The following is a 72089-nucleotide window of genomic DNA, read 5'->3' as shown; positions in this document are numbered from 1 at the left end:
GAATCTTAGTCGAGTACAACTGCTTGCTTTTATTCCAGTATACAATATGAAAAAAAAATATTGAGTTGGAATTTATTTTCCATCAAGGTACACACATAATGATGGGTTGCATCAGGTAGATTGGGATTTGAATGTGGATTTGATTGTGGATTTAATGTTAATGCATTTTCGTCATGTGGATTGTGCAAGGAATTCAACAGCAGCATGTGCGAAACAAAATCAACGTGAAGGCACATCTACACAAACACACAGACACACAACGTGCATATTTTTGATAAGCACTATACTATAGTCTCTGCCATCTAGATGCGCATGTGTTTTTATCACAGGGCAATAGAATCATAATACGGCCACATGTTGATAGAAGAAGGCGCCGAGATTGTTATTACACGTCGATAATTGCGACACTCTGCTTGTGTGTATTCTACCCAATAATTGTGAAAGACGAATAGTGGAGGGTATGAAATATTAGCACTTGGGTAAGAAAACGCACCCTTTTTGTCAGAATAATTCATTGAAAATCGATATCATGTTTTCATCTCCGTGTGGGAAAAAATGCGGAAAGCAAAACATTTATCAAACATTTATGCAACATACGTGATGTGAGAAAGGTAGACAGATGCACTACGGTGGTGTACTCTAATTGAATTTCAGCGCGCTTTGAAATCTATTAAAAGGGTGACAAATTTATTTCTGGTTGAGCGATGTATTATGTATGTATGAAGTTATCATTTTGATTGGCAACAGAAGAGTGTGATTATGAAAACATGGGAATTGAGGTTAACACACCCAATAGCACTTTGTATTTTTCCACCATAGAACAAGGAGGTCATCGACAGAAACTGCCAATGAATGTAGGTCTCTAGCCGACTTTAACGGTGTTTAAAGAGTAAATCAAGAAGGCCTACATACTCACGTTGGCTTTGAATCATAGAAACAGGACAGAATATTAATTGCAAATTCTCACACGATTTTATTCTTGTCCGATTTCAAAGAAACTCCCACTTTTTTCTGTCTATCAAAAAATAAACTGAATAATTTGGTTTGCCGCTTCCCTTTAACTCTTGTGACAACGAAGCATCGAGCGACGACCGCGCGAAGAGACAGGCGAGGAACGGGTCATTATCGTGGTCAACCAAATTAGTGCAGCGTTCCTAGCGCAAAATTTTCATTCCACGAGGGGACAATGTTTTTATCAAACAGGGCATCGAAACCCGATATCGTTACATTGACGTTGGAAAACACTACAATGCTTTGTGGCGGGCGCTCATGCTTAAAATTTATAAGTTCAACATTTTGAGATTTTGTCTCTTTTATCACGGAGAGAGAAGGCGTTAACAAAGGACAGAGGCGCGTATACAAAGTGCATCAGTGAAGTGTCTCTGTTAATATCATGTGTTCTCTTCCAGGTTGTCAGGGGGGGGGGGGGTATGTGGGACTTCAGCGATCACGGGTTAATGGTGAGAAGAGAGTGCAAACTGGCGAAATAAAGCTGCAGCAAATTCCGCATGGAGATCTAGGGGAGGTAAGAAAAGGGTCAGAATTTAGCACTTTGTTTTCAGTGTATTTTCAGGTAATGGAAGTGAATAATGCGGTTTTATCATCTTTCTTTGGCAAGTTTGGATGGTTTCAGGGTAGACATGGCACGATCTAACTAGAAAGATATATTGAAGAAAAAAGGAGAAAAGGAAGAAGGGAATGAGGAGGAGGGATTGCGTTACTCGAGGAAAAACAAAATACAATGCAGACGAAAAATGGAATTAGATAAAGTAAAAAAATGAATTGACCAGCTAGACGGAAAGGAGAGACTGATAGAAAGAGAGAGAGAGAGAGATGAAAGGGAGGAAAGGAAAGGCGGGTCATATTGGAGAGAACAAAATGGAAAGAAATTGTCATACTTGTGGTCGTGCGGTGTGTCATACTCCTTGTACGTTTGACGACGCACTTTGATTAATATTCCGTCTCGTCGAAGATGAATGACACAATGCTTTAGTTCAGATGGTATAGGTCATGTATATCTATCAAACATCGAGCAGAAAATCGCCCTAATAGACCGCACTTTCTGGGCTCTTTCGTCATTTACTTTAATAGCTGTCCTTTAAGGAATAGCAATGTCAGACGGACCAAAACAAAACATAGAATAAAAGTCAAGGTAAACATGGGCAATCTAATCGTTGTTTATTCACGTCGATAAATCTAGGTTAATTTACAATTACGGATGAGCAGACAAGGAAAGCACGTCAAAACACTACACCATAGAATACACAACAAATCTCTACGCACGCACAAAACATATACTTGTTTGCACTCTATACAAAACATTCGTTTGCTGCGTCTAACTGGCAGAGCTTCCTAAACGTTTGGTAATACTGTGACTATTTAGTAAACAACTGTTCCAAATCTAACAGCGTCATATTTGCAGAAACGGAAAACATACACCGTCCACGTAAGACCCCCCCCCCAAAAAAAAAAAAAGAAAAGAAGAAGAAGATATTTTCCCGTTATGATTATCTTTATCGCATGTCACAAACAGGAAATGCGGGGTTTTTTAAGGCAGCTTATAGGGGAGTGCAAAAAGAACAAGATACAATTTCGGTGAAACTTATAAAAAGTGAATGACGGCAAATGCTACAAGCAGATTACTAAGCAAAAAACAACAACAACAAACAAACAAACAAACAAACAAACTAGATTAACAGCTTCCCATATTGTCTGCAGCAGGAGAGCGACTGGAAACGAGTAGATTTTAGCTGTCCACATAACACGACCTTTTATTAGTGAGAGTATGCTCGTTCTTTACGGGTTTTTTTTTTTTTCTTCCCCTGGCCTCCCTGATGCAGCAACTAATAGCTAGCACTTGCCGTCGGTCAATGAAATCGTCATTAGTCGCAAGTAAATAGAGGCAATAATATGTATCAGCGGGGCCCTGTCTGCCTACAGAGGCAAGAACGCGGCCAATGTAGGGCTGGCAGTTAGACTCCATCATGGACACATAGGCCAACTGCTGGGATTAATCCGCTGGCCTTTAATTTGACGAAATGGATACGCCCTTCCACCCACTACGCACCATAGTACGTACGCTCGTGTGCTTAAGATCTAAAACACATCATATCAGCGCAGCGCATTGTCATGTACTCGAGTTACCTTCCTAGACCAAGCGAAGCAGTAAAAATAAAAATGCCACTATCAACTATCATGCCACTTAAACACTGTTATCTTCTTTCTTTTTTTCTGTGCAAAAATCTGACAGAAAAGCAAACTCAGCCCTATGAAGATACCTAATCATGCGAACGTCTGGTCTAAATAACCAACCACGCAAAAGCTATAACTTTTAAGGTTGGCGGTGTTGATTTCACGCAAAAGAACTAATAATAATTGGCAAAACTGCCTGACCATGTCAAAACAAAATCGCATTTATGTTGTGATACACGGATGGAATACCTTTTACATAATTTTTGTAAGCATCGTGTGTGTGTGCATTTGTGTGTGCGGTGCGTGCGTGTCTTACTGACTCTAAGTCAGCAGTTCGTGTGCTTATGGCGGACGGGGAGGGGGCGGTGCCAAGTGCTGGCCTGGCGGACAGAAGCCGTCCCTGGAAGTCGCCGGCCTGCGTAGGAGAGTCGTAAGATTGTTTGCTTGGCGTTGTTACTTCTCAAAACAACGTTCAAATGTTCGCCCACTCTGTGGCACTCAAACGCATGTACCACAGATGATGTCAGCTTTTTCTTCTTTTTTTTTGACGTAACGGCAAGTTTGTGGTCGCTTGAAGAAGCAAATAACAATTGAGCTTGCTCCTTCACCGAGGGCACTTCAAGAGACAAGCATCCAAGTGTCTATCTTGTGATTTATGAAGAAAAATCTTGTCAACGGGAATCGGGTATTTCTTGTATTCAAACAATGAGTATAAAGACCACCTTGAAATCCCTAGAACCATCGCAGCCTAGAAATCACTGAAATGTCGTGGGCCAGATGTCTGAAATTCTTTGCCCCAAAATCTATTATAGTGTATCCTACATCATTAAATATTTTCAAAACAGAATTAAGCATCAAATTAGCATCATTACGGCACGACGCACTCGTCACAGCACTCCACACCCCTGTACTGCTGTTCAACCAGTGAGTAACGACATTTAATGTTGTAAGTTCACCTGGGGCCATCTTTTTATAGTTAAACTCTGCTTATAAAGATGATTCCCTCTATTTTCAATTAGTCTCTTTCCTAAAGAAAAAAAAAACAACTTACAGCTCATAGCGTAAGTCTGTTATAGTGTACATTTCGATTCGATTGCTCTAAATGATATGGAATGCTGCTCACAAACAATTCAGTTAGTTATGCCGACATCTTGATAAAGTTTGTTGTATTCAATTGAAAATAGAAAGACGAAATTAAACTTAACTGTGCTGAACTTAATTGAGCGTATCTTGAAGACAATGAATTAACTATTGCACAAGCGGATACAAGATAACATCAGCAACGCGTTCGTGGCGAACGAAAGGCATGATCATTATGTATGTTGCCATGCCCTGATCTCAAAGCTAACCCTCATTTATTTTCTTCTCATCAGCAGCACGTTTTCATTCCAGATATACCGCTTAAAAACTAATCAAAATTCAAAATATTACAAAGAAAAAAAACCCGAAGCTGTAAAGTTAAAAGTGAAATGCGAGACTGAAGCTGACACCTTTAACAAGCAGAAGAAACTGAGGCAAGTTTCCAATGATATTCCAGCAGTTCTTATTTCCTTTTCTTCAATAGTCAGCAAGGTGGAAAATATGTGTATAAATTAAGGCTATCCAGATCGAAACTCGCCGTGGCAAATCTAGTTGCACAACATGCAGAGTAAAAAAAAAAAAAAAAAAAAAAAAAACCTACTTAGCCCAGATATAGGGTGAATGATGTGTGTCTGCAAAATCTGAAAAAGATAATAACTTTGGATTACTGACAAAAAATCCTATGTCTGGATTATGCATAAGTTGATGTAAAAAGGATCAGAATAGTCATGAATATGTCGGAGTCCTACATAAAAATTATCCGGTGAGAAATGAAACAGGGGGTGTTGCTGGATTTACTTGCGGAGCATCGGAAAATATGAGATATAAGGTTTGAAGTGGAAAATGCCGAAGCATACAAATGGAATAAAACTTTCATTCCGTGTTGGTCTGATAAAGTGAGAATTATTGTGAAGTGGTAGAAAAGCGAACGCTAACTATAAAAAAAAAAGACCCAACAAACGGTATGCCTTCGCAGGATGAAAATGAAAAATCATCTTTCATCAAAGCTTTGACAAATTTCCAGTCGGTTTTACACACAATGTGTATGACAAAGCTTTACGAAAGATACAAAATATCTTTGTTTATTTTGGGATTGTTTTGTTTTTCGAAAAAAATAAAAACCGTTCATTATGGAGAACAAATATGAGTTGAGCCCTCCTTTTATTACATGGGCAAAGAAGAAAGGAAAATCAATTTCTTTAAGATGAGGCCCCGCGTCAGCTGTTGCCAAATTATGTTAACTGACTTTTATCTGATGAACAAAATAGATCGATCGATGTAAGAACGAACAAACACAAACACATAAACTGACAAAATCAAACTGAAAGGGCTTAATATAGCTGTATTCGTCACTGATTCGTCCCAAATTCAATTTCAGAATAAGCCTCCCCCAATTATCCCCACTTTATGCACGATGGCGAACTTAAAAGTGCGGCCCCCTTGACTTTCAGGGACGCGCAATAAATTTCAGTCAACGGATTTCCGCATTGACTAACCTCAGTCTGAGATGTCTTGACAAATAGCGTTTACGTCTGAACATACATTTTTTTTCTCATTCCATTTTTGTAAAGTAAATTATGACGCTGTGCAAACAAACAATAACCATGGGGAGAGCGGAATTTTATTTTTTTTATTTTCTTTTCCCTTCTTTGTCTCCCATTTAATTTAGATTTCAATATGAAATGTGGTTTGTCGTCAGCGATGAAGTAGGATAGGAATCTCATGGGCAAAGTCGAACTTTGGTTAATATTCCAACCTTGATTTTGGCACAGAGAGAGAGAAAAAAACCCCCCAAACAAACAAAGACGTTGTTTGAATTGACCGAGTCTAAAAACCCGAGTCTAAAAATAGAATAACAACAACCACACTTGAGTTTTCAGGCATGGATTTCTGCATTGATAAGGAGATTCTTAAAGCACTAGTTACGGCGATCATGTATAACTATTACGAATATCAGTCACTCTCGCATCGCATTGTCTTCTGTCCCGTCTTCTAAACTCAAATCCCATTTTTGGTCTCTTTCTCTGGTTTTGGTTACTTGCTCGACTAAACCCTCCCAGTCTTGCTCAACGATGTATAGGCAGACGCTCATTCGTCATGCACAAGAGTACGAGGAACTTGCTATCTATTGCTGATGTTAATGTATCGCGTGTTATGGGGCGCCCATAGAATACCTATCACGGCGTGGGCCTTGGAATGAGCGGGCGGTAATTGAATCTGATTAAAGGCGATTACGTAACGGACTAATTCTTTGAAAGTGCGAATGATCAAATCAGAATTCGGCTCCTGACTGTAACTGTTATCTTGTCGATCAGTGACGTAACAATGACGTAATATCATTTAAAACAGGCAGACTGCCGCATCCGATGACGTCATTTTGCATCAGAAGTTTGAAAAATGGTGAGTTAGAGTCGCCTCCGGATTGACGTACCTAGCATGACAAGAAACGAATTTATTGCTTCTTCCCGCTCAGTTAGGGTGAAAGCACGAATAGGAACATCTCTGTACAATGAGCTCTGCTAAACCTCACTTACTGTTAGTAATGTTTACCAAAATTTCGTTTACACAACTACCAATACTTATTGTTATACCTATGCATGTACTATGTATTATATTTGAAAACTTCCGCAAAAAAGGCGAATTCCAATTTTGATCAAAAAAGAAAACCCTCTAAAGCACACACATACTTTGAATTTGCATAGACTACAATCTGTCAAAACGCGATGCACGAGTCGAAAGTAGATAAGTTAATGTGGAAACAGCACATTTCAGTCACCACAACCCCCCCCCCCCCCCCCCCGCCCCTCGCCCTCCTTATCATTTACTACATGCTTGAGCAGTGTTTGTGCCAGATAGAGGCATTCTTGTCGGGTATCACAACACCGCTTACTCGACATGATTTCACCATTTAAGAGTCTTATACTGACTTTTTTTTTCTCTCTCTCTCCACTATGCACTCCACAAAACTTCTCTTTCTGACTATCAACGGTTCATAGTCACATCCAATTGCTTACGACATCCAGTTCAATGCTAGTCGTTTGAGGTAGCATAAACCATATATTGCGCGACCAACTGTCTGTGTCGTTTTATTCAAGGCATTACAGTCTCATTTAAAAGAATGCGATCAATGACAGCTGAGCCTAAAACATATTTTGTTATGTGAGTATTGACCTTGGTTATAGTCCTTACAACGTCTTCTAGTATTCTTTTCCCAGATTAAGAAGTTAATTACTAGTACATTTTGTCACTGTTTTGAGGGTTCTTTTCCCTTTTTGTGAAAATTATTTCGTTTACATGCGACAGTTGTCCCTCATTTTGTTTGATCACTGCTTCTGTAATTACACACAGGGGGGTAAATGTTTGACTGTGCTGCGTTGGTAATGTTGGCGTCTAGCATTATTGAGATTCGTCGTCAGAGCCTCCGAAACATATAAAGTGAGTAGTAAGATTTGGCAGACGCGACAAGGCATGGTTCAGAGACGCTCTTACGCAGAGATGACATCCTGTATACGTGCCTGAAGTCGGAATCCGTAACGTTGGTGACAATTCACAATCAAGGTTATCAGCACGCGCTTCACACCATGCGAATTCTTCGTCACCTAGTTTCTCTGCCCCCCCCCCTCCCCCCCCCCATTCCCTTTTCCTGGGTCCATCATTCCATCTCTCCCCCCTTTCCAGAGAGGTTCCTGTCCCATACCACACTTTACCCTCATGCCAGGCTCCTCACGTGGCCGACAGAGTCAGCAACACATTAATAAACGGCTGGTTGATTAATATCGCACCGGGGGTTACCAGCACACATTAGTCTCGAGTCCTGTCGTCCTTGTAATGCCAAGTTGTAATGATAACGAAAATAACTCACAAAGAAGTGCACAAGATTCAAACAAAACACCAAGCACATAAGACAAAACAAAACAAACAAATGACATGAATGACGAAAACTAGCTTGAAATGGACGTCAAAGGAAAACAAGTTTAAGGAAAACAAGTTTTCAGGAGAAGCCATTAGTTTTGGTCGAGGAGTAGTAAGAGAAGATTTCTGTTATCGTAGAGTCTAACCCAGATTGATCCTATCTTGTCTACATAAAGCCCCCAAAACGTCTTGAGCAAGACCAGTGTTGAGTGGAACGTAGAGTTATGTCAACACACTAAGGTGCCGAGCCAATAAAGTAGCACCATGATAGAGCGCGCATCAATGCCATTGCCGCGTCCTATGCTCCCCTCTCCCCACCCCTCGGAGACTTTCTCTCCCGCAAGAATATTTTGCTCTTTCTTCTATTCTTTTTTTTCTTTCTTCTTCTTCACCGTCTTCTTTTGTTCATGCATTCTAACTCTTCTTCTATCGTATTAACTCTCACACTCTCTCGTCTTTCTTGTATCCTTAACCCTTTTTTCTATCATGTCTCTCTCCTTCTAACACCCTGACAAGCTGTCTCAGTTTTTCCTTCTGTCACTTTGTTGATGTTCGACGATTCTCTCCGTCCATTCTCCTTCCGACCATCCTTCCATCACGATTTCAATGCCACCGATCGCTGCTCGCTCTTCCTCCAATCATGCAAATTCATTTTCCACTCGTCTCTAGTTTTCTCGATTTCAGTTCCTCAGATCCACGGATTAGGCTCTAGATCGATGTTGTCCGCATCTGCATAAATGAAGACTATCTCTGACGACATTTATACAAATTCTTCATTTTTCCCCACTCTCTCCCCGTTATCACCTTGATCTCACATATGCACTTGCAGGAATAGTTTAGCTCTCATCACCTCATCAATAAGTCTTGACAGGTTTCTCGGCACATTCCCCGGGAAAGAAATCTATTTAATCTGTGTCGAAGATTGTATCAGTTGAACCATTTTTTTTCTTATGAGTTGTCGTGCATGATTGTCAGGCCAATGACATTTTCAAGTATGAACTTCAACAAAACATTCCTCTCTATCGTCGCGTCGGTTCAGGACGGAGTTTAGAATTAAATGCTCTAGGATGTATTCACATAGGTTTATCACTGCTTGATGACTTTTTAGATCTTAGGCGCTGCTGGGAAAGCATCATTCTTCCCCCAGCAAACTGTTCTGTTCAATTTGGCGTTTGCAGGCAGGAGGCAATTAAACTTTCAAGGCACACTCTTCACAGGGTTTGAGTACATCAAAAGCAGTCACCGGCTCGCCGTGTGTAAATACTGAGGGGACAGCCTTACTCTCGGGCTAGCCGTGAGTATCGCATGTCAGAGATTTGCTGAAGAGTGCGTGGAAGCGTACGCTAATGGCAAGCCAAACAGCTTGGAAAGACCAGCTAAGCTCCTGTCACACGACCGACGCATCACCCATGCACGGAACGCCACTGCCCCGCTCGCCCCGGCGCCACACCGGAAACCATATCCGTGATGGCAGTACGAGCTCTGAGGCGTTACCGCCACACGCCATGCAGCGCGGCATAGCCGTGTGCGTGTGTGTTGGCCTCGCTTATCTTATCTTTTTTTCATTTTAAACTGGTGCAAATTACCTGCCATCAAGTTTCCCTTCAGACGGTAAGGATCGGTGAACGACCTATGAGTGGGTTGCTAGTCTTCTACTATGTCCTTGCGAACAGTAACAAGTGCGGGCAATTCCTGTTGCTCACCTTTTCTCTTCCTTTCTATATCTCCCTCTCTAAATATTCATACTTTTTTTATTTCTTTTCTATTGTCATTTTGTTGCTTATAAAGTATAACCTGTTTTACATTTCAAATGTTGATGAAGTTTGAGATATCGTTCACTGGCTCAATTCTATATGTAATGAATGTTGTAAAAGAAACTCGCTTAGTAACCAGAAGTTCAGCGCAAAACATTTTCACCAATTTGCGTTGGATTTTTTTTTTTTTTTTTGGGGGGGGGGGGGCTGTTGTTTATTAGGACAATATAATGGTATACTAACAAAAAAAAAGAGGCAAGAAGTTACAGCTTGGGGTCTACCTGATTTTGCGCAAATAAGAATAAAGCAGAAATTATCTTTTCTTTTTCAATTGTGGATATTTTCGTTTCTATATATACAATTACCCCAGCAATTTGCAGACCGTATGGATGCGATGACCGTTTGTTTATTTTTAATTGATGACAGTTATATTCTTTTCTTCCTGTAATAGAAATGTCAACCCGCAGACTGACTAGATCAGCTTTGTCAGAAAAAAAAAGGAGAGAATTTGCTGATAAATTGTACTGGCAGAGAAACAGAAACTTGCAGAAAGTTCAGACAGAAAACGAATTTATTGTCGGGTCAAAAATATTGTCAAAAATAAACTAAAATCCTGACGAAGAAAACATATGGAGGAGAGAGAGAGAGAGGAAGATTGATTGTGGAGACATATACAGCAAAGAAGAGAATAGAAACAAACATAATTACAGATCGACAGCACGAGGGAGTTGCAAGTGAGGCACGCTACAATGATATCCAATGTCATTACATGTCTGCTCGCGCCTCATACATTTGTTTTCCCTTGCAGCCACGAGACAAAGACAGGGAAACGAAGCAGAATTAAAACAAACCAAACCAAAAGGCAATACGTTTTTCGGTTAACCACAACAAAATGTCTACGCTTAAGCAGCAAAATAGACAACCTCCTCGTCAGTAGTTTTCAGTCTGTCTCCTTTGTTGACCTTCAATTTCAGAATCTGTTTCTAATAATGTTTCTCAGCAGCTCAAATGGTGCTCGGGGGAAAGGGTATGGAAAAAGGAGAGGGGGTAGGGACATTTTTAGCGGCATAGTATTCACACTGGAGCGAAGCAATCGAAGAAAGTGCCTCGGAGCAAAACAGTTTACGCAGACGAGTCGTCGGGCAGACGTATGCAGCCAGCAGAGCGTGCAACCGTCAGAGCATGGTTTAGAGATGGCCACTTCCAAATTGCGCTTTGGACTCCTCCCTCCTTCTTTGTTTGGGTTTTTGTCGTTCTCATTGTTCATTGGATGGAAATAATCTCCATTTGCAAAACATCACGACGATGGCGTCAAACATTGCGTCATGATATGTCATTCACAATGACTTGTTGCGAAATTTGATAATGCACCTTTGGGCGATTAGATAATTCCTTAAACATTATGATACAGGAATAACATTTGAGACATACTGTCAGTGCTCATTATTGGATAAAAACTTAACAACCACTACTCCTCTGAGACTAACAGGCAGTTTGAGATAATAAATTATTTCCTTCCATCAATCAACAGATGAAATTCACAGAAAGCTTATGTTATCATTTAAGGGGGTGGACAGAGACAAAGTTCAATCCTGCTGTTCCGAGTCAAATCGCTATTTTGAGGTGATCATTTCCTTATTCCAAATACCTGATAGAATTCGCAGAACTTACTCATTACTCCTTTTAGGAATGGCGGTTTTTTTTTCTGGAATCTCATGCCTGCCACTTTCAAAGCCAGTCTTATTTTGAGATGATATTGCCTTACAACAGTGACAGACAGGCAAGAAGGCTACTACTTCTTCTTCTTCACCTCAAGTATCATTTTCTATCTATTTGTCTCCCCTATCTCTCCCTCTCTATGTCTTTCTCTTTCTTCTCTTCCTCTTCCTTTCATCCTCCTCATGTCATTCTCCATGTTATCCGCTCATTTTGTGGCTAGAAGTTCTTCCGCGGTGATATATCTCACCGATACATCGAGGGTTTACACAACGGCGCTCCTAGCGTCTCTTGTCTTCATCGGGTTTCATCTCTCCCTCATATATTCTTCGTTTGTCTCTTTCTCTCTCTCTCTCTCTCAGACACTCCTTCTCCCTGCTACAATCCTTTTTTTTTTTCTCACTGTGACTATCTATATCACTTTCCCATATGTGTACCCCCCCACACACACACAAACACACACTTTCAATGTCCATCGAGTCAGTAGCATGCAGACAATCTTCTAATTAGCCACTCATGACCTTCCTTGATGAATTATCTTCAAGTTCAATCACGAAAATTGATACTGCAGACCGGCATCTGCCGGCTGTCACGATTAAAAAAAAATGGAGGAAGAGAGAGAGAAATAGAAAGTGTCGATTGAGACTCAAAAGTGCAAGACGAGGGGAGAGGAAATTATTGGTCCACACCGATCATGACTTATTTTGATATTTGAGGCAAGGGATTCAGAAATATTGGACCAATGTTTGGAATAATTGATGAGGAGGACCGGAAATGCAAAGAAAATAGAAGTGTAACGCGTGTGAAACGGGGCGATATAAAGCATGCTACAAATGGACAAAAATTGTGTGACCTGCAATTTCCACTTTTAGATTCCGAAATTCATCCTTGAATTTTGAAAGGCATACATACCTTAGGTATTAGTGCACTGGGCAGCAACTCACATGAAATGACATGTATTTCAGTTCAAATTTTTGAACGAATTCTTACTTGTCAAAGTGACACTTTGGGGTTATTTTCTTTACATTTTCACATCTTTTATTTTTTCCAAATATGTTATATATATAATATATCACAACCTTCTTTTTTTTTCAAGTGAATACCAGCCCAGAGCTTAAAACAGCACAGAGTGACCTCAAGATGGTCTCCTCGTGTTTATGTCTGAGGAAATTGGACATAAGTGACAATTTGTAGAAATAGGAGGCAGTCCCTTATCACTGGGTAAATCTTGCATGAGCGAGCTAGGCGTGAAACCGTCAAGTACATTGTCTAAGGTTTAGGGATTTGCCAACAGGATGCTGCAAGCGAGCAGATTTGGCTTGGTGTTCTGGGGAGATTGGTCCAGACTTGCATACCAAAATTAATGCTATGCATGTTCTGATTGATATTTCACTGGACGAATGTCACAAAGCTAAAAATATAATATTTTGATATCTTCTGATGATTTCATGATAACGTGACTCATCGCGATTCCTGCCAGCACTCATCGCCTCCGTTCTACTGGTGTCATCTCCCCCCCCCCCTCTCTTTGCCCCCCCCCCCTCCCCTGTTTATTCCTAATAGAATTATTGGTAGCTTCTGCTGCCCCCATCACATGAGATCTGAGAATCAAGATATGATTAGCGCAGACGTGAAAAGACGTCGGGCACGGGACATCTGTCAAAAATTTTTGAGGGTCATGTGTTTTGCGCGCCAAATTGGCGCTAAATCGTCTGCCAAAGACACACGTGTATATATAAATAGATATAGATGGTACAGAGGGACCAGGGAACGGGCGCGCCCTGCCTTGAACACGTTGGTGATGAGCAGGAACCTATAATGATCCGGAGAGCAGAAGGTGCGTGAGGAAATGTAGAGCAAGAATTCCAGAGGATGATGGGATTGGATTTTCCTCCATCCTTCCTGTCCTTTCCATCTGTCTTCCTTCTTCACTACCAACTTTTTTTCTCTCTCTCTTTCTTGGCGCCTCATCTTTGCGCCTGCATCATTCATTAGTCGTTTTCAGTGACCCACTAAAGCTATCGCCAGTTGTGATTGTGGAGATTTTACCCCATCCTCCTGAGTTGTGTGATCTATACTGATCTTGAAGAGATGTATGAGAGGCATCGTGAGCAATAGAAGTCGATTTTAAGTGGATTCATTCGGTGTGTTTTAACTTATAGGATAGCTGTAATGAAACCGTTCAATTCCGACTATTATATATATATATATATATATATATATATATATATATATATATATATATTTTTCTTTTCATTTCTGGTCTCCAAGACGAAACAGAGAAAATGCAAAATGTGTTCATGATGAAAATAAGATACCATGATGAAATTGCAAGCAAGAAGTGCTAGGAAGTGGATGCTGTTTTTTTCTGGATTGTTGTGAGCATGGCATATTATATTCTATAACAACACTCGTACGAGCCGAATTCGCTAACACTTTAGAAGAGGGCAGAACGCACAGGCAAATACTAGACAAAGCTAAGCATTTTTATTGCTTTCCGCTTTCTTTTTCTCTTTGTTTATAATGATTTTGTTGTTGTTGTTGTTTGTTTGTTTGTATGTTTGTTTCTGTCGGAGGCATCTATGCATGCTGTTTAAACTTCGGCGTGAAATCCTTAGTGTCGTCGAACTTTCGGATTTGCTGACGTAATCTCCATCCATCTAGACGATGAAGGAGAATGGTTTCCCTAACAGCTTGCCCTCTTGGTGCCTATCAAGGAATTCACACGATCTCCACAAATGTTCTCTCTTTTTTTTTCGTTCCTCCGTACTAATTTGTCTGTCGCTCGATGTAAGATTGCATCTCGCTACGTCGTATGTTTCACATGCCAGTGGCAGAGAGCTGACATGACGCGTTCTGTTGTAAATGAGTAATAATACTAATAGTTGAATAGGCAGTCTATACAAGTTCTTGCGTCACCCCTCATACATAACATGCCGAAATTACGTGTGTAGATTTGAACTCAATGAAGCAAATGACTCTATTGCAGTATAATTCGAGGAGGTATTCACTTTGGATAGGTATCACCATTGGGGCCACTGACAGATAAAGGTTGGAATTCATTTTACCAAAAGTACGAGATATTCGAGGAGGTCATCTTAATGAATTATTAATCCAAACTCAACATGCAGCCACAGCGACTGAGATCAATTTCGTACGACATTGTTGGTGCATATTTTACTAGAAAGTACGGGAAAGTGGAAGGTTGGGATATTCTTTAACCAAAAGCACAGATTTCACAAATTGACTGATTTATCCTTAGAATACAACTGCAAACAATCAAACAAACATTAGGAAGCCGTCGCAATCTTTAAGTTTAAGGGAAGTGCTAGTTTGCGCTATAAATGTTTCTTGTGGGGGCGGGATTACTCATCGTGGACTCTTCATTAAAATGGTCGAGGCATTCACTCTCCCCACGGTAAAAGTCTTTGGAGTTGATCGAAGATACGATACCGGGTTAATCCCTAACAGACGGCGAAAGCTCTTTCTCAAATGACATCGAAAGGGACTGCTAAATAGCGATAACTTTGAAGCCTCCTTTTTGGGGGAAGACAAAGGCCTATAAGGATAGCGAGTTTTGTGCCGGCGTATAGTTGCTTTAATGACGTAGCGTCGCATATTTGGCACGAAAGATATTTGTTGACATGCACGTTTGTCAATGCACATTAAGAACACTTACCAGCGCGAGGTCGAAAGCAGAAGAAACTGATGTGGAACGCGAAGTATGCAGTCAAATTCCTCGAGTTTCGTCACTGTCCTGCATAAAAGGAAATAAATGTGAATGAGACATGTTGACGTGAGTAAGCTTTTTGAAAAGAATCAATCAACTGAAATAGGTTTCCCTGCCGACAGGAACGAGTATGGAGTCACTATTTTAGGAACAAATTAATCTATTCAACATTCACCAACTTAGAAACGCAACATAGAAAGCATTCAGAGACGTGATCAACAAAATGAATTGTAAATATTGTACATTTAGCAAGCACAACTTATGAAATGGGTAGGGTTTATCAATCGAAAGATGATTATCTTGTACTTGATCATTCATTAAAAAGTTTACGTATTACATGGATGCATATATACCAAACGCGTTATTTTATTAATTGATGATACTTCAATTCATTTTGCGTCTTCTATTCAATGTTTACATTCGTTTGTTCATTCTTCCAATTACTTATCTATTCATTCACAATGAATGACATGTGTACGTAAACTAAAATGCATGAAGTATGGAATAGAAAAAAACGCAGCTTCCACTCAGCCGTCAAACTTGAGGAGCTCCACCAAGTCAAATTCGTCACAAAATGTTTCGTATCGAGTCTCGAGCCATACGCGCAAACGACGGATCATATTCCCCGTATGCCGACGATGTAAGAACACCGAGGGGAGCGGCAGAAAAGGTGCGGAATACCCCGACGTTCCATCTACCACAACAAGTCGACCAACGTAGGAATTAGAACACAAGACATAAAGGCAACAAAAAAAGCTACGACAAAAACAAAAACAAAAATCGATATAATTCGTCCGAGAGGAAAAAAAAATAATAAATAGGTCAGCTGCTTACATTGAACCATATTTTACCGAATGTTTCGCTGGTGGAGAATTCATGGCATCCCCTTCCCTTTGTTTTTGCCTGATCTTCCTTTCCATCTGCGCGTTGCTGTTTTCGTGTTTTTTTTTCTCCGACTCTTTCTATCTCTTTCTCTCCTTAGAGACGATTTTTCTTTTCCTTCACAAGACTTTCATAGATTGACAGAAAGGAAGAGAGAGAAAGGCGAATATTTGTTTGGTTTTCCAATTTGTTTTTCCCTGCAACCTATCGAATAGTCCGTACCAGTTTTCTTCCGATAATCTTTATAATAAGAACTGTAATTCAAGAGACAAATCATGAGAAAGTAGAGGGATTGTCAGTCGAAAGTCGAGAGGGTTCGTTTCCCAGGTGGGATCAACATAAAGGAATTCGATCTCTTCGTTTTCACTGCATGTATTTAGCAATGTAGCGGATCGTAATATGCTGGTATTACAGCTATGTGCAAATGTAAGCGCACTACAAAGTTTTCCAGTCTATCAGCGCTGTAATAGCACGTGTGCAGCTATCCTTAAACATGAAATGGGGGAGAAAGTTGGGAGTAAACAACGCCCATATTGCACTAATGTGATTCAATATTCTTCTCTTCTTTCTTTGTTTTTTCTCCTTCCTTTCTTTCTTCTTCCTTCCTCTTTCTCCGTACTCTTTTTTTTTTATATAGGGATGTTCTTTTTTGTATTCCATTATACAAGACCTGAATCCGTCTGTCCCCGAAATTGCATATTTGTTACCGTAACCTCGCCGTATTTAGAGGTTATGCCTGTGCATACGTGCACACACACACACACACACACACATACACACACACACACACGCACACATGCACACACACAAACATACAAATCCAAACAAAGCCCAAGCAACACATTTGAAAATGATAGATTATTCTGACTTTGGTTAGGGTGTCATCTGTTCTAAGTGAAGGTGCCCTTTAACGACTCAAACCAACTGTTCAAATCTCCTCCACAGCAGTGCGGCAAAAACGCCCAGGGGGACCCTCGAGAAATCATTATTGGCAGGTCAAATCAAATTTTTGCCGAGTGCTGAGACGACATTCATGTTCGGGCAGTGGACCGATATCTACCGCAATAATCATATCAAGTCGTCTCCATCGACGCCTGTCATTGGAGACTAGTACCACACTGGTAGTCTCCCACAGGTCACTGACTCCGTGCATACGGATTTGATAAGTGTATCATTCTTGTCATGGCCTGGCGTTCGTTCATTTTATTTCACACACACACACACACACACACACACACACACACACACACAAAAAACAACGACGACGACAACAAACAACATTATTCATAGGATTTCAAGACGGCAAATTAGGAAGAACCTTAACCTTTTCGGTTTTACCAGCAGAAAAGAAAGGACAAAATTACCACCAGTTCCTTTACACTTTCCCTACGAGAATTCTGATGGTTGACGCTGAGAAATTCGAATCAAACATTATTAGGTTAAAGCTGCGGTGTGTTGCACGAAGGGGTAAAACGTATTTCAATCTGGAAAGCAGGTGGAAGACATTGTGCTCTACAATTGTCTGTTTGTTGCTGCTGCTTTGCCCCGACTGTTTTGAAGATGCCAAGAGCAACCAGTTTGATGCGATTAAGCCCATTCGTTCGCCATTGTTGTGTGAGATGTCAAAGCTACTGTCTCTCCGTTCCCTGTGGTTATTCGAGAGGTAAAGAGAAAGATAGAAATTCCGTCCTTCCCCTATGTACGTACATGCAATCCTTATTCAATAATGTTTGTCAGTCTAGTGGCAAGGTGCATCATTCACGCGCTTCATTAGTTTTCCCCCCCAACACTCTCCTCTCTATCGATTCTTTTCGGCAGCCGCCGGGAAGCCCTTTTCCTCTCACTCTCTGCTGAACTTGCGTGAACCGAATCGCGCTGAACTCTGCGGCGTGTGCGCCATTGGATATCGCTGATCCTCTTCCCGGGCTATTTTTTGGCTGGCGTGTATCGGAGTAGCAGCATCGAGTCGCTTCAGCATTCGTCGTTGAATAGGCCGACCACCACGATACCCATCAGCTAGCGGGAATGAGTGAATAACACCCTCTCTTTACGCTCCTATCCTCGCTACCACCCCCCCCCCCCACCCCCCATCCCCATGGTGTTCCTCAAGTCTACTTTAAGTCGATAAAAACCCGTCGCTTCGCTGCGATAAAAACATGAAACGCTTGCAGGGAGGCGAGGGTTTTTTTCAAATGAAACCCTCATCGAATGGACCAGCTTTACGATTGAGTGATGAGAGGATTTCAGTGTCATCTATACTTTGTTATTTCCCGACACCAGAGAGAGCGGATTCATTACACGCGCACACTTGGATGCTGAAGGGTCCGTTCACCCGACCTCCCCCCCAGTACGCACGGTGTTTGGTATTCATTATACGCCCTTTTGCAGCCGTAAAACCTCAAGTGCCCTGGGAATCTGACGTATCCCACTTCTGTTGATCATTGTCATCAGTCATGGTATCAAACGAATGATGTCGAAAAATGCTCACATAAACTTGCCGGATTTTTTTTGCGATTCTTTTTTTTTTTTTCCTTCTCCGATTTGGTTTTGCGTATGAGATTTTTTTCCTCTTTGTTTTTCTTCTAGAATTGCTTTTCCTTTGTTTGGTCTGACAGGGATTCACAGGTGAGAAGTATGGTGTCTGCAAATTGCCAAAAAGATTTGTTTACTGTCGGAAATGAGACGTAGAAGATTTTTGTTCCCTAGAAGTCCTTCACTTTAGCTCTCTTTTGCCAAGCCGCTACAAACCGGCACCAACCCGAGACACACCCATTAAGAAGATTGCATTTTACGATGCTCTTCGTCTTTCCTACCTGTATGTATTTTGCAAACGAGCATTATCGTGCCAGATGTTTGTACATTGTTTTAATGTCTTGATTGAGTTTAGTTTCAAAAATAAAAAGAATATAGACAAAATTGCAATTGAGCTGTTGTGATGTATCACATTCGGACGAAATATCGACAACAAAAACGAAACATGTTCAAATTCATGAAATTCTTCCGTCGAGATGTTTTTATTGCAACTGATTGACAAATTGCCCTACATCGACGTTTTTTTTATTTATTTCGGTTTTATTTCCACAGGGTAGTCTCATCAAGACCAGCAGGTCCTGCTCTTCCAGAGAGCCCTGCCCATGATGAAAATACATAGATATTCATCTTAACTCAACTACTAAAACACTGATCAGTTCAGTAGTAGCCATGATTAAAAAAAAGAAAATCATGGGTGTACATACTCGAGCAGGATTCGAACCTACGACCTCCTGATCACCGGACAGGCGTCATCTTCACTAGACCACTGACCTTTCGCCTGACAGCAAGTGTTAATTCAAAACATCTCGACGGAAGAATTTCATGAATTTAAATAATTACGCAGTACCCGCTGCATGCTATAAGGATTAGAACCAACACTTGCTGTCGGGCGAAAGCTCGGTGGTCTAGTGGAGATAACGCCTGTCCGGTGATCAGAAGGTCAGAGGTTCGAATCCTGCTCGAGTATGTACGCCCATGATTTTTTTATCATGGCTACTACTAAAACACTGATCAATTCTGTGCTTCTTTACGTCGATGTAGGGCAATTTGTCAATCCGTTGCAAAACGAACATGTTATGAGATCTTTATTTTTTCCTTAGTTGTCATGAATTGAGCGAGATTAATTCGCCCAAGACTCTCCCGTTGGATGACTTGTACATGGAATGTAAGGAGCAGTAATAATTTCACCAGTAGTTTAAACAAAATGGCAACCTTTTAAAACCTGCTAGAAGTCGTAATTGTTAATTATAATATTCTTGAATGATTTGAGTCAAAAGGAGATATGTATGAATCCACATTTCAGTCTGAATCTTATAAATACGATGAACTTATCATGCTTATTGTGATCCTTTAAGTGACTATGATCGAAAACAATGATTGGTAACGACATGAATGAATTAAGAATTCCCAAACTCTCATTTTCGTTCGATTTGGGCAAACTTTATATTTTTCTGTTTGTTTGATTATAATGTTTCTTTCAGAGTCACATTTCTAATCTAATGGGGTACCACTCATTGTCATTGTGTCTACGAAGCACAATCTTGTTTCTAGTCATGAAATTATGAGCGCTACATATTGACCGTCATCACTTCTTTTCTCAGGATTTGCCTCTCTCTCTCCCTCAACCTCCCAACCTCTCTCAATATCTTGAATTCTGCTTTGACGAATCCTGGAATCTGACTGGTTGAAATTGGGGGCATTAATTCAATAATTAAATTCAACACAATAGGACCCAAACTGCCCCATAGTACTAATCCATCCCATAGTACCGAACTGTCATCTTTTGGTGTGTACGCAGTACGCATCTACCAGGGAGGTCGTGGCCGACCTCCCCGCGTCTACCGTAGACGCTTGACTTCCTCAAAGCTAGAGGTCGCCCTTGTCTGATCGCGATCAACCAAGTAAGCATTCATCTTTTTATTCGATGTATAAAACAGATATGGACTCTTTTTGATCGGGGCATTATTGATATTACTGCCCCTTGGGATGTCAACACGATCCATGCCGTGACATTCGGAGCAAGTTCCTTGGGTTATAGCATGGAGTGGAGATTCCTCGGGGCAATAACAACAATAATGCCTCGAAAAGCAGTCCATATCTGTAAAATTATCATGTTTTAAGGAAATTAGAACAAGGATATGACATTAAAAGAATGGTCGTTCAATAGGGCGTGCCACAGAATCTCATTCACTATCACCGTGCAGCCAATAATGCAACAACCCCTCAAGTGCCACATATGGGTTGATGACGTGATTGCTGCGAGTGCTGTACGAACACGCAGATCACATTGGAAGGCATAGCACGTGTCGCACTGCGGAAAGCAATTTGACATGTTCGATGGGTGGTTATGACTCATAAATTTCCCCCAGAACTGTGAAGGGGGAAATTTATGCGACTATTTAAACCCGTTCTGCTTTGAAAATGACTACTTCTACTATTCACCCTTACAGCATGAATCGGACACCGATCAAATAAGGTTGTCAGGCTCCGCTCGAATATCGTCAGCGAGAGTAATGGTTTTACATGAAGGGTAAGATGGGGGAGGAGGAGGAAGGGGTATGGGAGAGAGGGGGAGAGGGGTAGATGAAGGGAGAAAGAGATGGGAAGGGGGAGGAATAGATAATTATGGGAATGTATATTTGAAACGGTTAAGGGAAGGGGGGAGGTAAGAGGTAAGGGAGGGAGGTGAGGTGGAATGGAATGTGAGGGAGGAGTGGGGAGGGGAGGGGAGAGCTAAGAGCAGGGTAAGGGAGAAGAAAGAGGGAGGGGAGAGTAAGAGAAAGGGATAAACAAGGGATGGAGGGGTGAGGTGAGAAGAAGGGAGGGGGGAAGGGGTATTTCACTCATGTTGATGCCAAGACATTTCAAAATTTCGATCATCCCAAACTGTCATGACTTTGTGGGTTATCTATGCGCATCTCTGGTCCAGCGATTCAGAAGATCATCGGCAGATCAGGCGAGAGGAGAGGGAGGAGGTGGAAACTATTTGCAGACGTCGGCGACCTTCAAGTTGACACGGTGCATCATTAGACCCGTTTCCCTGGCATCAGCTGGCATCTCCTCAACAAAATGTGCGCCCCGATTTCACGGCTCGCCTCCACTGGATAGATCGTGTCCTCTTCGAGTGGTCTGACCAGGGGCATTTTATCGAATTACTCCCGAGTAGAAGGGGAGACGAAGGGATGGAGAGAAATCGCCTCGACGCATCTTCGACGGTCATTGGAAACAAGTCTGCTGGCTGTCATCACTTCTTCAGCATCCCCGATCGTCATTCCTCTAATTCATTCTCTCTCCCCCGTCTCCTCTCCCTCTCTTTCTAATATTCACTGCCCCCCCCCCCACCCCGTGACCATTTCCCCCTTCCTGCTTCTTTCCTTTCACTTGTTTTATATCGTTTTGCTTTTCTCGACGGTGAAAAGGTAAGAAACACTGAAAAACATCGCATGGGACCAAAGAGTGGCATTAGACCTGCGAGGAGTGACTCTTCCGTCCAATTTGACGGATTGCATACGTGGTATGTTGTGATAACGTCACAGCAGATGGATTAAGACACAGGGCCCAATGATTCGAGAGCGAAGGAGAGAGCATGCTAATGAATGGGAAGGATAGTGTAGATCATTATTGAATGCAATCCCAATCTTCTTTCGAGAGATCGAAACATAAGGAACGAACTAGAGATGGAAAGATAGGAAGGAACCAATATTGACTGAAAAGAGAGATGGAACATGAAGACTAGAGATTTAGTTGACAACATTGAAAATGTATAGTTGGAGTTAGATATATGCACACATGATACAGTATATGCAGCATTCAATCACATTTCATAAACGCAGATAATACGTACAAGGGATGAGAGACAGAAAGGCAGAAGACGGATAGATATCAGTAGATAGATAGAGAGATAGATAGATAGATAGATAGATAGATAGATAGATTGATAGATAGATAGATCGGTAGATAAATATGTGAACAAAATTATATATTCCTACATACACACATAAAACTATAATTGACAGACGGGCAAAGACAAAATGACGGATAACACGCTATACTTCGGAGGACACACACAAACACACACGCCCATATATATATATATATATATATATATATATATATATATATATATATATATATATACTAATAATATATACATATATTATTATATAGATACAGGTACATAGATCCTACAAATTCATACAAACATACATATTATACACATACATGTGCACTCCAGGAGAGATAGGTCTAAATACAGACAGGTAGGCGATTATCAGGTTGATAGGGAGACAAGATGCATGTATTTTTAACTTTCAACTCTGAGCTCGCATCTTATCAGGCATTGGAAGACAAGATTCGTCTGAGAAAAAACAAGACCCACATTGACAAAGGAGCATAACATTTCATTTTAGCAAGGACACTGATAACGATCAATAAACTGTAAGTGAATATTTCTCGGAAGAGGGGAAAAAGCTCCTGTTAAGTGATATGCACCCAAACCTATCTCACTGCAAGTTAAGAGGAGTCCCCGCCAAAAATGCGATCCTCAGAGTCAAGACGAGGGAGCTAGAAAATGGGTTTTTCGAAATGTTTGACTCCTTCGTCCCTCCCTCTCTCAACTATCACCGTTCATCTAACACCCATTAGCCCAGAATGCGGGGAGATTTCTTGTACTCGAAGTGGCTTCATTTTCACCGTCACTGTCAGCAAACACGAGAACACGTTGTCATGTGATATTGAATGCGGTTTGCGTCGCCAATTGGCGATCGTTATCCGGTAATTGTAGCGCTAAAAACGAAAACGACTAAACTGCCATAACGGGCGACATAGGATAGCCTCGCGACGAGATGATATCTAGCAGTTGGGGCTTTGGAAACGAGTCCTTCGTTTTAAGGAGGATGGGGGGGGGGGGGGGGGGGGGGGGAGGAAGCTTCCGGCACGGTCACAGCCGACGACTTGTAGGCTACAATGTCGCATACGTTTGAATTTGGATGACATACTTCACATTGTTTTCTTCAAACAAACAAACAAACAAACAAACAAACAAACAAACAAAAACACGACAAAAATCAAAACTCTGTCAGGAACCGTTCGATGTCCATGGCTTGAAAAGGAAAGACATTTGGTTTTATTCTTATTTGGGGCTTCTTGATCTCGTCTGTAGGCTCATGCGAAGTGGTCACAAAAAAGAGCAAGACGAAGAATGGGCATACTTGAATACAATCAATGTCTTCCTTTTCAATGAATTCCTATGTTTATAATATAATTTTCAACGACAGCAGTGCAAGTTCTGTTCATTTGATTAGTAAATAAACGGTAATGTGCAAATCAACACAAGATCCCTCTGCCTACAAGGATAATTTTGGCTACGATAGTGTGACGGAGTACTAGCAAAGCCCAAATCAAGGAAAATCCAATATTACACTTATTAACTTCAAAACAGCTAGTGGGATTTCTCGACAGCACTATAGGCCTTATTACAAACGCATATCCAGGATGGACAGGAGAATGATGCGAATTTGAGCAGTATGATGATTGGCCAAGTCTGTAGAGACCAGAGTCTCAATCATCTCATTCTTTTTTAGTCTCGGTTTTTCTTTTGTTTTGTTTTGATAATAATAATAATGGTGATGATGATGATGATGGTGTTGATAATAATGATGATAATAATAATAATAATAATAATAATAATAATAATAATAATAATAATAATAATAATAATAATAATAATAATAATAATAATAATAATTGTCATTATAATCATTACTACTATTTTCTATTATCATCATTATTATCATTACTTCTTCTTTTTTACTTTTGGTGTGTTTTTATTCTGGTGGAGGGGGTTATCGAGCATTTTATACTCAAGACTAAACAAATCATACAATTATAAAACACGCGAACTGCTATCATGATTTAACAAACAATCCGGAGAGTTAAAGAAGATATCTACAAGAGTCTATCAACCATGTTATGGGGACGCTCTGCTAAAAGGTGTCTGTAACTTTTTTGGGAGGGGGTCGTTGTTTCCATGGAAACGCTCATCCGAACGCCGTTTGTCCCAGTGCTATCCTAAATTATGCATGGATTCGACACGTCGTTCCATCAGATAATCGCTCATTTAAGGAGGTGAAAAGCTCATTGTGGTTCCAATCCATCTTCTTAGCAGGCAATGATAGTATTTCCACTCCACAATTCTATCTACTATACTCCCTCCCCGCCCCCCCCCCGCCACGTTTCCCATTTGGTTTGCTTTCACTTCATGAACACTTGTTGGATTTCGTTACGTTCCACCAAGGAGGGCCTCCTTGGATCCACTTACGAGCGCTAACCGCGCTTAGGATCAAAAATAGTAAACATAGTAGACAAGTCTGTCAGTTTACTTCCGTTTCTCTGTATACTTACACCTGTCGTTTTTTCCTTCCTCATATTTCTTAGAAACTTTAAACTCTGCTGGTACCTCCCCCCCCCCCCCTCCATCTTCCCGCTATGCAGCTAGTACTCCATCATCTTTTCCTCTCTTTACACTAAAACGAAAAGTCACCTGCGGCAAGCACTTACTTTCACGAAGTGCTAGTAGTATTCGGGGGTAGCGCCTGAATCAGGCCCGGGGCTGCCCCGAACTATGGCCATCAAGATGCCTCAGCTCGAGGTGTCATCTGCCCCGTGACCTGTCGCGTCGCTTCCCCATTTGTTTTCTTCTCTTTTCCTTACATATCTAATTTTGCCTCCCCCCCCCCCCCCAGTTTGACATACGGTACACCTTTAACAAAACTTAACTTTTTGACCATCATCCCAACCCCTCTCGACAATGACCTGCCCACTCTAATCCACTCTAAGGAATGAAATAAATGACAGCTACCCAACTTGACTTTAAAGATACAAGACTCCAGCTGAAGATTGTACTGCATTATGACCACTGGCAAGTGTCAAAATGAGTCGAAACTCAGTCAATTATTCGTGTGATTGCTTGCAAGTCAGTACCTTCAGTAGAAAAGTACATTCGTCAAAATAACTTCACTCCTTTACAAATCGCCAGAAGCCGCTGACCTGAAGATCTATAAAATGACAATTCGGATTTTTTTTTTTCATCAGTGAAGAGTTAGTATCCACATAACGACCCACATTATCATGTATCCTTTGATTGATCCAGTAGAGTACACCACCTTACCACAGTTGTTAATGGGGGTGCTGTCGCATAGTGGATAAGATTCCCGACTCGCGATCGGAGGACCCGAGTTCGAATCCCGCCCAGTGCTTACGTCCTTGGACAAAAAAAAATTTTACCCACTATGTCCCTCTCGGCCCAGGTGTATAAATGGATATTATACCTGGCAACGCTAGGGTAATAATAATATCAGGGACCTCTGGTAGAGCAGTGGCAACACTGAAGAGGCTATCCTGGGTAAAAGAAAAAGACCTTATTATTGTAAGTATCGTTATCTTCTTCATATAAATAATTATTACTCATACATCGAATCAGTGCAAGAGATGACTTCGGTAACCTATAAGCAGGGAACAGACGGTAGTATTTTGAATATTATGAATTGCGGGGATATTGAGAGAGAGAGACAGAGAGAGAGAGAGAGAAAGGGGGAGGGGCTGGTTCCATTTTTATATCACTTGGATGTCGGAGAATCTAAAGGTGTATGTCACATCCCGTCCATAGAAATTAGCGTCACTGCAGACGAGTGATGGACATTCAAGGATGGGTTTCAAACGACTTGATTAGGTACTATAGTGGCTCTACGGGAACGTCAGTAATTGGATGAAATGTTTCTCCTTGATGTGACATATACATTGTACAAATATGGTAGATCTAGATCACGTGCTGAATTGAGTATGAAGAAAAAGAAATGTCTTTTCCGCGGAAGGACATTCTTGTCGAAGCTGTCATAAACATTATGGTGACAGTATAACCCTAATGGCTTTGATAGTCGGTTTGAGCGTGTGTTTTCGTAGCACATAAAGCCATAAATAAAATAGCGAGATTTAGGTTCAATCAAAAATGCACTTTTGTTTTTGCATTGTAAATTGACTGGGGGATTTAAAAAAAAATCTTCTACATGTGATCGAAAAAAATCCTTATCTGTTGAAATATGAACACTCGCGGTTCGGGTAGTGGGAACTAATCATACACGAGAGCAGCAAAGATAGTAGTATGATAGTAATAACACTAGTGGTGGTGGTGTACGTGGTATACAGCAGCCATTTTCGCTATAGAAGCTACAGAGGCAGTAAAAGTAGTAAGAAGAAACAGTTAAAGTACCCGCTGCACTTTCCTTTTCAGTAGCGGCAGTGGCAGCAGCATTAGTGGTAGAAGTGGAAGTACAAAGCAAAATGTTTTTTTTTCCTCTTTTGCTGGTTAAAAAAAAAAAATGACAGAAGAAGCAGTCGTTACTTAATTGTCATCTAAGTTTGTTTCTTTTTTTTTTCTACAGTCATATATAGCGCTGCACAGCAGCATTTTGTCATAAAGAGAGATGATTCCAATATACACAGAGTTGCAACGAGATTCTCGAGCGAGCCCGAACAGCAGCGATGGGAGGGGTGGGGGTACTCAAAGTCATTGTCAGGGTCACAGGTCACCTGACCGTCCTTGTACGTCATAATGAAGACGACCCGGGTCGCTCCCCTGGGCATCCCATACAGTCTGGTGTAATTTTCATGAGCAAGGGCACGGCGGTGGATTCGGTTCTATGATCGCCGGTGGGATGATAGCTGAGACATAGTACACAATAATAAGACACTGTAAGCATATTATGCCGCGTGTACACGTCCGTGACAGAAACGTATTCCTATACACGTACTAGTATTTTGTGATAGTGCTTCCATTTGCGTAGTGATTTCGAGTAGATCATGTAACATCCATTTGCGGCGTGTGACAATAGATTGACTGATCAGATCCGAAATGTACACTTATTGCTGAATTTAATGTAGGCCTATGTTACTCACACTTGAGAATGTATCGGTATGAAATGCTTAATCCTTCCATTATCCCGCGTGATGACCTCTTTGCATATCAATCTCATAGGCATGACGCTTAACTAGAAGTTACAGTCTTCAAAAGCTTTAAAAGCTAAACCCAATTCAGTTTAATCCGTTGAGGACGGACTGATTTTGCTACAACATGCATTCCCCATAGACACTCGGGACTCGTAGCTTTCTAGCCATCTCACCAGAACGAATAGACTTGTAACAAAATCCATTAAAATCGCCCGATCCCACAGAAGAGACACTTGCCAGGGTTTTGTCAGCCAAAAATCACTTATGCTATGATGGCGATGCTTGGCGACACTCCACACCTGGCGCGCTTTTGTCACAGTATCATTTAGCTGAATGAATTTGGTTTGAAACGACAAGGCAGGCGGGGATGGGGTGGAGGGTAGAGATACTATTATTCAGCATGAATGTTTCGAGAGCTCAGGAAAGAAACATGGGCACTTATGGGCAGCGAAGGACCCGCTGATACAGGTCAATTTCAAAGAAGGTTGAGCAACATAATATTATAATATCCCCAAAATAGAAACAAAAAAAAAGGAGAGAACGAGTGACAGAAACAGAGACAAATAGAGAAGGAGGAGGCGGGATGGAAGGATAGAAAGATGGGAGGAGGAAGAACAGGAGGGAAAGGAATTCGTTTTACGCCCCTCGCAAGCGGGAACCTTACAGAACAGATACTGCATGTGCACAGCCTACGGCAATTTCGATATCTCCAAGCAATTGAGATAAGATTTATAATATGAAAGAGACTGGTCTTGCCAAAATGGAATGACAGACTGCAAAGCTTCCTCTATACCGTCGGGTGCTATGTAATTACTTTTTTATGGATCTTCTCTAACAGTCATGTCGTCTTTTACAGGTAAAATTTACAATTTGCAGATGAAATGAAAACCTACCTTAAGTGCTTCAGAATAGTTCTGAATTGTGAGTTAGTAATAGAAACAACCATGTAAAAAAATTGCATCAGTATAATCAACGTTGAATATCGGTAAATATACAAAATGTGAACAGTGGTTGTAATAAGATTGTTTCTAGAATAAACGGTCAACAATTTTTATATGGCAGCTGATTGACAATAAGTTGCAATGAAAACATCTCGACGAAAGAATTTCATGAATTTGAATAATTTTTATACTGTAGGAAATTTTGTGATACAACTGACCTACACATATGCATCAAATGTGATCACTCGAACATTTTTTGAAATCACTGCTACCAATGGTAAACAGTACATTTAACTTTTTCCTGTCTATTGTTAGTGTTTCAAAACAATCAGTGGTAATAATTATTTTAAAAAAACTCGACAAAAAAAAAATCATCAAGATGATATTTGGAATCTGCAACATCCCTGTCCCCAAGGACTTGATGAGTTACGACCCGACTCGACTTCAATTCCAATTAAATTTCAATCGTTATCGTCCATTAGGAAATTCATTTTGTTTCAAGTCTTAAAACACATAAAAAATTAAACACGAAATATAATCAGAACTCACATGACATTGTATACTTCTCAGTATGCTCATATCTTCTGCATTGGACATTAGAATAATCATATAACAACTTCATGAATATCAAATAAACATCAAGAAAAGAAACACACACACAACATTCGATATATAAAGAATCATGTAAATACATATATGCCATATATATATATATATATATATATATATATATATATATATATATAATACATATACAGTATATTGTGTGCGTGTGTGGTTAGAAAGTGGTTGAAGCATGATACAAGAAGAACAAGATTAAGAATACAAAGAAAAAGAGAGATGGGGAGAAATAAAAAGAAGAGTGCATACCATTTCTACCTGGGTTGAGAGGAAATGTGCCAGTTTTCACCTGTAAGTGTCCACATTTTTCGTTCCTTTTTTTTCAGCATGAACAGATAACTAAGCTGTATTATGGTGCCTGAGGCGCCTTCCGTTTGTTATAGGATTTGAATATCAAATTCATCGTGCGAAATGGATATGTTGCAAAAAATGGCAGTGAATCAGAAAGTGAGATACGTTTAGGAGACGAATACCTTCAGTTCATGCAAACTTAACCTTTTTTCTGTCTGTTGGATACCCCTCAGAATGTTCGACCGACAAGGGCTTAAATCGAAGACGTGGAAGTTTCTAGCACGATTGATCTGCCACTTCCCCTGAAATGACGGGCAGACAAACCTGTCAAGACGCGCCCAATAACATATTATTCAGAGCTTTCCGATACGTGTTACATCTTCCCATAATTCAAGGCGATTGAATTTCACGTCAGATGTATAGTTCTCAGCCATATACCATTACTTATGCCTCATACCTGAGGGACGAGTGACGCATTTTGTCTTCAGCTCCCCTCTGGGCTATTCCATATTTTAGATTACATGCATGATGCCTGCGCCGTAAGTTACATGCTACCCGTCTCGGCTTAGTGCTCCTGAACAAAATGAGTCAATCCATTGTTAGGGTGCATCTCCGGAGGGGGGACACGACAATTGGAGATGGGAGATGGGGAGACTCAAAAAGCGAGTTGTCGAGATGTAATGGGTCGGCAGTGTGTAATATCCTACCTTGAAATGGGATGAAATTTGATCGACGGTGTGTGATGATGAGTGTATCTACAATAGGTGCCAGATTTGCAATGTATTTTGCAGAATCGGTATGGGAATTAGATGTTTTCGATCATTTCTTGGTATTGTTTACGTTCTAATGTGTTGGAATTGTGACACTATAGATATCATTCCAACGAAAAAAGGAGGAAGAGTTTAAAAATATGTTGAAATTACAACGTATAATTATGTTCACATTTCTGGAAAAAAAACCACTTCATTTTCAGTACAAAACATAATAAGCGTTTCTTTTTTTTTCTCAAAGGAACCCTCTATAGGATATGGTTTACAGATTGGATGAACTGGTATCAGGTGATTGGCAAATCCCTGTCTGTTTTGTGACGTCATGCGCAATTTTTCTTGTTCATTTGCTATTTAAACTTTTGTTTTTATTTTAGGATTCTCAGGGAGGTTGCATAAATGGCAATCCCTTCTCATTTTTGCTTTTCCTTTTTGGGATAAAGCGAGCTAGGATTCAATGTTAGACTGGGTTAGGGCCTTTAGCTGCCTGATCCAAGATGAGACAACTTTAAATCTTCGTTTAAAATGTAATGACAGCTGTGTCAGCCCTATTTATGCTCATGATTACTGAAAACGAATGGTGACATGGAGTCCTATCAACTTTCATCCCATCAAAGCTGCATTCGTCTCGATCGTTTTGTTTCGCTGCTGCCCGTATGGGTCATAAATCGGAGAGGGTAACATTTGAATCGCTTTTACGCCCAGATAAAATAACTTTCCTATGGGACCAGTGGCTTCAACATACACGTAGATTAAAAGGAAGTAGGCTAAAATGAGAGAAAGAGGGGGGGGGGCGGAGGGGGGGGGGGGCAGACAGAGAGGTGCCTTATCAAACTGCATCTGCTGCCCTGAATTCTTTAGCATTATTGATTAGGTGTATCGAAAATAGTCCACCCGTTTTCATTGAATTCGAAAGGCAATTACTTCAATTTGATAAATCACAATCACATTTTCTCGATATGATGTGATTGTCAGGCGACATTCGTGAAATCCTATTGTCAAACTTTAAATCAATAGGCTTCACTGAATACTCGAGAAGGGCGAAGAAAATGGTAGTTGATATTTTCTTTTTTCCTATTACGTTTTTCACTAATAAGTTCTGCTGGCTTCTTCGTACCGATGTAAACATTGTTCAGTTCCAATTTGAATACGTCTTTATGCCACTGAAGCAAACTGTAGAGATTACCCAGTAATCGTGTTAATCACCAATTACTTTTCCCCGTATGCCGACTTTAATTGAGACTAGCGTAAATTAAGTGTGAGTAAGCGAAGAACTTTTAAAGGGGTATTTATTTGATTCCATATATCAATGATTGTTCTTAAGATACATGAAATACAAAACATTGTGCTGCGGAAATTATTAAACAAGCCAAGAAGAAAATGCATAAACAAAAACGGAGAATAGGTCTACATGCATGACATTGCACAATTATACGGTCCACTTTACTATGACTGCTGTGACACAATTCACGTGACACGCAATATACAAGTCAACGTGAAACGAACAATATCTGAAAAAAAAGGAATTAAATCATCCATCATTGTATTCATTTCCATCTCACTTATGAATCCCCCTCCCCCGTTCACACACGTATACACAAAAAAGACGGACACACGCAACCATGACACACACACAAACGAGCAATAGGTACTTGTGGGAGTACCCCGTTCACATACAGACACAAACACGGTTAACCTAAAACATCATTGATGGAATAAAGGAAAGCACAGCTTGCCGCTCCCCTAAGGAGGAGGAAAACCATCGTACACATTAAGACAAAATATATACTGTTCGCTCCCTTTGGGAAATGGTAATTAAGAATGCGGCGAACTGCCGTTACTCTAATATCGCTTTCGCAAGTGCAATAAAAAGGCAGAATGGAGAAAAAAGGTTGCCGAAAAAGAATGAAAAGAAAGCCACAAATTGAAGTACAAAGGCAAACAACACTGCCCTCACTACTTCAGCTCCTAGTGTGGCTTTGGAGACATCTTTGATGTCATCAAAATTTTCCACTTTCTTACTTAGAGCCATTTGCGGGCACGGGCGCATTAAGCATCTTAGCTTTCCTCCATCTCTCTTTTTTTTTCGGGGAGGGGGTGAGGTTGCTTTGCGAATTGTTCCATTTCTGCGGAGTTGTATCGTAAGATGAAATTTTGTATCGAAGTAATATGCGTCAAAGTTAGACTCATTTTTACTGGTATTCTAAGCAGGAAACCGTGAATATTTGGCAGTTTTCGTCGTTGGTTTCCTCGCAAGGGAAAGGATTTCTTTATAGCTATCTATTGTACACTAATTTGTTACGATAGAAAATAGAATAAGAGGTGGTGTGATTAAAAAAGAACGAACCATTGAACTATTATTGTTGTGGTTACTACTAAAGTTGTTAATATCATCATTATTATAATAATCATTATCACTGTTATTATTGAATTGTTGTTATCATTAATATTCTGTGTAAAAGAGGGTTATATGCCTGTAGGTAGACATGGTATTAAGTGCAGTAGGTAATTTTAACAAGGCTTCATTTTGCTGATCAACTGCATCAATATCACCAGATCCCCAGATAGTGTAGAGTCCATGGAAAACTGATTGATGGTGGTTCAAACTCACACACACCCACACAGAGCTCTGCTCCATCAAAGAGAAATCAAAGATAGATGCATAAAACCTCTTGATGTTTGAACGATTACGTGATTTCATACTTACCCTGGTAATTTCGTTTCCCTCCGGCGATGGGGAAAATTTTAAAGTCCTCGGGAGTGAAGGTTTTCTCCGTCTTTTTGGGACCATAAATGATTGTTCATGTTCTCAAAAATCCTTCACTCTATTCCAAGGATTCACATCCCTTGCCATCGGCAGAGTCTAGCCACAAGTGTCTCCGAAAGCAGAAGGAGAAAGAGAAAGTACGGGGAGAAAAGTAGAGCAGCGACTTGTCTCAAAAGATATTCCAAAATACAGTCACCGAGAAATCCCACTGGTAGAGAGCATTCAAACAACCCTAACGTTGCACACGAGACACCTCAGTCACAAGAATTCTAAAACGTGGCGCCAGAATTACAACAGGTCTCAAAAAACAATATCTCCCATCCGTTCTCCTTCTCTCGAGAGTAGCAGACGACAGCGTACATTAAAGTGTATGTAGTCCATAGATACGATCCCAGCTGAGATGGGCAGGCGGCAGGCAGTGTTGCCTGCGCGCGGATGCTGTACTCGTTTTCCTTCGTTCGGGGAGATCGCAGAAGACGGCCACAACCGGAGACTCAACGAGCGAATGTGTCGGGTAAGGCAGATTGTGATGAGCTGGCGTTGGGTTTCGCTGTCGAGTAACGTACGCGCGAACACGTTCCCATAACCCTCTCGTCTGCGTGCGGTATTGATCTGGGCACCCCCCGGATCCAAATGAGGGTAGCAAAGTGACGGTCAGAGGGAGAGAGACGGAGAGATAGAGAACAGGAGAGGAGAGACGAGGAGAGTGAAGGAGAGAGATGATACGGGAGACATAAGAACAGAGAGGCAGGAGCCTGGGCAGAGAGGCCATCGATGGAGAATCAATTATGATGGTAGTAGGACAGAAACGTAACTCGCGCCTAATGGGAAGACAGATTATCCAACGGGTTTGTTTATGTTTGTTATTTTTTTACCAACTGGTTTCCCAGCACCATGGGATTTCATAAGTTAATCAAAGGGACTACGTACGGATAGCATCTTCAACCCCTGGCTGTGAAGTCCTTCGCGCAATTCCCGACAGAGTCTTATAAGAGACCTACCAAAGTCTGTTTGTGTCATAGTTAGCATTACGTTTCTCTATCATGTACTGGGCGTAGGCCATGACACATTGAGGATAGTCCTGCCCATCTGCCTACTAGGCAGAGTATTGAGACGATCGATAAACCGATTCCATTCGCTCTCCGGTGCTGATCTCTTTCTTCCACTTCATCCTAATCCAGTGCATCTCTTACAAGCTACATTTAGAACCGCAAACAGAGACGCTCGATCATTGTCCCCGGAATACCTAGAAAAAAACGGTCAGCGAAAGGAGTACAGGTTCACATCTGCGTACCACTCGTCTTGAAGCCTGCCACCGAGGGTATAGCTTTGATCCTAAGCAGGTTGTTGACAATGACCCTTTCAGATCATCGCATTCATCGTCCAAATTACTATTGCCTCCCTGTCTATATGCCTACCAACCACTGCATATACGGGAACTGGGAACATAATGTGCATTGTGTGTATGGAAACTATGAGAATTACCAAGACTTATCTCAGAAGCATGGGGGCTTTTGTTTTGGTCAAAATTATTCAGCATTGACCTTTGGATATGGCCGTGGCAGGTTAGCTCGAGAATTAAACGTTATCAGAGACACAACCCCAGGAAAGGGTGCTTAGATATGCAGTCATAGCAAACTGTGGATATGTATAGAAGAAGCTAAAGAAGGAGGCGGCCGGGTGGAGGGGGGGGGGGGGACTGCGGTAGGAATCCTTGTCTATTAGTCACTAATATGTCACGAAAGGCACCCATGTGAGCCGGTCGTTTCATCTGGGCTAAGTGGACATTCCGTTCCGCGCGGGTAGGATGTTGAAACATGCAGGAATGCGCGGTATGCAGCACTGTTCCATCATACGCTCCGATGAAATGAACTTTGCATAGGTGTAAACCCGAGTGTGTGCGTCGATATATTTCATGATACCTCCTCGCGAGTTTCCAAAATTGATATAAATATCATACAGATACAGATTTCACAAAGATGATTATTCCTACATTTTCAAGCATACACAGCCAAGAAGGGAAGTTGATCACCCGTTGTGGAAATATGATGAATATCATCTCCACATTCCAGAGTATAGATGCATAGATAGTTACTGAAGACGTATTGTTCAATATTTCATTTCATTTCTTTATTGTCCAAATTGTGTATAAAAACATGGCATGGAAAATATACGGGTTGGTAGAAGAAGACAAAAAAGACACAGAGTATACGAGTAGATAGTTTATAGGTGTGCAGACTGGTAAATAGATAATATCTGATCTGAAGACATGATATGAATGGAAGGATATTTCATCAAATTATAAGACGGATTGATAATGAGTTGATAAATGGATTGAAAAAGTAATTGTGTCAAATATTCAAGTTACGACAATTACCATATTCCGGAGATAACGGGTAAATACAAACAGGAAATGAAGATATCCAGACAAACAGACTATCCTGTACCAAAGTTTCTTTGCATCAATCTGTGCCATCGTTTTATCGTGTTGTAAGTTCTTTATTTGGCAGTTCTCCGACTTTTGTGGGTGACACCGCATAACCTCTCCCCTTCCAGTCCTTCAACTCAAAATCTGTTTCCCATTATACCGACCCTCTTTGGGGGAAAAAAACGAAAGAAAAAAAAAATAAATGAAAAGTCTATTTCTGATCTCTCAAAGCCCAGACGATCCACAGGGAACAAAAGTCACACTACCAGCCCCGTACTCGCCCACGCGACTATTTTTCGAGCGTGCGTGTGCGTTTCTCCGCAGCTGTTGTTGTTGTTGTTGTTGTTGTTGTTGTTGTTGTTGCTGCTGTTGTTGTTGTTATCGACGATGAAATCTAAATAGAAGTCATGTCCCATTCACGCTTATAATGATCATTCTCAGTATCAGAGAGAAACCGAAAGGACCCCGAGAAATTCGATTACTTGACAGTCAGAATCAAATTAGTCGAAATGACATCAGTTATAGATGACGCTTTCTTGCCGTAGAAAAAGCAATCACTGAAATGATATCTTAAAGCTCATACCAATGAATATTCCCAATGCAATTTGTTAGGTGAAATGGCCGTGATCTTGCGACCAGGACGAGCTATGACTACCAGTCCAGGAAGCGCCTCTTATATAGTGGAGTGGAGTAATAATGGAGTGTAAATGGACCGGAACGAAATAGGTTTCTTTATCAGCACTATTATGTGATTTGGGTCGTGCTGTTGCTGGTAGTATCATCGCTTTCAATACACGTCCCCAGTCCCCTTAGCTCATGTTTGCAAATTGAGGCTGTGGTTATTTTTCACCCTTGTTAATTAAGACCATTATCCTTAAAGTCTCCACTATTTCTTTTTTTTTCAGGATTGGTTTTCATTTGTAAACTATACATTTATAGGTCGATCCATTATTTAATTCGTATTATCGTTGTTGTTTTTCTTTTTTTAAATCCCAACTCACGCTAACCGCATGGTCAAATAACGATTTGTTTTTTTTTTTCCCCAGGACACAGCGGCTGCCCCTCCCCCTTTTCTGACTACTAGTATTCCATAGTCTGTGTTGAGTGTCATGACCTTTTTCCATGAACGGTCATACAGTATGATAATTACCTACTATAGAAACCCTTATCAATCGAATGTTTAACAACTCTTCATTGCTACTTTTTTTTAATAGTCTCAGAATTCTAGAAAGCTGATGGTAGATAAATACTCCATCATAAGATGTCGTGCATTGTCCATACCATACTTACCGCTAATGCAATCAATGACATTTTTTCTCTCTCTTCTTCTTTTAAAACAACAACAACAGCAACAATCAATGGCTATAGACCAATTGACAGATAGACAAGCTGGTATGTGGGCTAATTTATTGATCACGGAACAAAATTGAATATTAGATTGATTGGTTTCAGATTTTCTTTTGTATGATAAACAATGTCTGTTTGTCTAACTCTTTGTGCGTGTGTGTGTTGTTGTTTGTCAGATTTCTTAAGATGTAAAGGCAATCTATGACGATTAATTCTCACCTACATTCCAAGTCACTCATTAAGGTGCCCCGGACTAAAGAAAGTAAACATTGGATCTTTCTCGTACAATATCATGCCTATCTTTATTTTGGGAGTGCAAATACAAGTGAGTGTGAACGTGTGAATGTGTGTGTGTGTCTCTGTGTGTGTGTTTTGTACTTGCGTTTGTTAGTTCTTTTAGAGTTTTGAATTCCAGCGGAAGCGATCCTCCCTCTTAACCAGAAGCCATTTTGAGGATACTTTAAAGGGGTGGTATAGTTTGGCTGAGATGGGGATCCAGGTTTCAACTGTTCGTGAGACAATTAGAAATTATTTATATGAAATATTAAGGTACATACAATTCTAAGAGGAATTAAAAGGTCATTTGATGTAAAGCATTTTTGAAATGGGTGAGATATCCAAAAACAAAGTAAAACATATTGGTCCTAATAAAAGGTGGGTCCCATCTGCACCCTGCATTAGGATCTCTCTTTTGGATATCTAAGCCATTTCAACACCGATTTTCATCAATTAAACTTTGAATTTCTCTTAGAATTGTAAGCTCTTTTATATATCATATAAGTGGTTACTAACTATCTCGTAAAAAGTTAAAATCTCAATCCCCATCTCAACCATAACAATACCACCTCTTTGAGTAACAAAATTGTAAATGTAGAATGACATAGTTGAGATACAATTTCTTCCCCACCTATGTCCTGGGTTCAAACCCCGGGGTCCTGACGGGATAGTTTCTAGTTGCCATGGGAACGTATCTTCATCACTGCGATTATTTACTGTGACAAGATTATTGAGGGCTTCTGAGCTTGTTCTTTTCACACTCAAATTGCAACCAGTCGATGTAATGTGTGTCAGATTAAACCCACGTCACGCTTTCCAGTATTTTCTTCATATTCTTATGTTTTCACCACAATCTATTTATGCAGTTGATTCCTACGGTCACAATGTCCCTGGAATAAATAAATGGAATCTCAAAGCAAGGTAAAACGGGACAGACATTCGGGTTTGTTTGTTTTGTTTTTTTTTTTTTGGTTTTTTTTTTTGAAAAAAAAAAAGTTGATGACGAGAATTCTTCGTGGTCACATTTTTCAGTGCGAAGCAAATTAAGGTGGGAAAGAGTTTCGCGCCAAAAATCCGAACGATACCTTCAGGATTTCACGGGGTCAGAATAACAGTTTCCCTTTCACAGGACTCATTTCAGCATTGTCCTTTTCCCCCCTGTTTTATATTTTCCGGGCCTGCAAAACTCTTTCGCCCTGGGACATGATTGATCGGAATGTTATTCAATCTGGGAGAGCCCAACGGCGAAACATGATGAGGGGAACATGAATGATCATGAATGATGCATCATCGACGCCTGGACTGCAGTTTTCGTATCCGCTTGTGACGAACCGTCTTCGCGTAGCCGACTAATGTAACAGGCCAAATATGATGAAACGACAACGGCACATGCTAAGCAGTGCTAAAGGGTGGGGGGGAGGGGTGTAATGTCTGGTATCATTTATGCAGAGAAAAACAACAGTATGAAAAGCACCAACGAGTGCCGTAAGAGACACGCTGCGTGTTAGGTGAGAATGCATAAAATGCGTTGCATTAGTGTTGCCGTCTATATATGCCCCTCTTTACATCATCCCCGAGATATCATGTGCGAGAAAAGAAACGGATTTGGCGGCACTCGGTACGAGAATGTAGTCGCAATTACCGGAGAGTGGCCAGACGGACCAGTGGTTGCTCTCTGCGGCGCCGCTAGGCGGTCGATATGGCATTAATCCCACCCCACATCCTAGACTGTTGCGTCTCCAATATAACCTCAAACAAGTGTGAAAGGCATAAATCATGAAACAATACTCTGGTGGGTCTCGACATCATGCAAACGTGTGAGAAAAAATACACCATCGTCACCGGTACATTCCAAATACTTATGGTATATGCTCTCTGCTTCCAATATTCAGAGAGGAGTCGGTCTACTCCTACAGTGCACTAATTGCTTTAAATGAATGGCAAGGGGTCCTCTTCAATCAGCCGGAGCAATGATGATGTTTGGTTACAATTCCAATCTTTAAAGAATAATGTGATATCTATACGAGACCTGTTCATGATGAATTGCATACTTAGGTTGGTCCACCAGAGATAGTCCCTTTCAAGGGGTGTAGAAATGAGCAAATGTCCTAAAAAACTAGTTTTCCTCTTATCTACTGAAGATAGCACAGTAATATCCTTGTACGTTCGGGGACAATAAACCAGTTCGGAGATAGCTCATGTGCTCATGGGTATACTATAAATGGCCTTTTTTTTCTCAGTTAGTTAGGCACTTCACTCGATTCAAAGCGACGTAATACATCAGCTTGCTCAACATAGCAATTCATGAAATTCGTATTCAAACAAAGAATGAACCTGCATCGACCAGGTGACTGGAATGGTTCGTCAATCAACACTCGGGGAAGCATTTGTTTCATTGTTTGTGTTGAATGCGTTAACAAACTTTTTAATTTAACATTGCCAAAAAGTAATACCAGGCTTGCTGTCGGGTGGATGTTCTGGCAAGCACCATCAATAAGAATTACATGAATAAGTATAACGTCACAGATGCTTATCTCAGTGAATTTAAAAACCAACATATCTCTCAGTACAAATGACTTTTTTCTGCTCATGCGCAAACAGGAACCCCGGAACTGGTTTACAAGTATTCGAGTGCACAAAGCACGGGGTTACGAACATTGCACAATGTATGGAGGAAGAGATTGAATAGAGTTCTCCTTAAAGACTGGGACGGTCGGGGCTCAGAGAACATCACACCCGGTGACATGTATTACACTCTGCCATATACGTGTATAGTGGTCCTTTTGACACATTTGGTCAGCGCTTCAGAGGATTTGTTTTCTCATAAAACAGCTTGCGCCCAGCGCGAGGTTCCTTAAAGCTAACACTAGGGCCCTCGAAAGTACCGGGTATAACACCATTCGGTCCACACGTTTCGTGAAATTCACCTCGACCGATAATCGGCGTCTACGACGTCACGGGTGTCCCCGTAGCATTCTTCGTTACACTCATTCGATCGCCGCCCTATGCCCACTCGTTCCCGTTTTTAACGCTCGATGTCAGACAACTTTACCACGACAGGGATACGGACGAGACTCACTGGTTGATACATCACTACAACCGTAGTCGTCAATGGCTTGTCAAAGTGATGTTACTGGTGAAACGAAATCGCAACTCGGACTCTTCGCTTTTATTCATATTTTTGTTTCCGGTAACAAATGTCATAACCAATATGCACCATTCCTCTACCGTGTGCTCTACATAATACAAGAAATATGGATGTAATTATGGCTTGACATCATAACGATCAAGATTAAGCACACACGAATACCATGGAAACACACATCTGTACAAGAGAGTCGCATGAATAGTAACAGTAGGTGGCTAAAAACATGTCAGATCACTGTACCTTTTTTTGTCCGTATAATTTTTGCCTCCTACGCTCCGGGTGTCCTTAAACTTAATAGCTCGAAGAGATCACCGATGGCTCTGTGATAAAATGAAACACAAAGGCAGGTGAAAACGATGAGATATGTGTCAGATAAGATTCAGAATGGAAGGGTAACATGCATTTTACAGACTGCGGTTCTGAAACTGAGAACGAACTATAAGAATAATCTATTTCAATGCAAAGGTTTGTGTCCTTTCCCATCTTTTTGTGCTTCGCCACTTATCTTGAGCCTCTCTCCCTGACCCATTCCATAATTATCCCCAACCTATATAGACCTGTTCGGTGTGGGTGCTGGGTTTTTTTTTTTTTTTTTGTATGCCGTTGTATATTTGGGGGCTTCAGTACGCCTAGAAACAGGTGAGTTATGCACAGACAGGACAATCTACCTAACTCATTGCATAACCCATTTAATCATCTGCTCTTACGGGGTTTTTGTAAGCCCCGAGACGTGGCAGACATTAGTTACAGCGCTTTGAAATCGAATAGGTCTAGACCCAAATGTCTGTCTCTAAATGCAATGTAAATATCGAAAGTTTTACTGAATTGCTAAGTAATGCGATTGCCTTATCAATGGCATGGTTGCATGAGGAGTGGGAAATGCTGATTAAATCTATGTTCGTCCGGCATGTTAATTAGCTGCAAAGCAATAAAATGACTGTCCGGAATGAGTATTCTCGACTACAGTTTCCGTAAACAAGCATTAATAAGGGTCCTTTCATTCAGCTCTCTTCCGTAATTAAAGGAATCACACATCTTGTCTGGTCATGGTAGTGCACAATATAATGAATACTTTCCATCCCATGGGTGTTTCCGTTCCTATTTGCAATTACCTTAGGACAGCTACAATATAAAAAAAAAGAAAACAAGAAACGAAGAAGTCAACCCGCTGTAACTATCAGAGTATGTCAAACCTGCATGATACTTTACAATCTAACGCAGATCTCTCTTTTCATTCCAGGTAGTCAACCACACTCTTGCATAAAACAGTAAAGATTTTGATTGGCTCTTTTATTGACTAAAGAATGCATGGTCTCGTCAACATTGATGTCATCTTCTTTTAAAGGCAATAATAGTGCTCTGCTAACACATGACTTTCTGCTTAATTTAGAAGAAGCGCGATATCACCTCCAGCGCTCAGCTGAAATGACATGGAATTAATAGATTGTTGTTTTTGTCCTGACCACACGTCGATGTAGACAGTTTTGCTTCTAGCTGGTACATCTTATGTCAGTGTTTGAAATGACATCTGCAGAGAAAAGTGAAATAATAAGTGTTGTAATATAGCGGCAGCAACTTTCCCCTTTTTTTTTCGTTCAATTGGGGTTCAAAAGGGTAGTTTTGATCGCTTTGATATCGAACGATAACTTCTCCCAGCATTGACGAATATGCATTGCCAGCGGTGATCCGAAAGTTCCCCGCCAAAAAGTGGGTGCGCATGGGAAAAATGAATAAGGACTCGTGATATAACGACGCATTTATGGGAAAACGAAGGGAAATACTTGACTTGTCCATATTCGGCTGATGGCTCTCACTCTTACGGCATGAAAAGTAATACCTGTTTTCGGGTGTCCATTTCACCTCACTGGCTGACAGCTCGTGGAAACAGGCCACATTAAATAATATGTGCCAAAATAGACGGTAAATAAGTGTCTTAGAGGCATTTTTTTCTTTTAAAGAGACAATTTATATTCGCTAAACGCCAGCCAGGAGCCGTAGGCGTCTTCAGCGCTCATGAGATGAATTAGTCCCCGCCACGACACGTTGTGACGCAGGGATATTGGGCGCTAAGAAAAAAAAATACCTTGATTCCGACAATAACTGGCGAAGGGGTGGAAAGTCTCCTCTTTATTTACGTATTCAATGCGGGCCTATATATGTATATAGCTATCAGCAATCAAAAAAAAATGGTGCTCTTCGAGAAAGAAGGGCAAGCCAATTTCCTTCCTTAACTGAAAATTTCGAACACATTCGCACATGTCTGAATGAAAATAAATGCATGATTATCTTTGTGCACATTAGTATGTATGTGTGTGTGTGAATATCAATAAGTTCCGTCTCGCTTGCGGGGATACAAACACATGAACTTTATATACACAATAGGTAAATGAAAAACATGACGTGCGAAATTGCGTAAATTACGAAGTTTCTCGAGGGTGAGGGAATAATGATGAACATATTACAATAAAATGCGTTTGTCTGATAAGGTTTGTAACAGCTTTCACACGTGAGTTCTAATTTTGGAAAATTTTCTCTTCAGCCAGTCAATCGTAAAAGCGGCTGTGCGGGCAGAGGGCAAGAGACAAAACTCGCATATTTCGGAATGAATGCGAGTGGTTTGTTTGCTTGTTTTTTGTTTCTGTGTTTCTTTATTCGCGGCTTTATGCTTGATGGTCGGAAGGTGATGAAATCTACCCTCGGCAGAGGTGAACTGATTACCTTTTGCACTTTGCATCACGCTGTCTGAAAACACAACATACAACGCCGCGCATATGATACTTCCAATTAAATCGACCATGCCAAGGATTGCATCAAGTTTATCCCTCTTGATCATGTTGTTATGTGCTGCGACGTTATCGTTAATTGGCAAATCTTTTTTAACAGTCTTTTTGAACCAGGAGAATAGATTCCACCTCCACTTCCTTCGAGAATTTACAGTTGAAATGTACACAAACCTCTAAATATACTTTAACTTTGATATCCAAACAAATTAGTTGTATACCCCTGCCAGCAAATCACTGTGGTCTTAAATCACTCAAGCGACGTCGATATTTACTGGGAAAATGGGCTGTAGTTGGTAAATCATCGATAAAATACATAATCTGGGTAATAATTTTTCTATGTGAGCCAATTGTAGGGCTAATGAAGTTTCGTGTGCGATTATAATCAATTATTAATGAAAACAAGCGAAAAGCTAATAATTCTATAAGTTTCCTATCAAACGTCTGATTTCGATGGGATTTTTATCTTTCTGTTCATTTGACCTTGCTCTAATTCCTTCAGTCAACTTGGATTGTAGCAGTGAATTGTACCCTTACTATGGTCGTACAACTTCGACGAGACCATTAATGTTTACACATTGCCAAACATCTCCGCAGCGAAGCAAGTCAAGCAAGATACAAACAACAACAAAATGGGTCACAATTGATGGGTGTCCATACCCTCTCTTTCGCCCCATTTTTAAAGTATCGAGCGCTTAATTGAGCACCAAACACTCCTCCAGGTTCGATGGCGTCGTTTTAACGCACACACCTGTCAAGATATTCATGAATGGGGAGAAATTTGACCCGCAGTAGGTAGCGCGGGGACTTTCTGTCGTTCCACACATTAACGCCCATCGCCATCTCCCGGAAAAAAAAAATGGCGTAAACAAAAAAGAGGTTGGCTCCGGGAAAAACAAAAATTAACCAAGAGAAAAACAACGCCGTGATGTCACTTCATACCTGCACAAACACGTGAATACGTCAGATCAAACTTGTATGTTTTTGAAGACGCACTGGAGATCAACAATTTCGTAACGTGTAAAGGAGTAAAACGGAAATAAACACTTTGACCTCGTACTGTACAGAGCCATTGCTTCCTATAATTCGGTTCACAGTGCATGTATTTGTGGTTGCAGTGACAATTTGGAGAGCACCTTTGTACCATGTTATCAAAGGCACTCGATATCGAAATCATAGTACGACAACAAAGATGCGTGTAGATATTGATGATTCTTTCTGGTCACGTGAGGTTTAAAAGGCCTTAATCAGGACTGTCGCTCATCCCCTGCACAATCATGGCGAAAATTGCATCCCAACACGTTCCAAGAATCAGAGCACATCGCAAGGAATACCATTATTCTTGATTATCTACTGATTGGCATACAATGGGCTGTTAAATAATAATGTGCACGAAGAAGGTAATCATAAGACCATCCTGAGCTCACCACATCAGTTCATTAGATAGCAATACACAAAGTGTTAACAGATAAAGCAGATGCGTGTTTCCCATTTCAAACCATCAAAAATTCATGGTGTTTAGAATGTTAATCTAAACCATTTTTTCCCCTCACTTCAGGGCGTGATGAGATCTACAGTCAAGTGTGATCAAAAGATTTGATGTAATTTTGTAGCCATGTCAATTCCGCTTTGTGTTATGGTTGTATAATAAAGAAAAGATCTTGTTAGTTTCTTGAGAACTGCCCTTCACTTTCATTCTCAGATGTGGACTTAGTACGAGTGTTGCAATTTCATGCTTGAGTAGACACTGACAAAGGATGTGCATATTTGTTTTGTTTGTTTGATTTAATTTCGTATTTATGTTCTTTTTTTAAATACATTTACAAATGGACACAAGAGTAGGCAAGAAGAAAAAAAAACTCAATTCAATGAAGGATAAATTCTGCAACAACAGTGCGCATGATAACATTACATGTAGGAAAGTAGCAATAGCGGAAAATAAACAGTGAAAAAACACACGGTATGGACAACGTCGTAATACAATCTCAGAGCTTCACATAAATATTGGGCTCACCTAAACATTTACTTTACTATTTCGTTACCTTCACATTTGAACAACTGCGATACTCATTTAACCCTGTTCTTTACATTTCGCCTATCATGTTAAATGAGCGTCATATCTGACAGAAAACAAACAAACAAATACAAAGCTAGCAAATTTGACACTTTTGATATATATTTTTTCATTTGAAAACGTGTGAAAATCTTCGCTACATACATACTACTTGCTTGCGGTGTACCGAAGGTTACCAATTTATATCAATTTTGCAGGGATATAAGTCCGATTTTAGTGATTTGCAAGCTGTCTGTTTTTGCTCCGTTTTCGTATGAAGTTAAAACACAAAGCTTTTTGCAGAATACAGCGAGTATATAGTAACAGATCCTTATCCACGTTGACATAATTATGAACAGGTAATGCGCCCTAATAACGCCGTAAATGTCGACCTCTCGCTGTCTCATTGTAAGGTGATGTTATTTCTCGTTAGCGGGTTCTATTCGTCCAGCTGCACGGATTAGCGGAGAAATTGTCGCGCATTTAGGCATTTTTTCCATAATAGCAGCGGCTTAATGCCTTCTGTAATGAGCTCTCCAGATTGCAAATCAAACGTGTGCCACAGCAACCAGTCTGCCAATGTGAAGGGTACAACAAATATTGACATGGACTCAAACGGGAGACCGGTCCCACGTGCCTTCAGAATTGGTCGCAACCCCTCTTGAGAACATCACGGCATGAATGATGGTCTCTCCAAAAGTGCATGCGTCTCAAACGGAATAAATCGATATAAAGTGATTATGTTAAAGTTCAGCCACTTTCATCGCCACACATTTTTTTTAAAGCATACGTGAGGGAGGAGACAAAGCCTTTAGAAGAAGGAAGAAAGAATCGAAGTGAATCTAGTTTTTCGTAAGTGGTAATTACTATCGTTTTGTATTGTCTTGGTTGTTCATCTATTGAATCGATGTAATTGATGTGTTTGTTACTGGATGATGTTTTGCTGGCATCAGCAGCCATGCAAATGGCGAACCCTGCCATTGCATCACTCTCTTTTCACCATAAAGAAGTCCCCTAACTATCGTTCTGCACAAGTGATCGCATAATTGTCTTTGTTTGCGTAGGCATTGAAATCATAGTTCAGTTTATCTTATTGATCAGACGCAATTGATAGTTGACAGTTATGACCAGTAATTGATTCAGGCGACATTTTCAGCCGACAATACGAATACAGGCTGAGACAAGCGTTCGATCACAACTCAGATCAAGCAAGAATATTGTGCCTGCAGTACAACGTGTATTCACAAAAAGGTGTAAACATAATACGTAACTGTAGAGGCAAGGGCAATCTCCCTGACAGTTCGTTGACCTCAAGAGAATTGGAGTCATCATGAGAATCCGAACAAGAAACAAAAACTGAAGTTGAAATAATGGTATGGGTATATATACAGATATTGGATGTTAAGTAGAGCTAGAATCATAGCTATAGGTTGATTTTTTTCCACAATTTTCGAGATGTGATGAGTGCGTACAATTACCTTTCTGCAAGTGGCGGCATGTTGGCGATGGCAAGTTTGGCGCTGTGCAATATGAATGTCACCCAAACCGGACACCAGATCTATATTCTCTCTACGCCCTGTAGGCCAATGCCCATCTCTCCTCTACGAGCGAACCGAGCGCAAGTGATCTAATATAGCGGCTCTAAGTAATTAAAATAAGAACCGACCGCGGGCAAACAGGTGTTCTTATATCTTGCCAATTAAACTGAAACGGATAATGCTATCCTTGCCTCCGCGGAATCAGAAAACTCTTTTCAGAGGTAGAAGCATAGGAGAGGATTTGAAGCAAGCCCTACGTAAATAGTACTTTCACAGCAAAAACAAAGGACCAAAGTGTACAAAAAGCACACAGGTTTCTTGTACTTTTGTGCGGGATCCGTCATAATTGCGTCGTATTTCAGGCGTACCACGCGGAGCTTTCTGCGGCCTCCACCCAGCATTAACATCCAGACTCTGTCATCCCAAGTATTCCCTTCTATTCCTTTCACTTTGATCCTATTAGAAACGAGATTCATTTTCTCTTCTGAAGGGCTCGAGATTAATGTGGCAATTCGGGTAACGAATGGGAGAACGTAAATGCACCGGGCTTATCCCCCGAAGTATCCACCAAACTCCCGGTAAGGACACAGTCGCGACACGGATATGCTGATATCCAAGAAAAGATTTCTCTGTTACCAACATATATATAAAAAAGATAGCGGTGAGTAATGACATTTGTTGAGTTATCACTGCACTTTTAAACAGGGAAGATGTAAAGAGAGCAGCTCAGCAGAAAACCCCTAGGAAAACGCGGGAGAATCCCTTGATTTGACTCGATAACATGAGGTTGACGAAGTTCGTTAAAGATCAGTATTTTTGACCAGGATACTTCAATACCTCCTGTATGAAACCCAAACAACTTCTCTTCCTGGGCAAAAATTGTTTTGTTGGGCAAAAATTCGATATCCAGTTCGACTGTGATACTGAAAGAGATTATGATGCATACTCTTTCCTATACGCAATATTTTCCTCTAACTTCACGAATATGTCTTTTGAGGGTTACTTGCAAACATACTGAACTACATCCAAGAAATTTAAAGGTTGCCACAGAGCCATTTTCACTTTGCTCATTATTCTTATTTCAACGTGGTCACAGTATCTGAAGGCAAAGACAGACAACGTCATATTTTGATTCTCGACGGAATTCTTCCACGTCATTGCAGTCACCTTGAAGTCTTCGAGAAATATCAACGTTTCTGTCGCTCTAACTCTAGCAAAACAAAAAATCGCATAAATAAAAACATGAACATATTTTGACACCTGGAAATAATCACATTCAACATATAGTACTATTCTGAATAAATATGTTCCTTTTGCTAGACGAAATAAATTAACATAATTATTTGGTTGTATGCTCTGTCTTCATTTTTGATGATTTTATTTTGTATCCAATCAGTTGCTGTATTTCTCAGTTATTGGGTCTTCGATAGTTTCCTGAGGAAGTGTGATCTTTATCAAGAAGTTGGTTGCTACCTTTACTAGTACTGTCGCAACTTTGCCAATTATTGTGTCAAACCTCCCCGTAAAAAAAAAAAAAAAGTTTCAAAAACACATAATGATTGAAATATAGGTATAGAACGCGGGGTACAAGTTGAACATAGGGATAATTCATGAATCAATATCAACGTGTTCCTCGTACGTCGGAGATGCTGAGTAATCTCGAGTGGTTCTCTGGGATTCATTCGAGATGTGCTGTGCCATCTCCCCGCCCAGCCTGGCCGCATCTCAAGTAGGGTACTTCCCCTTTGCAATCGACCTTGGCAGGGAGCAGTTGCGCAGACGATGAAAACTCGCGCCATTCGGAAGTTTGCTCAGTACTCACAAAGTGATCGAGGCTCGCATGCCATGCGCAAATTTTGGAAACCTAAACAGACCAAGACGGAGGCGCAGGATGGGACGATCTTGGAATTTCTGAGATGTATTCGATCGCGACAAAAAAAAGGACAAATAATACAAAAATGCAACAACAACAACAACAAAGACGAGAAGAGAAGTATTCCTGAGTTTGCGCAGTCCGCTTAACTTATTACGAATTTAATTGGTATTCACCGGCACGTTACGATAGCAACCACTTGATGTGACATACGGTGCATTCTTATAAGGACACCACGTACATTCTCTCGCACAGGGTCATCACTGATGAAAATTTGTCGGATGAGAGACCAGGGCTGGAAGTCAACTGAAGTACGGACCGTCCGAACCTTCAGCTGCAGGGATTTCTGGGTATTTTGGATTAAACTTGATTTTAAAAGGATTGATGCCTCGGACTTTTCTTGCCTTTCAAAGACGATGGCCGGACTTCACATAAAGACATATTTAATCAATATCACGGATTATGGGAATTTTGCTTGCCTGAACGGGCGTGACACAGAACAACAGAAAATCCCATGATTAACGCACGTTAAACGCATGTGTTATGTACGCCTGATTCGCATTTGTTTTGGCCCATCAAAATGTGAAGCCATGGATTTGTCTTACATTACGTCTGTGATTTCGAACTGCATGAGTCTGCAAGAAATACCCAACGGTTTGAATAAATTGAACATTTTCACAAGAAACAACATGACTGATATATATATATATATATATATATATATATATATCCTCTTGCCATGATGGCATATAGAAACAAGAATGATGATTTGAAATATATGGCGTATAACCATTCTCTGCACACAACCGACTTCGACTTTGTACATCGATTGGGATTTAGAATGTATTTCGTTACGTCATCACGTCTAACACGCGCGCTTTGCGGAACAGAGCCCAAGGTCTGCCACGTCGAGGTCTCTCTGTATGTGTGTCTTCTAAGATTCCCCGCCAGGTCTTACGGTGACGGCGACGCGGAATGCGAATGCGGGCAGGCGGGCAAAACCTTGAAAGTAGATCCGCCTTGCAAATCGAATGACGGCGATCGCTTTCGCAGGGCATTCCGCAGTGCCGGTAGAGCTGGCAAGGTTTAGGATGGCGATGGCGAAGACGGGTGACTAATGGCTGTTATCCATGGCGCCACCAATCGAGAAGGAAATTAAGACAAATTGTCATCAATTCCTTCCGGGATTTCCATCACTTATTCCATTGACTTTCGGCAACAGACTAGAGTTGACTTGTACAATTGTGTATTTGCCGTCGCTTGATAAGTTTCGAAAATACACAGTGCATGGTTTTCTGCTTGCGCCTAGTGGTATGAATTTGGAATAATTTTTGCAGAGGTGGCTCAAGGCATTCTTCGATGATCAGACTGGTATGATGCGATGAGGGGATTTGATAAGTGGTGATTAGCTTTGATTACGTTCGATTCATCCAATCGAGACGGATCAACACCTGCGATTCTTTCCTCACTCTTCCGAGCACAAGTCCTTCTTATATCTATTCCTTCTTTTCGTATCCCCTTGTTCTTCTCCTGCTCTTTCTCATTTTCCTCCTCTTCCTCCTCCTTTTTCGTTTCCTTCCCTAGGTGCTATCACGGAGCTCCATAGGTGTCTGAGCATTGACGTAATGAACAACAAACGCTGAAGGCCTCGATCACTTGGTTTAAAAAAACACACAGCCGTTATTACAGTCACCTAGAATGCAGCAATACAATCGAACATGTATACACGGGAGATACGAAAAAACCAACAACAATAACGAAATCCGACAGTTTAGGGTCCCTTTTTACCTTCAGACGAACTCGTGTCTGCTACGACAATATTCCTGTCAAGAAGCATTACTGAGATTACACTAAATGACAAGGAGCATGCATTACTGACTTACAAAATGGGGTCTTAATCAACCGTGGACGTATCAATAACACTTACCCCGAGCTTTAACGCGCCAGTGATTTGGCGACGACATCCTGCCTGTGGCCTGCCTGTGGCAGACACGGGTAATCTTAGGAAGATGTCGATACTAGTCTACCTTAACCTGATCAACCAGCCGGTGTGGGGCCGGGCTGAAGTGTCGGTCTAGGTGGATTCCTCGCCCGCAGCGAGCTTCACCTGAGGAATGCAGCAGGGTGTATTTGTGTGTTTGTGCTCGACGCACTTGACTCTAATGCTACCTCCCATCTCCCCCCTGCATTTTGACACGGCCAGTAAATAAACAGCTGGTATAGTTCGAGGGCATACAGCTGTTCGGAAATCAGAAATTCTCTCGTCGCCCTGAACGGCGTACCTTACCATCAGCGTGTCACAGATCACAATGAAATTCACTGGCCCTATAAATGCTGTGCACTATGCTTCGGCGTTAGGTGCGTTGTGCGAGTGTTAAGATGAGGCGTATGTACGTGTATGATAATATGAATATGCCTGTGTTTGTGTATGTGTATGTGTATGTGTATGTGTATGTGTATGTGTATGTGTATGTGTATGTGTATGTGTATGTGTGTATGTGTATGTGTATGTGTATGTGTATGTGTACATGTACGCGCAGAATCTGAAGACAACGCATGTGAGTTTGTGTTCCTCTTTCAATATGGGTGTTTAGATGTTGTATACGTAAGCGTGTTTAGATGTGTGTATGTGTTTTTGCTTCTGCAATGTAATATGTGTACGTATAATGCGTTCATTGACTAACATGCACAATGACCTAATTAAATTTTGCCGAGGATCCGAGACCAAAGTTTGCTAGATATCAATTAATATGATATATCCAAAACAAAACGCAGGTATTTGCTGACTACTGGGAAAAGAAGGCTAGCAAAAAAGGAGAATAAATGTTGACTTCAACAGTGACAATTTCTAATTTTCAATGTCCTCCATAAGAACTACAAAAATAGTGGAATATATTCCTATTAACTTTCAAAGATAAAGTCCGCGGTAGGTTAGACAGATTAGGTTTATTATAAGCTTCTGATTTTCAACGCACAAATCACACACTAATGATTGATACATTTTACATATTCACTTTCATCACAGTGTGTGATCTACATGTGGATATAGACTTCTTTAACGTTCAATTCAAACTACAGTACAGGTAATTTACTTTTTAATGAACATCATACATGTTTAATTTGAAGGATACGTTATGAATTTATCTGCCCATGTGCTGCTATAATTTGAATATTCGGAATGAGCAAGTGACAAGTTGAGACGAAGTTGAATAACCATTGACAAAAATGCATGGGCATTCAATGAACTAGAATGCGCAAATCCGAAATTGGTTGCCATATTAGTTAATTCTAAAGACGAAAAGCGACTTTGAACGATGGATTATGTTCCAATGCCTGGGCATATTTAACGAAAAAAATGAATTCTTCTATTATGAAATTAAATGACAAAACAATGAAAATGACCGGGAAAAACCTATATCATGATAGAGCCCTAAGATAATAATGATGATGGTAATAACAACAGCAACAACAATGATATTTTTTAATCATCCTGGTGATCCATCCGTCCGACAAAGTGTTACTCTTAGGAGAGGCTAAAGATACACACCTACTACTCCATATTCCACGTTTCATCTACATTTTTGAAATCATCTCAAGCCGACCACAGGTGAACGATTGACCTTTTATCGGGCGAGAATAAACAGAGTACGCCGCAAACCATTCCCTGATCTATCGTAACACCATACGACTGTTGTCCCTTCCAACCTGTACCTCGCGCGGTCTGGTTTAATTTAGCTGGGGGAATCGGTACAGGTAAGGAGCATGGAGCTATACCATCTCCATGTAAGGAGTAATGAACACTCTTGCTTGTCGTGAGGAACAAAAGCTGTTAAGCACCATTTGCGAAATTAATTAACACAGTGAAATAGGCCGAGTCGTTGTATGCATTGCGGAATACCTGGATTACGTTGAGCGCGAGAGAGGTCCCTTATTACAATTGACGCAGAAGAACACTCGAGAGCAAATCGCGTGCTGCGTATAGCCGATGTATACCGTTAGTGATTGTCTGTTAATTAATTGAAAGTAAAATGCCCTTTGTGTTTGTTCCAATTTCTCCTGGTTTTATCTGATGTGCATTTGGCTCCAAGACAAGTACCCTATAAATGTGTTCTGATTTCAATAACGTGCCGTTTCAAAACGCAGAACAAACTTTGAGATTAGCATTTGTGTTGTGAGATATTGATGATTATTGCATCCTCGTCAGAGCATGTGACTTGACACAATATGAATTAGTCTGAACAATACGTGTTATAGTGTGCTTAATGTGTGTATTATGTAGGTGTTACTGAAACAGAGAAAGAGAGGGGGAGGATCTGTATGTATTTCGAACCAACGTGTGCGCGTCTGAGTCTGTACTTAACAGATTTACCAACCCCAGTAACATCCTACGTCATTTTAGACCGTGAAGATTCTTAACAAGACACCAGAAAAGTTTAAACAATGTAGCAATAATGCAATCAGTAATGAAGATAATGCCATGGTATAGCAACATCAACGATGATAAAGATGAAAACGATGATGACAATGACACAAGATATTGCTAATAATAAAATCAACCATGATAATAACAACAATAATGACAATAAAAATGCTAAAAATAATAACAGTATATGATAACAAAATGTGGCAATAGTGGCAAACAGTAAATTGAAAGTTTTATTTTGCTTCAAAGCATTGATTCAGATAATACAAACATCAGTGTATGGTAACAAAAAATTCCAAGCTTTTGGGTCAAGATTTTTTTCTTTCTTTCTTCAGAAAGTGGAGACTGATCTGAAGTACTTTATAATATGTCACTCCGAGAGGGCTTAACTTTTGGTTGGAAAGACAGTATAGGCGTTCCGTAGAGCAGTGAACACAATGGAGCAGAGGAAAATGGAAAGTGGAACCTTTAAGTGAAAGCAGCTTGCGTGCGTGACGCTTCTCGATGACTGTGACGGGTAAATGCGCTCCAATTAGTCCATCAGATTGAGTTTATATCTATTTGCCTTCACTCTGCGTGGCAGAATGCACTACTGCCCTCTATACGGGATCGATGGCTCATAACCGGAGGAGCTATTTCGGGCACCCTTAGTTCGTCATACATCCAGGCACCGTGTTGCCCGTGTGTTAGCAGCCCAGGGTTTCGGGGGGAGTAGATTGACGCGGGGCGGGGAGCGTACGAGGAGATGCTTCTCAGCAGAGGAGGTGGAAGAAGAGGAGGAGGAGGAGGAGGAGGAGGAGGAGGAGGAAGAGGAGGAGGAGCAAGAGGAGGAGAAGAAGGAAAAGACACAATGGAATGTCAATCACTTCATGGTCAAATCGGAAAGAGAAGACGAGATGACAGGCCAGCAGGATATTTTAGTAGTGGCGAACTTTCTTTGAGACCTCTACTTTCCCCGATGAATACCTAGCGGTTGCTTTCATGATCATGCTTAAAAGCATTGTTGTAACTTTCTGTATGCATCCATCTGAATGAACGACCTACATTATTTTCACAAGGTACAAAGTGCACTGTCTTCCTTCGCAGATGGTGAGACTTCAGTACCACAAAATGACGCAATTTCCAAATTTTCCGTGAGCAAAAAAAAAACAAAACAACAAACTTTCAGTTCATAAAATAATGTCCCTAAACATCCGACGGTCGACACAGACAATGCGAAAATGAAGTATCCCATGAAGCAATGCACTCGAAATTAAGTAGGACAACAAAATTGGATAGTAGAATTGTATGATGTGTATTAGCAGGGAAGTGATTTATTTCGTGAACATGGTTACCAACCATCCCTGCAAACAAAATGTTCCTTTGTGTGTTCGTGTGTGCGTTTGTGTGTGTGTGTGTATGTTTGTGTTTGTGTGACAGTGTAATTTCTTGGTTTAAAAAAAAAATGCGTAAGCATATTTTGATCGTTAGTCGTTGTAAAAAATGATCATCTAACCATAAAAAACAACAGTGAAAACAACCACGCATGAAACTAGCTTATGATGATTTCCCCATTATCTTGCTTTGAGTCCTAATAGATACGGCTTCAAGTCAGTTGATTCCAACATTAATAAGAAGATGCTTGACAGATGCACCATCTTTTTGTGGCGGCAAAGTAGACTACATCAGGTAAGTGATGGACTGATTTCGTGTCTGAGTACGGCACTTAATGACGCAAATCAGTTCTCCTTTTCGAATCTTGATAATGCCTCCGACCAAACTGGAGCAGACAAAGTCGGTCATGACACCAATCTGATATTCATCTCATCTTCGTCAATTTAGATCGCCAACCTTCTAATGACTGCCAAGTTGACAAGTCCTCAAGACTCGGCCTCGAGGAGTTAATTAAATACATTGTCCTTTCATTGATCTGTTTAATCGGAAGGAAGCAATACATTAGCATGAGTGTACTGACCTTTGGGCACTCCGGATAATGCCAGTTTCGGCGAGACGACGCGTCGTATCAATGTCGTTGGTATTTCTCGACCGGACAGTATTACAAAGGACATGGCAACCCGTTTTGTAGCTGTTTACGACCCTCCATGGCTGTAGTCTTCCCCTTTTTTCTCTCGTGAGGATATACCAAGAGTAGCATTGATCTCTTTTCATCAGAAGCTTTCGTTGTGCTGATCCCTACCAAATCTCCAGACTTTCGCCGGGAGCGGCGGTGAGCTCGAACCGGCTGTTCTTCGAATATGCCTTGGGCAATTTTCTCCCCCGGTTTGTCCGAAGGAAACTTCCGAGTTAAGACAAGACGGGGACCAAAATAACCGTTCGTTATTATTCGTCGGATATCAGCGGATTTGGCATCACTGGGGGAAATCCCCGTAAGCTTGAGGAATACGTCATGAACCATCGCAGAGTCTCTTTTCGAGATGGCTGGTTCTCTCCGGGCGACCGGAGATGATAGCGCGGAATTTCACGTGATGTGACGTGGGTGCCGCCATCTTGAATTTACATTGTCTCCCTTTGAATAAATACCAAGCCACCCTACGGATATCATGGTATTACAGCAAGTATTCCGACTTTAATGCCTTATGTTATCAGAAAAACGCTCCCGAAGGACGCATATTGCAATCAAATGATGGAGCGAGCTCCATTCTGACAGTACAAAACGTGATACCCCATTGGGAGAGACGTCCACTTCTTTTAACTCAGTCGTACGTGGGCTGATCTGGGATCTTTCACCCGTCAATAGGGAGCTTTAGATTTTAGACGCGCGGACGTTCAAAGGGAAAAAACATGTTCTGAGCGTGCGCAGAAGCGCGGGTCAAGTTGACGCACGCTTCTGCGCACGCTCAGACCATGTTTTTTATTTCCCCTTTGAACGTCCGCGCGTCTAAAATCTAAAGCTCCCTAATGACTATAGAAAGCGGGCAACAAATATTGGTACATAAAAATAAAACAAACTACAGAAGGAATGAGAGATAACACACAATGAGGGAGGAATTCTGATCTGTTTGGAAATGGCTGAATTAGATGAACTAATTGAACATTATCCCTGGTGACGAATCAGGTTTACGTGACATAGGGGATTAAGCATACAGTGTGTTTTGACCTACCCTACTTCTGGTATTATTCCTGTACTAAAATCAGCCATGAATTCGGAAAGAAAAAACATACGCAAAGAAACAACTGATAGTCAACGGTTTCAAAATACTCTGAACTTTAGGCCGAATGGCACTGTCCTCAGAGACATAATCAAACATTATATATACATATATCATTCTTTTGCATGTAAACTAGACAAATCTCACCCTGCAAAAAGAACAAAAAAACATTACTCCAAAATAATCTTTATGGTCATGTCAAATCTTGTATCATATCTTGTTTCGCTTTTCACACGTATAAAAATTATTATATGAATATATGCTATATACGTCAACTAGTGCATAAAGTCTGTCGTTCTGTGATGTATTGTATTTACCATAGAATTATATTAATAATTGGTGCCAAGTGTACCCATTTTTTACATAGCTCGCATTTCCACATTCATCTGATTGATTTCAGTCTTAATGTCTGAAATTTGAGCAGTTTCTCTCGTAGAAGCGCCGAAACGCTCCACTTTAATGTAGGCCTAAACTTCCATGACCTTTTCTGCAAGTATCCGGTAACCTTTGATGATTTTCAAAGTGTTCCCATTATCTTATCCCTGATCGCTGAGGATTTTCATTACAACGTCCCAAATCAGGGATCAAAGGTTAGCCAAATGAATCACGCCTTTGTGGAACTAAGAGTATGAGATCTTAATGGCTCGTACAGTGACACTAAAAAGTACTTTTTGGGTTGAAGGTTTTTAGCGAAACAATACGGCCACGTATTAACAATCCCACGTACACACACAATCACACACATGCGTACAGTTTCCTCAAAGTCAAGAACGTTATTCGTGAACGTAAATCCACATGTGCACTTCGAGTCTTGTGCCAAAGCGATTGACTGAAACTAGCAATAAAAATGCACCTATACAAGTCACAATCACCGGCTGCATCGAGGCCTTCGTAATTAGGACAGAAGTTAATATTACCGTAATTGAATAATTGGCAAATAATTAGGGCGAAAAGGGTCTATTTCACTCATTTTTTCCTCCGATAGCAGGTTCAACTCCTTTTTCTAAAGATGAACACTTTTCCACCCGGCAATGCATCCTTTAGCTTTGTTATTTTTTTTTCTCTCTCTTTTTTTTAGGTCATCCTTTAGATAGGTATGCCGAGCAAAGTGTGTCCAATTAAAGTGTATTTGGCCTCTGTTCCTTGTGTCTGGAATGCGACAAAGGGTACACCATTAAGGTTTAGCCTCAACTCAGATAAATATATCCTTTCGTTTTATGATTTACCTTTTGCTGTTGTTATTATGGAGAGGGTTGCTCATTGTTTAAATGTCTGAGAATTTAGTTTTTGTTTTGTTTTGTTTTGTTTTGTTATGTTTTGGAACAAAATTTAATTAATTCTGCTCTTTGTCATTTGAAGAGTTTCAATGTGTTTTGTGTTTGTTTTTAATTGAAAGGGATTTTAGAAGAGAACGGCGTACTACAAGTTCGCTTAAAGCTTATTGTCAAAACAATTATGATGCATTCTACACATACACACAGGTGCACATAGAGCTGGACGTTCGTTAACATTTCTAGTGTTGTGAGATAAGAGAAACTGTACGCTGTGTGGGATTTAAAGAGTTAATCCCATGTTTGAAATGAGTAGTCAAACCCATTTGTAAAGACATAATGGATGCCTTCTACGTCTGTCCGGTATCAATTAGAACGCTGTCATTTGGGACAAACCCCATCCTATTCCTGTCGGATTATTTCTAGAGGCGCCAGCGGCTGTAGAATTTATGTCTCCAGATTGAGGTTGGGGAGGGTAAGAGAGACAGCGACAAAGAAAGAAAGGAAGGAAGGAAGAAGCAGAAGAAAAGGTATGCAGTAGTAAACACATGTGAGCTCATGTGATAGTTGTGTCAAGCTAGGCTATAAAGTATCTATAATTATACACTGAGGGTGCTGTTGACTAAAACATACAAAATAATGGAAGACGACAGAAAAAGAATGAAAGTAAAGAAAAGTGAAAAGAAAAATGCCAGAAAGAATAATTGAAAATAAATAAAAGAGGAGTAAAGAAAACGATTCAAATATTGGAAAAAGTTCTTGTGAGGTGGCAAATGTATTGTCCTTCAAATCAGCAACTTCGAACTCGGAATACAGAGCGTTATAAGTATTGAGACTAAAAGGCATAACCCGTTAACACTTATTCGTTTAAACGTAACTGCATTCCCAGTGAAATAGAAATAAGTCCATATTGCGACGTCCATCTTCGCAATATGGATGAATGCTAATTTATACGAATTGCTCACAAACAGCGCAATACAGTCGATTATTATAAATCAATGGTAAAACTTCATGGAAGTTATTTTATTTGTTGCTTCAGAAATTTTGCTATCGTTTTATTCATACGATAAAGTTGAAACGGAAAGTCCAGTTTGAACATTTTGAAGAAAATTAGAAGAAAATGCAACCTATAGCTTCAAATTAATCACCACATTGTGTATGACACAATTACTGATAACAAAATTACAAACTGTACACGTTGCACACTCAATGACTACATTATACACTAATGGGCACACCATTATTAGACGACATGAATTGACCGGAAGCAAAGACGCCCTGTTCATCTCGATTGACACGAGACAATTTCGCCGAAGACAGCGCGAATGTTTTCATCATCACTGGACGTCGAAGTTGCCCGATTTGCGCAGTGAGGAGACTCTGATCGGATCGGATAGTATATTATGAATAGCCATGCTAAACCATGCCATTAATCTGGCATCCAAATTTGCAAGAAAACATAAATGGCGAAAACAAAAGTGTGACACCAAGAAGCATTTAGCCAGAGTAATAAACTCATCATCTTCGCAACAAAAGCACCCGTAAAATTTCTGGAATTTCTTCTTCGTCATTGTCGTCCTACTTGGACATTACTCTCTTTAACCGTTCGCAGTTTTATGTCATAAACTCTGCTCAATGGGTTTGTAGGTAATGGTGAAAACAAAAAGAGGATCTCACTCTTCCCAGTTATTCGCAGCCACGACCAAGCTAATCGCTCCTAATCTATCATCACCGCACAAGCAGGAGGGACAAACAGACAGACACACAAAGGAAAAGAGGCGAGTAGAATGTCCTTTTGTGACGCAATTATTGGGTATGGGCAATATTCATATGACTGGTAACTTGATACCATCCCATGCCCTTGCTTGATGTAAAACTCATCAAACTGTGTACCATTCAAAGACTTATAATGTAGCGACTCATCATTCGGAGTACTTCAGAAAAAAGTATACAATATATATATATATATATATATATATATATATATATATATATATATATATATATACATATAATTATATCGATGTAGATTTTGATTCATCCAGGCAGTATAAAAGCGTGCAAATTTAATCTGTTCGACTGGACTTGTGAAAATCACGAAACTGTTCTCTCCGTAATTTTCACAAGTGGGTCCAGTCGAACAGATTTAATTTGCAAGCTTTTAAAGTAATAGTACAATATCTAAACTACGCTGTTCACTTACTTAGAGTTTAGGATAAATAGTGTAATGATAAAGTTGCGTATAGCGTAGGTTCGCCGTTTTTATCATCCTTAATGTACGGGGGGAGGGGGAGTCAAGTGCGCTTTCATTTCTTAAATATGTGTACCAAAATGTTTCATCGATGCTTTTCCTCTTTGCCTGGTTGTTAAAATAATTGACATCTAACGCGGGCGGGGGGGGGGGGGAGGTGTATCATCAGGGCCTTCTGGAAGAGGAGTGGTGTCAATGATCCACCTGTCTTAGTTTGAATAAGATAACATCAACATTATCCGTATAAAATTCTCGATTTTCTCGGCTCAGCCATCAGCGACTTTAGGATCCTTTTGTTTTGGCGGGTCACAATTATATCAGGGCCCTCTGGAAGAGGTGTGGTATCACTGATCCGGGTGTCTTAGTTAATAAGATCACATTAGTATTATTCGTCTAAAATTGTTATGTCTCTCTCTTCATTCGTTTCCTCCCTTTCTTTCTGAAATTCTAATCGTCTGTTGTTGTTGTTTTTTTTTTGGTTCTACACAATCAAACTGCGTTTATGAGTCACCTGAATATCATTACAAGATGCATTCGGGTTGAGGGGGAATTGCACTTTCTGGGAGTGAGAAAACCTGACACCTTGTTTTGAAGTAAGTGCATCTACCCCTGTATACTCTAAGCCGAGCGCATCAAACCGGAGAGAGTTATAAAGACAACCACTGGTTCTAAGCTCCGTATTACCCCACTGTCTTCTTTCCACTGATTTCATTGTGAGGCATCCAAGCCGCAAGAATAAGTAGTCATTAAGCTATTGTCCAGCATTCCCTGAGTCTATCATTTTACACTTCCTGGTGACACGCGCGAGGTCAGTCACAATAGGCATACCTTCAAACGCGCCATGTTACTGAAAGTGTACGTGCATGACTGCATTAAACAGCCCAAGCAAAGATTGGTCCGTATTCCACAGGTACGAAGTGTACACGAGGTTTACGCCGAAGTACATCGCACCCGCTTGCTTGGTTGTTACTAGCAAGTCCTGCTACACCTCTCTCGAACTTTGGTTACGTCAAAGCTGTGTTCCTCAATAAATCAGTGTGCAAGATTCACGCCCAAACGAATTGGTAGCTGACCAGGGATTCGATCGAGTCGGGTCTTTGGACTGTCGCCAAGTTACGCAGGCTCGGTTTGCTGGTCATCCGATTCGACTTGATAACTTCCTAAAAAATAGCGTCACATTTGGACGCTTCAACAACAAGAGTGTCTGTTCGGCAGACGCTCATTCGGTCTACATTTCATTCGGTCTACATAACTTTCAGTCTTGTAGAAGGGAACCCCCCCCCCCCCTCAAAAAAAAAAGAGTCTACAGAAAGCGAAACCCAGAACATTAGTAGACAAACACAAATTGCATGATGATAACGTCACTGGTATATTTGACATCACGTGACATATTGCTCGCATTCAGTCAATCCACCTAAGATGTGAACATGGTTCTCTCAAAAACAAAATTAAAAATGGAAAGAATCAAGTTGGTACAATCCTGATGAGATGCAGACATTCGATGTCATCGTCCTAACAAATGGAGAAGACGCAGGATGAAATCAACCTTCTTAGATGAATGACATCATCCTTTAGTGTAGATGATTACTTCATTAATCTTCTATTGCAGATGACTTGAATTACGGCAATTGGTATACATTAACCACGCCCATTCGTTGTTAGTTTGTATTACATTCAGCGGTACTCTCAATGTCTCAATCTTTCTTATGCATCGTCATAATTGTCATCAAACAAAGAGTTTTATTGCATATTTTTCTCCGCTTGAAAATGTCGATTTCACATGACAGTTGTAATGACTTTGTCTCTCAAAGTAAAAAGGAGGGATACTAGTACTCATTCTACATAATGTTTACCCTCCTATCCTTATGGCGCATTGGTGGCATACTGAGACTCTCTCGCTGGGTTCCTCTGTGTTGTAAAATCCCCCTACTACCGTTCCTAACCCGGGCAAAGGTGTGGGTTGATAAGGACATGTTCTTTGACTTGCGTCAGCACGTTAAAGAAAAAAGAAGAGGCCTCTGTCCTCCATACCCAGTAATTGGCCACTAAAACGAACCCTTTCCCGACCCCATTACACTGATAAGTGTTGACCACTTTGCACCATTTCGAAAGTCTTTTGTGTCTTAAGAGTCTCAACAACTCCCTATAACACCAGAGCGGGACGGACACCCACCTCCGCACTCGCCCGCCCTGCCGCCTCCTCCAGCCAGCGAATCGGTATGGTCAGGGTTTGACAAACACTATTATTGTAGTTGAAGAGGCATTTACTGTGAACAGGGACAATGCCCTTGATCAGAGCTGAAGGAAAGAGAGCATGCTGTTGACATGTAAAACTCTTCACGCTCTTTACTCTCTCTACACTGAGTAATCGTACTTCCTCCACATGAAAAGATCCCCTTGAAACCGACCACCATGTTCCCATGTAAATTTCCTGTTTGGCGTGCACGCATTTATCTGAACTAGAACGCGAAAAGTCAGTCATTTCTTCAAGCACATGAAAGAAATAAAAATCTCTCAGTCTTCGAATGAGACGCCATGCACCACGTACGCAAGGAATGTTCGGACAAGAGAAAACATACTTTGAAAAAGAGAACACTTTTGATTCACGAAATGCTAACGTTTTACCTGTTCGCGAAAACGAGTGAGTCTGGCCCCATTCATAGATGTGATGTCTAGATTATTTTTGAAGACATGGCACTCTCCATTCTGTGCTGAGTTTGATGGTCTAAGTGCATGATAAAGCAGCTTTTATTTTGATACATGCAGTTCCGCTCCGAAAAATATATACAAACCAACAAGCAATTGTTACTCAGTCTGTTAATACAATAGCGAGTTTAAAGTCAGAACCTTGATCGGAAATGAAGTGATTTTATGATTTTGTTTTAGTATGGAAAAAAGTGTTTAAATTCATATAGTTTGACTCTTTGTGTTCTGCCTATATATAGCTCATATTTTCGTCACTTATTTTCACTTATCTATACAAATTTCTCCCGGGTTTTTGTTTTGTTCTATTTTCTTGAGGTTGGTATTGGTGTTTGTTTGTTCTTTACATTCGTAGTTTAGCGCGTCCCGTTGTGTATTGAAATCATCATTTCCCACTGTCATGTCTGTTATTTCCTGTCTCAATTTCGATTATTTTTATTTCTTTAATGTCACACACGCCCTACAGGCACGTAAACAACATTACCATCCAATCATTCACGTTATATTAGTTTGAAGCACTTGGTGGCTTACCTCTTTGAATGTGAGTCTGGACGTCCGCACTCAAACAGAAACTCTCGGGACGTGTGACTGTGTATTCCTCATCCAAGCACCTGGTCAAACTTACGTCGGTCTTGATTCCTGCAAATGACAACAGTTTGATCATGGAGATAAGTTGGAGCGACAGGACTGTAATTAGAGATTCACTCACAACATAGACATTTAACTCAATAGTAAAATTGACTTCCATTTTATCTAAGCCATGAAATCAAACGTGTGATAGGACTTTTTAAAAAAAGTGGAAAGGAAGAAAATGGAGAGATAATAGAAATGCAATCAGATTCATATTGCGTTCTATCTTTTTTTTTCTTTTTTTTTTGGGGGGGGGGGGTGAGACAGTTGTATTGGACAGGGCAATAGGACGCTAGAACTTGTCAGTTCAGCTGCTGCGTTTATTTTTAGTTGAATGGACGAAACCTGCGGGGAGGGGGAGTTGTGATGGTAGAGTATTTTGCATCTCTCGATGCCAACGGCAAATATAGACTGGTCTTCTAGTTGACCGACACCACTTCAGACTTAACTGATGCCATCACGAGACACTTCAGTGGTAGGCGAGAGTAAACTCCCTAAGCACTTCTCAAGAGGCTGGGGCTCTAGCACAACGCATTTCACACCGAAATAGCCTCTCCGCCTCTGGTTGGTTTCCTTAGTGATTGTAATTCGGGTGAAGGGCAAAGAAAAAGGATTGTCACCGGCGCACAACGATAACACCAAGTGAGCTAAATGGACATGCAAGTAGTATTTGCGTTGGTGGACAAATAAGGGGAAGAATACAAACTCTTCGAGAGTATTATCGTCAGTGTGTTTTGACACGCTGACCCATGTTTCTTTGAACCTCAATCTCTGTCAGTAGTTATTTATCATAGACGCCCATGAAGTTGATCTTAAGGAATAGGTCGAAGTTTCAAATGTTGTTTAGGTTCTATTGTTGAATATCAGGCACCATCCTTCGACGCTTAAACTTTCTGATAGAACACATTGACTTTTAATCTACGCAAAGTAAACGCGTTTGCTCAATCAAAGCTTCAACTCTTGTATTGTAATGAAAGTGTAAGCACAAACATCGTCGAACTCACACTTTGGATTTAAGATGAGGATTCACGCCAAAGAAAAATGTTTGACAGCCCCAAGGGGCGCAAAAATAAAGTTCCTTTATCCTGATCTCCACCCGATATAACTTTCAAATAAAACGTGATAAATGCTACACATAATCTCGTCGCGTTTTCGAGGGATGTATCATGGTAACAACAGTGTAATGAACCGTGTCCACTGCATGTTATGAGATAGAATACCAATATCATTAATTACTAGCATCACTATGCGTGATATACACAGTAAAAAAAAAATGATAATGGCACCGAGATCCGATGAAACTTCTGTTGCATCAATGCAATAATAAAGATACATACTAATTGTGGCGATACTGACAGAATTATAAAATGTCTTTCATTCGCCGACAGACAGAGCATAGTTCGAGCGAACATCTTTATGCTGCACATGGCATAAAACGCATCGATCGATTTCGCAGCAGTTGGTAAAATCGCTTTCAATGATTGCACGCATTGATCGCGCTCTGCGATTCACGAGGTGGCCATGATAGGGACTAAAACTTAACTGGCTAATTAAACGCTTCCCCATTTCGATTGCTGCATGGGGTGGTTCCAATTGTTAACATGCCCTTACACAAGTGATAATAACAATTCATATACATTTAGAGTGTTCAGTGCGTTAGATTGTCGACTTGTTAAGGTATAGTACCTCGTCCTCTTCAGGAACGCGAAGCTAAAGTTCATAGGTATTTTGGAAAGACACGATGCCGATAATAATGGCAAAGTGAATGGGAAATATAGAACATAAATATATTTCAAATCTAACAAAGCAACATGGATCCTCTACATTGCACAAATATCTTATCTTCGAATGGAAGGGGAAAAAATGCTAGAACTGCACGTATGTATTGGCGATCTTTCTTACTCCGACAACTTCAGATGGAAATCACTTTTACAAAAACGCACTGTACATGAGTGGCTGCGTTACACACCTATCATTGTATCGGCCTGTTTGTGTTTTTGTTTTGCTGCGTTTTCTGGTTTTCTTATTTCATTACTTTGAGGGCAATAGAAGTATGATAGTAACAGGCCTACGTTCATGTCGTCCAGAGATTATAAAGTTTGGCCAGAAATGCCTTAACTCTAATACGTCACAATATTCCTTGACCTTTCGACACCAGTGGACAGGATCCGTATTATTTAGTTATGATAAATTCACAATTAATGTTTGACACGTGAGACTAGTGTGACATTTTGTAAATGCATCTCCCTCTCGATCTCCCCCTCTCTCTTTCTTTCCTTCTCTCTCTCTCTATATATATATTTCTTTAGTCACCTTCTTGCTCTCTCTTCTTCACTTATCTGTTTCTCTGTCAATATGTCTGTCTGTTTGTCTCTCACCTCTCTCTCTCTCTCTCCCTCTCTCTTTCTTTCAGATCTGACACCACGATACAGAAGTCCATTGCAGTAGAGCGGTATAACTTAACCAAATACGAGATTTATAGGTATGGTATATAGCGTCAACAAATAACGTAACCTTTGCGCGGGACATACATATCCTTTATTGCGAACGGTATTAAAACGTCCACCTATCATTACCATCAATATATCTCTGATATCGGGTTTGTTTTGTTTTAATTTGCTTTGTTTTATTTTCTTTCTAAGTGATGAACTGCTGTATCATTTCTGTACCTAACTATTTGATAGAATGAGCAATTTTTTTTTATGCGTCTCTTCAGATTTACGTCATGACTTCATAATAGGGAGCTTTAGACTTTCGCGACGGGCACGTCCAGAGGAAAACAAAAAAGCTGTTCTGAGCATGCGCTAAATCGCGTCGTCTGGGTCTTCACTACGCGTTCTGGGCTATTTTTACGTCCGCTTAATTCACGACGCAGAGAGCTACTTGATGCACTGATTATATGGGGCGCCATTTTATTTTTTGCCGTTTTTGTAGAATGCGTCTCTACGTAATCTAAAGCTACTTTTCAGCACGACGCAGGGAGAGAGGAAAACGTCCAACGCAATCGTCGTCCCAAACGTCCGCGTCGCAAATCTAAGGCTCCCTAATATTATGAGTATGGGGAATCTCCCTTCGCATTTTAGAGGATGCCACAGGCCGAGCGGTTTTCCAGAATCCACTAATGGCAAGGGACATGTAAACATACGTCCAGATTAATTATTTCTGAGGACAGCTGAGCATGGAAGAGCTATACCGTAATTTCGTCAACGAATGGATAAAGCAGTTCAATTCAGTGTGATTCCGCCATGTATCTGGGGTACTGGGACAAATAGCAACGTACAGTACAACAGCACACACACTCTCAAAGACACATACCATTATTCAAAGTGACACAAGCACACACACGGTGTAGGAGAAACACACGCAGCGCTATTCTTATACGGACAAGAACGATGAGAGCTCGGTAAGAATAGAATGCCGGATACTCGGCGTTGGGCTGGGATGTACGGTGTTCTGATTTCGAAAAGATGTAAAGGGGATCTAGAGAGGATTTCGGGAACTTATAATGCCATTCATGCCATGTCATGAAAAGATATCAGACACCGATGAACTCTGAACCATCTCTGTCCTGTTTTCCTACCCTCCTGTTCACGTCTCTGCTTTCACATATGAAAAAAAAAAGACAGAAATGAAATCAAAACGAGAAGAAGCCTCAATCTTGTCTAAATATAACAAATACTAATGGTACTGAGTATCCTCAACCGGCAGTCATCGTAGAGGCATGTCTGGGAACATGCTAGCGGGTTTATTTTTATCCTCACACACACAAAAAAGCCGACTCTAGTAGAATGCGCTACCTGATCTCTATGATGACAGATACTCAGGCACGAAATATTTGCCTACCAAGCAGCTACTCCGTTTCCCCATTTTTGCTTGATTCATTTTTTTGTCTGCCTTACAGACAACGAGAAATGGAAGAGTACTCGTATTGAGTACATTTTGTCTGAGGCATGTCAATCCCACATGACTGTGTTTCTATGACGTCCAATGTCTAAAACATGAACACGTCAAAACGCCAAGACTTACCGCAAAGTGAGGTTCTTCGCTCTGTTTGTCCACAGACTGTCATGAGACGTCTTCTTTCTACCGCGTCTTTTTCTTAAATAAGTGAGCATCTTGTCAGAAGCCTATCTAAACTAGGACATAAGAGGTCAAATTGGATCAGGTTTATTTTTTTCACCCATAATGGAATGGATTATCATATCGATTTCGTAATAATGAGTACCACGGTCACATTGGCGTGAAAGTAACGTGCAAACTTATAGATGCCAACTGTAAGGGATAGATTTAACAGCGCCATGCACTCGTTGCGTCCATAATCACGAGATTATGAGATTTAACGGTGGTTATGTCTTGTGACAGCAAAACGCCGCGCCTACAACGCCAGGCCAATGAGATCCCATTTGAAGCGTTATCGCTCATCTTTGAGAATGCGCTTGGTTGCTGATGTGGATGTAATGATTGATTTTCCATTTTTTGAATGGCAGCAATAATCATGTTGACTTGAAGCGAGGCCAGCTGGGGGCTGTGTTGACACGACTTCGAATGCATTTGGAATTTGGAAGATTATGGAGATATTACTCTGTCGTTGTTCAGGTCATGTCTTGCGAAAACTTGGTCTTTCCAAGCCTCATTAACTTGGACCCCGAACCGTAACTCCGTGGTGAGACAAAGGGACCAGGTATTGATTCAAAGATCTGTTTTAAGCGAGCGTTTCTGCTAGCTTGAAGTATCATGAGTTACCATCCTCAATAGGTGTAGATGAAACGTTTGTTCAAGTTATAAAAAATGAAAATCTCTCTGTAATCACAGCTTATAGAATTACTTATACAGGCCTGATAAACATTAACATTTACATTTGAGCCCCGTGTATGATCGACTGCTATTCATTGTAACTGAGTTTAATGACGGAAAAACGAAGAAGATAAACAAAAGAATATCAACTGCTATTCATTGTAACTGAGTTAAACGACGGAAAAACGAAGATGATAAACGAAAGAATGAAAATGGAAATAATGAGATAAAAGTGTAATACATCGTTTAATCCAGCGCATTTTCGAGCCGATTGTTTTACATGTTTTACAAGCGAGTAATCACATGGGGGGGGAACACTATGCGTTTAAGTTGACTTTAAGAAAACTGAATGAACAGAATGGCACAAAATTGGTCAAGACAGGGAAACATGGAAGGTTGAAGCTTAAACTCTCTTCATAAAATTTTGATGTGGTCACAACCACATAATGAAACTACATGTACATGATGATTATGATGCTCATCACAAATATTCAATGGACTAGCGTGACATAGACCTCTTTGGATTTTGACCTACAAATTAGTCCAAGAGTGCAAGCTATACTAAGTTATCTAGACGTAAAATTGTAAATTGTCATTGTAAAAACATTATCGCTAGAGATCGTTGAATTCATGCATCGAACGTCATCATTATCATATAGCGTTTTGTATTCAGTGGAAATGGCGCCACGAAAATATCAACTACATTGTATTATCATTAGTATGGGTAAAATGGCGCACTGCGCGGGATCACACAAATCCAGGGAGCACACGACGACACGAGGATGCGGATGATGCTTCAGTTGCGCGCCAACACGTATGTGGTCACGCAGCCCCTCTGGGCCTATCAATTACTGTCAATGTTTGATCACCGAATGATTGCGTGTTGGGAATAGAGAGAGGAACGAGAGCTCGTCAATGCGTGTGATGTGTACACGAACATATCGAATGTTTTCTCTCTTCCTTTAACTCTCTCCCTTTCTTTTTCTATCCCTCTCTTTCCCATTTTCTTCCTCTTTCTATCTCTCTGTTTATCTCTCTCTCTCTATCTATCTATCTCTCTATCTCTTCCATTCTATCATTATTCTTACGAGGTACGAGATAGATATACGTCGCCCATATTGAATTAAACAGCCCCGCAAATCAGTATGAGAATGATGGGAAGAACAGAAAGCGCTGCCTTAAGATGCAGCAGACGATTTGTAATCTTTGAGTATAGACAAACATAGTATGCACATCTATGTTTACAAATCCCTATAATCTATAGAAGTTTTCGTGCAAGCTCCAGTTTGTAAATAATAATTTCAATGTACACATTTTGTATTCACTCTATCTGGAACTGTATAGCATTACGTTTCGTCGTTGCACTTAGTCATTTGATCGGCAACTCTGTAAGTATTTACTTCGCTGGGTGAACGCGTCAGTAAAGTAACAATCTATTCTGCTATTTGCTCGCATGATCGAGGAATAATAGGAGAAAGATAACGTTGACAAAATTATCGTCATTCTTTGTCACAAAACGACAATAATTCGCATGTGATGATGTTTGTGCGATGGCATGTGTTATTGAATTGGCGCCATTCTTCATGCTCTACCTCGCCCCGATCTTTATGGCATTTTGCGTCAAATAGTCCGTCGGTATGTTCTCACGTACATCACATATGTGTCTTAAAGTTCAGGGTTCTGCTCACGGAGTAGAAGGTGCATTATAGAACTCTGATAATGCCCGAGCCTTGAATCAGACCATAAATCATCAGATTTAAGGGATATTTCTTCCTGTCATCACGACACTCTTTATGGCGGCAAATCGATTCATCACCATCAATGGCGGATCACCGACAATGCCATGGTAGGCGAAAAAAAAAATCACGTAGGTGCATTTTCGTTTAGAGTCAAGGTCATGCACTTTTATGTTCATGTTTAAACGGCAGAAAAGTTCGCACTACCTAGCTCTTCGTGGTTGTCCTAACTTCTGTCAGCAATGGACGACACCCCTTTATGGCAATAACATGATGGGGGGGGGGGGGGTATAGACCATCTGCATACCGGGATACAAGTCTGACATATTAGGCATATTAACATGTTGCAAAGAACATTCCATAAGGCAGAGTGACAGACAGAAAAGAGAAGTCTTACTTCTTTTTAGAGAATGACATTGTAACTAGAAATATAGTCATTGCCAAAGTGGGAAGAACAAGAATCCTTACACATTCGCGTATTATCATAAGAAGAATAGAATAAAGCACGAACCACAACGAGTCACTTCTTTCCCTGTATTATTGTGGCTCTGCGACCCTTTCCACCTCCCTGATCAAATGTGGCGCCTATCATGCAATACAGGGTTGCTGCAGGATTACACTGCCAAAGTATTGTTCCGTTAACCTCCCCATCAAAGTCAGGCACGTCTCTATGCCTAGCTGCGTTCGGTCAGACTAAATGAGACATAAAAGCAAGTCCATGAGGACGCGAATATGACCACACGTCAATTTCCAATCACAGTGTTTCCAAGACTAATCTGGAATCCTTCGTGTTCACTGGTCTTTTCTTTTAAAATCCCTATTCCTAAAGTCGTTATAATCGCATACCACACCAATGTTTAAACGGGCTGACTCGAGGGAAGTTCATGGCAATTGGGTAAATCGACTTGTGTTGACCAAGAAGTCAAGGTGACAAGTTAATACTATCGGCAAGACGGTTTATGAAGATTGAGAAGTCAATCAAACTAATTGGTGAATTTTCACTCGTCTTCCTTTTCTTTTCCTGCCACAAAAGTCAACTTTCGTAGTTCCGACAACCAGCCCTCTCGGATTTATGGTCCAGCTACTTTCAAGGACGGGTCCTCTTTTCTTGTTGTCAATTAAGTTTCGGCTTCCATCTAGATACACTCTTCGTCTTCTCATACTCCAGCTTTGACGTTCCTCGCGGTTATAAGCTATCGTATCGTATGCATCATCCTCCATTAATTGTCATCATCTCCATGACAACAGGATTAAACTGTGTCACTTTGCAGTGTCCAGACATCGACATACTGTCAAAAACAAAGGCGGTGATATCACTATTCTATTACATCTACTAGAACTCGCAAATGGTACCTTACACACTTACGTCGCCAGTCCTACGACCAATTACAAAATGAGCATCATATAGATTGATGTTCAATCACGGGAGGGCGTGGCAACGACACCTTGTAAAAAGCTGTCGAAGTTACAGGTCCAGGTAGTGGTGTTATGGAGGAGCCCGCCTATTGGTCCGGTACCACCACCAATAAAGAAGCAACAAGAAATCGAAAACAATAACAAAAAAATAACAAAAACAAAACACATACACACACACAAAAATAAGAAATCGACATGCGCCATGTGAAATATTTCATTAAAACACATTTTAAAAATCGTCACATTCTTATTTTTCAGCAATATGTGGCAGCTTTCAACACCCTGTCTGTTGAGTTTCGTGGTGCTTTTGGCATCACTGTCGCTGTTTTTACATAAGTCAGCTTGACCAACGAGAAGCTATCCAATTCGTGGAAATAATAACCAAGGCATAATAGCCACAATATCGGGTTTGAAACTTGTACGTCATCTAATGAGATAATCTCATTAAGACTGACCGTCAATTTTCAAATACACTATATTGTGAATATGGGTCGAGATCCTTCGATGGTAACAGAAGTCTCCCCCCCCCCCCCCCCACTCTCTCTGTCTGTCGTTCACTTGCTTACTCTGTACTTTCAGCAAGGACATGTTCTGTTAATGGTGGATTCGATGACAATTGGACATCATATATGAATCAAACCTTCTACTGCCTAAAGCTGTCCTCACCTACTCTGATACTATTCACAGACCTTCAGTAAGATCTGTAACCGTTAATCCCCTCCCTGCTAATAAAGCGACCTTCCAATGCCACTAATTACGAAAAAAAATAAAAGAATACGGTTTGTGATACTTCCTGGTGATGTCTTGCTGAGCAGACACCGATTGGAAGCCTATGAATTCTCAATATCTTTGTGTTACCTCCGAGATTTAACTAGAAGCTGCCCACATTGAAATAAAGGAGATCGTTTATTAGATGCAGTTGATTCACTTTCACCTCAGAATGTCCAAGTTACTGCAAACTATTACGATTTTAATAGTGACGACTCTGCGATGGCAGCTGTCTGGAAAGAGGTTCAGTGAAGGCCATAGCAGAAAAATGACACTCTGAAACTGATATAGAAAAAGCAGGGACATCTGTATTATTA

General features: G+C 40.6%; 1 long non-coding RNA gene across 1 annotated transcript; it reads right to left on the bottom strand.

Annotated features, from left to right (window-relative positions):
• Positions 1 to 15221: 15221 nt before the first annotated feature.
• LOC139708734 (uncharacterized) lies at positions 15222 to 63068 on the bottom strand. Its single transcript, XR_011709383.1, has 3 exons — positions 62960 to 63068; positions 40628 to 40707; positions 15222 to 15411 (listed from the first exon to the last, which is right to left on the bottom strand). It is a non-coding gene; the product is annotated as an uncharacterized lncRNA (long non-coding RNA).
• Between the last annotated feature and the right edge of the window lie 9021 nt (positions 63069 to 72089).

Source organism: Diadema antillarum, unplaced genomic scaffold (genome assembly GCF_040938485.1).
Source record: "Diadema antillarum isolate AM-2024a unplaced genomic scaffold, OU_Dant_1.0 seq00001370_RagTag, whole genome shotgun sequence".
Taxonomy (NCBI): Eukaryota; Metazoa; Echinodermata; class Echinoidea; order Diadematoida; family Diadematidae; genus Diadema; species Diadema antillarum.
Note: the sequence above shows the minus strand (reverse complement) of the source record. Positions and strands in the feature narration are given on the sequence as shown.